This window comes from Microtus oregoni, unplaced genomic scaffold (assembly GCF_018167655.1).
Source record: "Microtus oregoni isolate MIOR12 unplaced genomic scaffold, Mior012 000138F_ref0000102, whole genome shotgun sequence".
Taxonomy (NCBI): Eukaryota; Metazoa; Chordata; class Mammalia; order Rodentia; family Cricetidae; genus Microtus; species Microtus oregoni.
The window spans coordinates 1,350,041-1,422,129 of record NW_024544788.1 but is presented as its reverse complement, the minus strand read 5'-3'; the positions used below and the strand labels follow the sequence as shown (position 1 = coordinate 1,422,129).

The 72,089-nt window shown below is 42.6% G+C and overlaps 1 protein-coding gene across 1 annotated transcript; it reads right to left on the bottom strand.

Annotated features, from left to right (window-relative positions):
* Positions 1 to 22,753: 22,753 nt before the first annotated feature.
* LOC121444697 (paired mesoderm homeobox protein 1-like) lies at positions 22,754 to 30,532 on the bottom strand. The gene is made up of 3 exons (XM_041646602.1): positions 30,117 to 30,532; positions 29,526 to 29,571; positions 22,754 to 22,849 (listed from the first exon to the last, which is right to left on the bottom strand). The coding sequence occupies exons 1-3, from the start codon at positions 30,530 to 30,532 to the stop codon at positions 22,754 to 22,756; spliced, it is 558 nt and encodes a 185-aa protein (XP_041502536.1).
* Positions 30,533 to 72,089: the final 41,557 nt, after the last annotated feature.

The following is a 72,089-nucleotide window of genomic DNA, read 5'->3' as shown; positions in this document are numbered from 1 at the left end:
CATTTCACAAAGTGCCAGATCAGGGAAATGGAAAGATTCTTTCAAATATCCCAGTACCCAAATTTGGCTGCCAGGTATGTGGTTTGGCCCAAGAGCTTCCCAACACCCCTGGCCTCTGGCTCATGGTGAGGTGCCCTTTTGTTCTTCGAGGCCCTGTATTCCTTATCGTCCTTCTCCAAGTCACAGGGGTCTTCTCCTTTGGTGGTGGGCACAGGAGGATGCCCCGTGTGGGGCCCGAGCTCAGTACCAACATGTAGTGCTGACATGAAGCAAATGTCCATAGTCAACACGTCTCATTCAGAGTTATATTTTAATTTCTGTGAAATATAGATATTTGTGGGCCCAAACAACTTACTAGCATCAAGTTCAAGAGTACTAGGGGTCTATAGTTTGTTGGGTGACCTCCTCACCAGTAGTCTGCTCATCTTTTCAGGGACTGTGTACCTAGCCATCAACTCCTTTTGGTTTCTCTTTCCCCCACCCTAGTGCTGTCTTTTTGTTCTGTTTTTTGTTTTGTTTAGTTTTCTTTGTCTTTTTTGGTTGGGGGGGGGCTTTGAGACATGATTTTTCTGTAGATTTTGGAGCCTATCTTGGAACTACGTTCTGTAGACCAGTCTGGTCTCAAACTCACAGTGATCTGCTGCCTCTGCATCCCAAGTGCTGGGATTGAAGGCATGTACCACCACCACCTGGCCCCTGGTACTGTTTTCAAATTAGCATACTTTGCTCAGCAGAGACTTTGATATTTATTTTAATTATTGATACTTGTAAAAATTATTTGTCTCTATCATTTAGAAACTTTTGCAGGACATGAATTCATTTCAAAAGTAATACTGCCTCTGAGAATGAATGTTAATGCCAAGTGTGAGAAAGGACAGTGATATTTTAAAAGGCATAGAATTCATGTATGACGTTCTATTGCATGTAAAACCCTGCATGATAAACATCCATGGTTGTCTTTACACAGGGAAGAACTTGCAAGAGCTCTGAAAGTGCCTGAAGCAAAACTGAAGGTCAGTGAATCCAAACAAAGCAATTGGACAGACAATCTATAGCCTTCCTTAGGCATTAGCTAGCCTCGTCCTAGGCACTTTTCAATGAATCGATTTCATTTCCTTTTTTCCCTGTTTGAATGTTGGTTTTTGGCACAGGGTTTCTCTGTGTAACCCTTGCTGTCCTTGAACTCATGGTGCTTTGCCTCCACCTCCACCCCCTCAAGTGCCGAGATTACAGCACTTGACACACTGAGCTGTCTTTAACTCTATTTTAACCTTAACTGAAACAGCTCTACATAAAAGGGACATCATCTCTAGGTGGACAAAATTCATAGCACATGGTTTTCATTGTGATGCAATTTTGGACCCCCAGCTGGCCACACACTTAACCTCCTATGGAAATACTCCTTGCCCCTTTAACTCTTTAATTGTCCCCGTCTTTCTATTTTGTGTCTGGAATGTCAGGGTTAAAAGTGCTACACTGCATAAAGAAAAAAGTGATCCTAACTTGAGACGATGGTATTAATAGTGACAACCCTTAATGTTAATTTTTCTGGGATTCTGTGTGTGGCTAGCCAAACACATTGCCAAATAGTTTATATTAGGGTTGAGAGGAGGTATGGAGTGATAGGTATGGAAGAACATCACTTACAACACAGAGATTAATATTGTGCAGGGCAGGATTCTGGAAATCTCGCTGAAGCAGAGATAGTATTCTTCATCCTGACGCTGGAGAACTTTGTGTAACATGAAAGAATATGCTGGTCAGATTTACCATGGGTGGAAGTCTCCACTGAAGTGTATATACTGAGGGAAAAAGACAAAACCATGGCCCTGGTTGCAGAGGTTGACACAAAGCCAGGGCTTGCTTTTGTGAGCTGAGTAGGAAGTTCCATGTTAGGTGCCTTAAAGTGACTTCTCTCTCTTGGCTCTGGGGGTGGAAGCCAATGCTAAAACAATCTTGTCTCCCTCTGATTTTAGGAGTGGTTCGCCAAACGGAGAGTGAAAGACAGGAAGGAAAAATGCGTACTGATAGAGACAACACCTCCCATTGAAGACATCATCATGCTGTGGGACACTGAGGAAGATTCTTCCTAGAATGGCATCATCCTTCGTTCAGGAGCCAAATGGTTAATTGGTGACCCATGTGCCCATTGCCAAGATTAAATAAATTGAACACTCATGTTAACAATAAACACATAACCTCCACATGCTTTCTGGTATTTTGTAGGATAGGATGTACACTTTTCAGGAAATTCCATTTAAACAGAATGACAAAGTCTAGTTACATAGATTATCATTTTAAGTCATGAGTGTTGCTTGCATAGATGAATATTCCCAATACATGGTGATTGGGAGAAAGTTGGTCACATAAGCCTTCTTGATTCAGGCTTAGTAGATCCTCTGAGCAAGTGAGTCTGAAGTAATCCTGCAAACAAGAAAGCAAAGGAGAAGGTGGCACAGACCATATTGATGGTGATGATAACTTTTATTTGGGGGATAGTACCAATACATTTTTTATTCTTAAAGAAATTAGATTTTTGTCATACCTGATTATGGTTTTCCTTCCTCCCAGTTCCTCCCCACTTACCCTCCCATCTGGATACATTCCCCTTTCTGCCCCTCAGCTCAGGTAGGTGGAAGCTGCCCACAGGCCTTCCTGGACCTGCTGAAGACATTCATGGGCAGGAGAGGGTCACTGCGATGAGCAAATGTGTGGTGGAGAAATTGGAAAGAATGAATCAGAATGGTTCATGTGCTGTAGAAAGAGGCAGAACAGAAGGAGTGAAGGGGGTGAGGAGCAGGCTGCTGTGGGCAACCTGCTAACCACCCAGGGTCGAGGTGGTACCCAGATCCAGCCATTGTGCCATTGTGATATCGGGGACTGAGATGCTGCTAAAGGCCATGTCTGTGAGAGTGGCCAGGCTCTCTGTGTTGATGTCCATGACTCCTGCTTTCACTGAAGGCCATGCATATGCCTGGCATCTTGGCTACCACCTGGGGCCGTGTTGGTGTCCCTGGGTCATGCTGCTGCTGGAACTATACCAATCTGTGTACCTGTGCTACCACCTAGTGTCATGGTGGCTTCCATGTTTTCCTGCTGCCGAGGACAATTCTGGGTCCATGTCAGAACTGCAGCCAGGGTCTGTGTGGAGGTCCATGTCCTGTATTTTCACCAAAGGCCACAGGGATGCTCAGTACCTGTGCTATAATCTGGGACCTTGTTGGTATGCAAGCTTCCAGAGCCATGCTGATCTGAGTAACCTTTGGTGCCACCCAGGGCCTTGGTGTCATACAGGTCCACGTAGCTGCTTAGTGCCATGTGTGTGTGTCCTTGTCCCTATGGCAGGCAGGGTCTGAGTTGATATCCATGGCTCCTGTTAGCACCAAGGGCCATGAAGTTGTCTGGGGTCTGGTCTGCCACCTTAGGCCATGATGGTTTCCCAGGGTGAAGTTCCTACCAGCAACTGATCTGAGTGTCCTGTGTCACCACCTGGGGCTCTGGTGATGTCAAGGCCTAAGCTGCACTCCAGGGCTATCTTTGAGTCCATGGTCCTACAGCAGCCAGGGTCTGAGTCAATGCCCATGGCTTCTGTTGCCACCAAGGGTCATGCTGATACCTAGGGTCTGGTTAGCTATCTCAAACCATGTTGGCGTCTGAGAGCCCTGCTGCTGCTCGGGCCATACTGATCTGAGTGACCTGAGCTGCCACAGGTGCCATGGTGACATCTGAGCCAGAGACGATGCAGAAGGCCATGTCTGGATCCGTGGTCCTGCTGCATCTGGGCTCTGTCATGATGTCTTTGGTCTATTGTTATCATAGAAGGTCATGCATGATGAAAGCCAAGGGCCATGCTGAGCCCGGCCTGCTCTTCACTAGCCCTGGCAAACTTGACCCTGAAACTTGCTGTGGCAAGGGAGCTGACCCTGACACTCATTGGCAAGCTGGTCCCAGTGGTCCAGACGTGGAGGGCTGGTTTCTGCACTCAGGGCTCCACCCCTGACCACAGGCATACAACAGCTGACCCTGATGGAATGGGTGTAGGAGAGCTGGCTCCCCTTATCACCTGAGGGGGCAGCTCCAGGTTCCAGGACCAACCAGGTCGCCTACCACCCTGAACCAAATCAGGGCTTTGAGTTGCCCACCCTAGCATCTTCCCATCTAGGACCTGCTGGCAATTGTAAAGGGACTGGTTCTGAAGGATCTCCACGACTTGGGGCAGCTGCAGGATATTGCAGAGGAGTTTCAGTGAGGGTCCAGATAACAGAGACCTTTAATCAGACCAATAACTAATCACAATGAACGTTTTTGGGTGGTTCTGATTGGACAAAAAGGTTTCCTGCATGACACACCAGGGCTCCCAAAGCCACTAAAGTAATTGGAGTGGCAGGAAAGTCAGAGGAGTGATGTTGGATTTTTGTTTGTTTGTATGGTTCATTGGTTGGTCTGGTATTTTTTTTTTGATTTTCTTTTATGGTAGAACACCACACAGGTAAAGGGAGGATATAGAGCGACTTGGAAATGAGCAGAATTGGGATGCATGTCGTGAAATTCCCAAATAATCAATAAAGTATTGCATATATTACATATTATGTGTATAATGTATACAAACATACAGGCATCTAAGGAGTAATAATAAAAAAATATAATGAATAAAATAGAAGCTACCATGTTAAAATTGAACAAAAATTTGTGGGTCTGGAATCACTCAGAGATTCACTGTGACCATGAATAAATTTTAATAAGAAGAAGCTTTATCAAATAAATACTAGTGCTGTATGCTCATGACCTCAGGACTACAACTGAGAGCCCCCCCTAGTTGTAGTCCCTGGACAGAGTATCCAAGGCTTATAGAGTCAAACCACAAGGTTACAATGTATTCTACTGTATGTAGGCGGGGTCTGATTGTAACTGTATGTCTTGCAGTTGCAGAACCTTAGAGAGTTAAATTAAACCAATAGCTCAGTTTCTTGACTGTTCTGCTTTGCCTTCCTTCCCCTGTCATAAAATCAGGTGGATCACCTAACACCTGATGGAGAGGAATGTTTGTTCGTTTTCTAAGCATGCTTAGGTGTAGAGCCATAAGCCAACTCCAGATCCGGCTCATCAGTAAAGTAGACCAGCATAAAACAATATTCCAGTATTATGAATATCTTAATAATATTCAGATCCCTGTAAAATGGAATCCAGTACCCAAGGAGAAACCTGGTTATCAAATATCAAAGCAGCCAGGGCAGGCAGGTGGGGCAGCATCCGCTGTGGCAGTAGCCTCAGTGATAGTCCTCCCTTGCTGGATCCGCCCTTCATCTCCCCCATCACCAGGTAGGCCCTGGGTTCCCCCAAAGTGCCTCACTTCTGCAGGCACCTAGTGGTCAATCTACAACTGCTGTGGACCACTGGTTTTCTAATTTGATTTCCCTACATGCAGACATCCAATTTGACCAACACCATTTGTTGAAGAGGCTATCTTTTATCCAGACTGTATTTCTGGCCTCTTGATCAAAAATAATAGGGACAACCTTCAAAATAGCATGCCTGTGCACGGCAACTTTAAGGTGGTGGCGGCAGGTAACAGCAGTCAGTAAGTCCTGGGCTGTCATCAATCAGGTCCTGGTTCTCTTCTCAGGAGGACATAATCGTACTAGGTGTGCATGATGACCCTGGTGACTAGTATTTGAAGAGAACAGCAGGTGTGCTTACAAAGTCCTCAAGAGACCTATTGGTGTGGAGGGGACAACATGGGTGAGCCAGCCCTGAGGGCATGAGTGTGGTAGAGTGGGTTCTACTCTCCTGTCATGTAGCACACGAGAGAAGGAGAAATGCCCCCTTGCCCCTTCCCTCTCACTACCTTCTACAGGAGGGAGTGCTGGCCCTGGTGTCCTGAGACTGTGATACCTGGCCCTGCCCCTCTCTATGTGCAGCATTTGGGAATGTGGGCCCTGCACGTCACCTAGGCAGTACAGTAGAGTTGATCTTCTCAGGCCAGGTGCAGGTGAGCTGGCCCTGAGGTCACAAATGACAGCTGAGCACCCCCATCTGCCATGTGATGGAGTGGACAAGGAAAAGATGCCCCTTTTCCTCCTCACCCCTCACCACTGAGTTGGTCCACCCCATCATCCACACTCTCTACGATCTGCAGGAGCGTGTAAAGCGGTCAGACCTGCAGATCCCAAAGCTGCAGGATCTCCACAACACAGGACAATGGCAGGATATCCAATAGGAGTCCTAGTGAGGTGCCATCATCAGTGGTGGAGCACAAAGCAGAGGCCTCAAACCAGACAAATGATTCATTGCAATGAACACTCACGAGTCAAGATGTGTGGTCCAAAGGGTATACTGTGTGACTCACAGTCACACTGCAGCTTCCATGAGGAGATTAGAGGGCAGGGAAGTTGCAAGGGCAGAGGGCAGAGACAAAAGGGGAAGGAAGATTTAATGGTATTGGGATGCATATTGTGAATTCTACAAAAAATCAATTAAAAAGTTTTTAAAAATGTAATCTCAATAATATTTTCACTCTGCAAATCTCTCTCTAATTTGTCCAAAAGGTCTCCTGTCTCTGTTTAAGTGTCTGAAGTGCGACCTGAAAGAGACTTTAAAGGTGACAACATATATGAAATGCTCTGAGACTAAGGCTTCCTTTTAAACTGGAATATATTCAGAGTATATATATATATATATATATATATATATATATGAGATGTATATATATGATATATATGAGATGTATATATATGATATATATATGAGATGTATATATATGAGATATATATATGTATATATATGAGATATATATATATATATATATATGAGATGACCTTCAAAATAGTGTAAAATAATTATTCAGGTGAAGGCTTGTTTCTCTTTGCCCATTAGGAAGAACCAGAAGTGTTCTATTAAAGAAGTTTATCTTTTCCTCTTTCCTGAGTGTTTAGAGTGGATTTTCACATGGCCAGGGGAGAGGTAGGGCACTTCATGTGCTACATAAACCTTATAAACTAGACTTCACTTTTTTCAATTGTAATGTCTTTATCTCTTACAATATCTGTGACTTACATACTTCCCTGAATCTGGGACATCTTTTGTTCCACTTCAGTAACTAAGTACAAAGGACATTTATTCTTCATTCTATTTGCAATATATATCTCCTTTGACATCTGAGACCCCTCTCCCTTCAGCAGAACATTGTTTTGTCCTGCTTACTCAAATCTATTGGCCAAGTCTCTCACTTCATGTTTAGACATAGCTGACTGCCTGCCAGGGGTAGAAACCTCGGGTCCTTCTAGCGTGTTTTCTGTGCAAATGTCTTGAACATACATATAGCATTCAATTTTTCCAAATCCTCAATTCCCAGGAAACTTGCCCCTCACCTTTTTCTTTCCCAGGCTTTGGGGTCTGTTTGCTATTGTTCCTATCTACGGAATTCCTTGCCTGTCTCCGGCAGGTATGGGCAACATGTGTCTGTAAAACCTCTCCCAAGACGCCTGCTCTGGAGAACATAACACCAACAAGGAGGGAAAGAAACAAAGCTCAGCCCTTGAGCTGATCTCCAAGAAGCCATCAAAGTCAAAATGAAGGATCTTTGATTTAGAAAACTAGTCTTCTAATAGTGGTGGCACACTTTCTCTATTCATTTCCCTGGTGGTGGGGATCTAGTTGGCTCCATTGAGATTTCACTGGGAAACATGCCTGTGCCACCCTGAAAGAGGCTATTGAGTTCCTTAGCCTACCAGTGGTCTATTAATATATCAATGAAGGGGGAAGAACAGTCTGTGTTGAAGTTGTGAACAAGAGTCAGATTTACAGGACTCTTTGTGTAATGCTGCTTCTGTTGTTGATTGTATCTCATCAAACCACTTAAAATCAGGTCTGTCAGTGCAGGATACAATCTGGATCATAAATGAAAAAAAAATCCTGAGAGAAAAAAGAAGGTTAATAAGATATATATATATATATATATATATATATATATATATATATATATATATATACATGAATGAGATGACCTTCAAAATAGTGTAAAATAATCATTGGGTGCCCTCTTCTGGATCTGATGACTTTGTAACAAACAGTACTTCAAAGGAGATTGATGCACTCCTACAGGGGATGGAGTTTTAATAGGTGTCCCATTGTGCATCTGCATGGTGATGCTGCCTCTGTATCACCTAGTGAGTTTGGAGATACATTGGACTTTTACCCAGACCAGTTGGATTGCATAGATAAATGGGATAGTGGGAGGAAATTGCATTTCTTGGACCGTTAATATGCCCCAACACAGGTGACTATAACCCCCGTATCCTTTTCATCTAGACAACTGGAAAATACATGACTTTCCCTGATTTAGGAAACCTATTAGTTTCATTGTTATGGTTCTCTGTGTGGAATGAAATGCTGTTATCACTATAGCACTATGCTGTTTATATGTTCCCCACTCACTTGTGTCTCTAAGGCATGATAGGAAATGTAATGAATTCATTCATCTGATGATGAATACAGAGAGTCATTTCATGTTAGCTTCTTGGAGCATAAAATATCACCAGCATGGCTTTAGTTAAGGAAGATTGTTGTGATAGCATCTTGCAGGGCTGCGTCCCACCACCCAGCTAGCTTTACCCGAAATAATTACACAGAAACTGTATTCTTTTAAACACTGCTTGGCCCATTAGTTTTAATCTCTTACTGGCTAGCTTTTACATATTAATCTAACCCAATTCTAATATCCCTGTAAAACCACGACGTGTCTTACCAGGGAAGATCTTAACCTGTGTCTGTGTCCGGTGGGAGAATCATGGCGACTCACTGACTCGGCTTCTTTCTCCCAGCATTCTGTTCTGTCTACTCCACCTACCTAATTTTCTGTCTTATCAGGCCAAGCAGTTTTCTTTATTCCTTAACCAATTAAAGCAACAGATAGATACAAGACCCACCTCCATCAGAAGATAATGTGTGCCAGGCAGTGGTGACACATCCTTTAATCCTAGCACTTGGGAGGCAAAGCTAAAAGAATCTCTGTGAATTTGAGGCCAGCCTTGTCTACAGCAAGAGTTCAAAGACAGGGTTACATAGACCAACCCTGTATCGAAAAAACATAGATAGATAGATAGAAAGAAAGATAGATAGATAGATAGATAATGTAAAAGTAAGAAAATGTGCTCTGTGAAACTATTTCTCCACACCTTGGTTCAATATTGCCCATGCAAAAAGACAATAGAAATTTGCAAGCTTACTGTGGATTTCAGCACCTACAGTACATGATATTTGGTCTGTCAGAGGCCATTTCTCAAGGGAAGGAAATTTAGCTTGTAGCAATTGATTCAGCAAATGCATACCTCTGCACTTAGATGATGGTCAACTTACATTATGTGGCATGGATTATAAAATGATGCGGTGTTTGAATGAGACACCCCACAGTCACAGGCTTGATGGGGAACCCTGTTAGCCAACCATCTTTAAGAGGTGGGTCTTAGTTAAGGCATAGCAGATCTTAGAGCTATCAATAAGATTATTCAACCTACGGGCCCTCTACAATCTGGAATTCCTCTACCTTCTCTGCTCCCAAAGGGATAGCCTCTCATAGTTATTGATTTAAAGGACTGTTTCTTTACTATATCTTTACAAGAAAAAAATAGAGAAAAATTAGCCTTCACAGTGCCTACTAATACTAATTCTCAGCATATTAGGAAAAATAAATATCAAATAAAGATCATCATGAGAAAATATGGCTTTTGATGACAGGAAATGAATACACACACACACACACACACACACACATATATAAATGATATTGGAGTTGGACAATTGGCTCTGTACGTCTCTAAATCCAAGCCTGTTGTTAAAAGGAACATTCAGAGTTTCTGTCTCGTATCAGGATCCATCTGGTATGGAACAAAAGAAAGACTTTAGGAAAAATTTTACTTTCTCCATGTCTAATTTGTCTATATCGTATTCTTTATTGAATGTAAGGATCTTTAAATCCTGTTTAAGTTTTCCAGGATGAACAATAGATTTTCCTACAGAATTTTTTCTACCACTACATCTTTGTAGTTGCCAGGAAGATGATGGGGCCCCTAGCAACAATTCCACCTGGTTGAGATGACATTGTCATGCTGATTGCGCTGCTGGAAGACTAATTGTCTGGGTACCAGCTGCTTAAATGGCGCACCTAATCATGATGTTTTGGCCAAAACACCAAATAAGAACTTTGGAAAAAACCCTGTAGACTACATACTATACTAGACATTAATTTTGAAACTTAACCATCACTTTACTTTTGCAGAATCCCATAAGAGAACATTGCCCCCATGACAGCGGGAAGCAGTTCTGAGGACAAAGCCTCCTCTCCCAAAAATGTTTGTTCTCTGGGTTGAGAACACAAATCTGGGGTTTTTGATTGTTGCTTGTATCAGGTAGAGGTTTGGGATGGAAATAAGTTTGTTCATGAAAAAGGCAGGTAGGTTTACGAGCTACCCAAGCAGCATGGAGATCCGATCTGGGCACTGGGAGAGCCATCTTTGGGGTGAGTGAGTGCGGCAGCAGCCCGGAGCAGGGAACACAGACATTCCTCATCCCTCCTACACTTCCTGGTCATCCTGCTGGGGCTATACTGCCTGACACCTCCTCTCTCTTCCTATCCCACCCAGCTTGCATCCAGAACCACCCCCCCCCACCCCCCCCCGTCTGCCTCCGTCCCCTCTTTGGCCACATAACATCTCCCAGCTAAGCCTGTTTGGCGCTGGGACAGGAGCAAGAATTCACCCAACAATCTGAAAAACATAATGAAACCACAAGAACCCAGCGACCTCACAACAGGAGGACATGAACACCTTAATCAAGAAGAACTAGAAAAAAATTGACTTTATGAAAGTGATAGAGGCCCTTAAACAGCATGTAAAAAATGCCCTTATAGAAATGGATGAGAAGTATAACACAAAGTTTGAAGAATTGAATAAATCAGTGAATGATACCCTAGGAAAACAAGGAAAAACAATCAAGCAGATAATGAAAATAGTTCAACTTGAAAACTGAAATGGAGGCAAAGAAGAAAACACAAACAGAGTGCCGGCTGGACATAGAAAATCTAGGTAAATGAATAGAGACTACAGAAACAAGCATAACCAGCAGAATACAAGAGATAGAAGAAAGAATCTCAGATTCTGAAGATAACATAGAGAAAATAAACACACTGACCAAAGAAAACAGCAAGTCCAACAAACTCTCATCACAAAACACTCAGGAAATATGGGACACAATAAAAAGACCAAACCTAAGAATAATTGGAGTAGAAGAAGGTGAAGAAGTGCAGCTCAACGGTCCAGAAAATATACTTAATAAAATTATAGAAGAAAACTTTCCCAACCTGAAGAAAGATGTGCCTATGAAGGTTCAAGAAGCATACAGAAAACCAAATAGGCTGGATCAAAAAAAAATCAGCTCGCCATATAATAATCAAAACACAAAATATACAGAATAAAGAAAGAATATTAAGAGCCACAAAGGAAAAAGGCCAAGTTACTTATAAAGGTAAACCTATCAGACTTACACCTGACTTCTATATCGAAACCATGAAAGCCAGAAGGTCCTGGATAGATCTACTGCAAAAACTAAGAGACCATGGTTGCAAGCCCAGACTACTATATCCAGCCAAGCTTTCGTTCACTATAAATGGAGAAAACAAAATTTTCCAGGATAAAAACAAATTTAAACAATACGTAGCCACAAATCCAGGCTTACAGAAAATAATAGAAGGAAAATCACTAACCAAGGAGTCCAACAATGACCACAATAACTCAGACATCTAGAGACCCTTCACAGCGCAACTCAAAGAAGGGAAACACATAAACCCTACTACTAAAAAAGTGACCAGAGTTAACAACCACTGGTCATTAATATCACTTAATGTCAATGGACTCAACTCACCTATAAAAAGGCACAGGCTAAGAGATTGGATACGAAAACAGGATCCAACATTCTGCTGTTTGCAAGAAACACACCTCAACCACAAAGACAGGCACCTACTCAGAGTAAAGGGCTGGGAAAAGGCTTATCAAGCAAATGGACCTAAGAAACAAGCAGGTGTGGCCATACTAATTTCTAACAAAGTTGACTTCAAACTTAAATCAATCAGAAGAGATGGAGAGGGACATTTTATACTCATAACAGGAACAATTCATCAGGATGAAGTCTCAATCCTGAATATCTATGCCCCTAATATAAAAGCACCCACTTATGTAAAAGAAACATTACTAAAACTCAAGGACTAAAACTCAAGGCAGCCATCAAACTGCACATACTAATAGAAGGAGACTTCAACATTCCTCTCTCACCAATGGACAGGTCAATCAGACAGAAACCTAACAGACAAATTAGAGAATTACTGGAGGTAATGAATCCATTGGACTTAACAGACATCTATAGAATATTCCACCCAAATAGGATGGAATATTCCTTCCTCTCTGCTGCTCACAGAACCTTCTCAAAAATTGACCACATACTCGGTAACAAAGCAAACTTCCACAGTTACAAAAAACATTAGTAACCACCTGTGTCTTATCAGATCACCATAGATTAAAGTTAGAATTCAACAACAATGCTACCGCCAGAAAGCCTACAAACTCATGGAAACTGGACAGTCCACTACTGAACCACACTTGGATCAAAGAAGAAATAAAGAAAGAAATTAAAGTCTTCCTTGAATTCAATGAAAATAAAGAAACAACATACTCAAACTTATGGGACACTATGAAAGCGGTCCCAAGAGGAAAGTTCATAGCACTAAGTGCCCACTTAAAGAAAACAGAGAAAGCACATATTGGAGACTTAACAGACCACAAGAAAGCTCTAAAAAAAAGAGAAGCAGACTCACCTAGGAGGAGTAGAAGACTGGAAATAATCAAACTGAGGGCTGAACTCAACGAAATAGAAACACAGAATACAATCCAAAGAATCAATGAAACAAAAAGCTGGTTTCTGGAGAAAATCAAAAAGATTGATAAACCCCTATCCAAACTAATCAAACTGCAGAAAGAGAATATGCAAATTAATAAGATCAGAAACGAAAAGGGGAACATAACCACAGGCACAGAGGAAATTCAGAGAATCATTAGATCTTACTACAAAAGCCTGTATGCCACAAAACTGGAAAATGTAAAAGAAATGGACACTTTTTTAGATAAATCCCATATACCAAAGATAAACCAGGACCAGGTGAACAACCTAAATAGACTGATTAGTCGCGAAGAATTAGAAGCTGTTATCAAAAACCTCCCTACCAAAAAAAGCCCAGGACCAGATGGTTTCAATGCGGAATTCTACCAGAACTTCCAAGAAGACCTAATACCTATACTCCTTAATGTATTCCACAATATAGAAACAGAAGGGTCATTACCAAATTCCTTTTATGAAGCTACAGTTACTCTGATACCAAAACCACACAAAGATTCAACCAGGAAAGAGAATTACAGGCCAATCTCACTCATGAACATTGACACAAAAATCTTCAACAAAATACTGGCAAACCGAATCCAAGAACACATTAGAAAAATTATCCATTATGATCAAGTAGGCTTCATCCCAGAGATGCAGGGCTGGTTCAACATATGAAAATCTATCAATGTAATCCAGCATATAAATAAACTGAAAGAAAAAAAAACCATATGATCATTTCATTAGATGCTGAAAAAGCATTTGACAAAATTCAACATCCCTTTATGATAAAAGTATTGGAGAGATTAGGGATACAAGGGTCATACCTAAATATAATAAAAGCTATATACAGCAATCTGATAGCTAACATCAAATTAAATGGAGAGAAACTCAAAGCCATCCCACTAAACTCAGGAATACGACAAGGCTGTCCACTCTCACCATACCTCTTCAATATAGTGCTTGAAGTTCTAGCAATAGCAATAAGACAACATAATGGGATCAAAGGGATTTGAATTTGAAAAGAAGAAGTTAAACTTTTGTTATTTGCAAATGATATGATAGTGTACATAAGCGACCCCCAAAACTCCACCAAAGAACTTTTATAGCTGATAAACACCTTTAGTAATGTGGCAGGATACAAGATCAACTCCAAAAACATCAGTGGCCCTCTTATACACAAAGGATATGGAAGCAGAGAGGGAAATCAGAGAACCATAACCAAGGAAGTGAAAGACCTATTTGACAAGAACTTTAAGGCATTGAAGAAAGAAACTGAGGAGGACACCAGAAAATGGAAAGACCTCCCTTGCTCTTGGATTGGGAGGATCAACATAGTAAAAATGGCAATTCTACCAAAGGCAATTTATAGATTCAATGCAATCCCCATCAAGGTCCCATTAAAATTCTTCACAGATCTTGAGAGGACAATAATCAACTTTATATGGAAGAACAAAAAATTCAGGATAGCCAAAACAATCCTATACAATAAAGGAACTTCTGGAGGCATTGCCATCCCTGACTTCAAACTCTATTACAGAGCTACAGTAGTGAAAACACTGTGGTACTGGCATAAAAACAGAAAAGTCGACCAATGGAATCAAATAGAAGACCTGGATTTTAACCCACAAACCTATGAACACCTCATTTTTGATAAAGGAGCTGAAAGTATACAATGGAAGAAAGAAAGCATCTTCAACAAATGGTGCTGGCATAACTGGATGCCAACCTGTAGAAGAATGAAAATAGACCCATATCTATCACCATGCACAAAACTCAAGTCCAAATGGATTAAAGACCTCAATATCAGTCCAAACACACTGAACCTGATAGAAGAGAAAGTGGGAATACCCTACAACAGATGGGCACAGGCGATCGCTTTCTATGTATAACCCGAGCAGCACAGACATTAAGGGCAACATTGAATAAATGAGAACTCCTGAAACTGAGAAGTTTCTGTAAAGCAAAGGACACTGTCACTATGACAAAAAGGCAACCTACTGACTGGGAGAAGATCTTCACCAACCCCGCAACAGACAAAATGATCTCCAAAATGTATAGAGAGCTCAAGAAACTAGACTTTAAAATGCTAATTAACCCAATTAAAAAATGGGGCACTGACCCGAACAGAGAATTCTCAAAAGAAGAAGTTCAAATGGGCAAAAGTCACTTAAGGTCGTGCTCAACCTCCTTAGCGATCAGGGAAATGCAAATCAAAACAAGTTTGAGATACCATCTTACACCTGTCAGAATGGCTAAAATCAAAAACTCCAATGATAGCCTTTGCTGGAGAGGCTGTGGAGGAAGGGGTACCCTCATCCATTGCTGGTGGGAATGCGATCTTTTGCTATCACTTTGGAAAGCAGTGTTTCGGTTTCTCAGGAAATTCGGGATCAACCTACCCTGGACCCAGCAATACCACTCTTAGGAATATACCCAAGAGATGCCCTATCATATGACAAAAGCATTTGTTCAACTATGTTTTTTTTTATTATTTATAAAAGCCAGAACCTGGAAACAACCTAGATGCCCTTCAATGGAAGAATGGATGAAGAAAGTGTGGAATATATACACATTAGAGTACTACGCTGCGGTAAAAAACAATGACATCTTCAATTTTGGATGTAAATGGACGGAAATAGAAAACACTATCCTGAGTGAGGTAACCCAGACCCAAAAAGATGTACATGGGATGTACTCACTCATAATTGGTTTCTAGCCATAAATAAGGGTCACGGAGTCTACAATTGCTGAACCTAAAGAAGCTAAATAAGAAAGTGAACCGAAGGAAAAACATATAGTTATCCTTCTGGCTATGGGAAGTAGACAAATTTGCCGGGGAGAAAATTGGGATCTTGGAGGTGGGGTGGGATGGGGGTTAGGGGAGATGGGGAGAGAAAAGTGAGAAGGGGAGGATGGGGGGAACTTAGGGAAACAGGATGATTGGGATAAAGGAAGTTTGGATAGGAGAGCAGGGAAGCACAATTCTTAGTCAAGGGAGCCACCTTAGGGTTGGCAAGAGACTTGAACCCAGAGTGGCTCCCAGGAGCCCAAGGCGATGTCCCCAGTTACTTCCTTGGGCAGCTGAGGATAGGGAACCTGAAATGACCCTATCCTAGAGCAATACTGACGAATATCTTGCATATCACCATAGAACATTCATCTGGTGATGGATGGAGATAGAGACAGAGACCCACACTGGAGCACTGGACTGAGCTCCCAAGGTCCCAATGAGGAACAGAAGGAGGGAGAACATGAGCAAGGAAGTCAGGACAACGAGGGGTGCACCCACCCACTGAGACAGTGGGGCTGATCTATTGGGAGCTCACCAAGGCCAGCTGGACTGAAAAGGCATGGGATAATACTGGACTCTCTGAGCATGGCAAACAATGAGGGCTGATGAGAAGCCAAGGACAATGGCTCGGGGTTTTGATCCTTCTTCATGTTCTGGCTTTGTGGGAGCCTAGCCAGTTTGGATGTTCACCTTCGTAGACATGGACGGAGGGGTGATGACTTTGGACTTTGCACAGGGCAGGGAACCCTGACTACTCTTTGGACTGGAGAGGGAGGGTGAGAGGAGTGGGGGAAGGGGAAGAAGGGTGGGAGGAGGGGGAGGGAAATGGGAAGCTGGGGGGAGGCAGAAACTTTTTTCTTTTTTTTTCCTTTTCTCAAAAAAATATATTTAAATTCAGACTTGAAATTTAAAATTAAATCAATAAAAAAAAGAAAACGGCAGGTGTAATAATAGTGGGTAACTGAGTGAATACTTGTGAGCTATGATATAAGGATAATTTACATTGGTATAGTTTTTGTACATTGATACAAGTTCAAATTATATTTGTTATTTCTGTTTACAATATTTGTGCACCTATGCAAGTTACCTTGTCAGATTGTATATATACATGTTTTTAACTCAGTTTAGGACATTTTGCCTATTGATACAACTTTTAGGGCAATATCTTGGTCAAGGCCCTAACATAGCTGTGGGGGACTGTGTTGATGTCTGTGGCTCCTGTTACCACCAAGGGCGGTGCAGAGTCTGTAATCTGGGCCAACACCTGAGGTCATGTTGGTATTTGAGGGTCAGGGTAGCGCCTGGGCCATATAACAGCCTCTTCCAGCAAATTCTCATTTTGTCATTTTTCATAGAGAACTGTTTAGAAGTGACCTCATCTTGTCAAAACATTAAAGGTTGTTTGAAGGACCCCCTAGTTTTGTTATGCCAATGCTTGTAATATACATGGGAGGCCGACCCTTTTCTGAAGGGAAAGGAGGGGGGAGGTTGAGGGGAGGGACTAGGAGGAGAGGAGGGAAGGAGAAGAGGGAAGGAGAGGACAATGTGATCAGGCTGGGGAAAAAATAATTGTTAACAGAGAAAAAGAAAAGAAAAAGAAACCCTAGTGCAGCCTGGGGAGATCACTTAGTGCTTAGATGACCTGATGGCACTCCTGAAGATGAGATCCCAACCCCTGGTCCTCACATGAGGGAAGGAGAGAACAGATTCCCAGATTTCCCTCTTCATCCACATGTTCAGGTGTGTCATGCTCACACAATAGTTAAAGTAAGTATGGTTCTAATAAGGAACTGGAGTTGAGAAACAGAAATTGACTTTATATGTGTTTTTCAAGGGTTTCTCAACCTTCCTAAGACTGTGACCCTTTATAATATATTTCTTCATGTTGTGACCCCCAACCATAAAATTACTGCATTTCTCCTTTATAACTGTCATTTTATGCCATTTTGAATCATTATACCAATATCTGTATTTTTCAATGGTCTTACACAGTCAACCTCTGTGAAAAGGGAGACAAATGCCTCTGCCTTCAGCTCTTAGGCCTGTTTCTGTTTGTGCCATGCAGTCAGATGTCCTGTTCCTGGCTTCCTGCAGATTTCCTCCAGGCTCAGCCACTTCATGGGGCCGGCTCCTCTTGGAACTTCCGTATAGATGCAGCAGGATGTATTGGCCTGAAAGCAGCCATCAGCGGAAATCAGGCTGTAGTTTAGCTTTTCTTTGGTTTAGGGCCTATACTTAGGGACAACTGCTGCAGGAGATGTTTGGGGTGACCTTAAGGTGGGGAAGTCAAACGAACATGCAGGTTGGCTCTTGGAGCTGGCCAGAGGGAGTTGGAGAAACTTCCACAGACGGGAGAGCAGCTGCTAGTACTTGAACCATCCAACAAGGGGCCCTGGAGGCCAGTTTTGCTCCAAGGCTGGTGGTACCTTAACCCTGTGCTTCTAGACATTCCATTTATTTTTGCAAAAGCACATTTCATGGGCTCATATACATGCATGTCGGAGATTGAATTTCCAATTTGTTTGAGTTGCATGCTGCTTTAAGAGGCCATTTCTAGTCTGCGTTAGGATGTGATTTTGAACTTCCTGAAAACTTTAGTACTCCACCCCTCTCATAGTAGCTGTGAGAGGGGGAACACCAAAGACTCCTTCCTGAGCCAGAACTGTCTGTTCTATTATTGGACATGATTGCCACTGCCTCCTGCACAAACTAATCTCATCATAGCCTCCATCACACATTGACTTGTACACCGTGAACGTTAGATAAAGGAGTCAGTCCAGAGATGATAGTGGGATGGACTCAACTAGCTTCAAACTACAGGCAGTGCTTGTAAAAGTGGACAGAGTGAAAAGCACTCAGCAGGAAAATTAATTCTTATATTACACACTCCAGGCCCTTTCTTAAGCTGATGGCTGCTTCGGGGTCCGTTTTATACTCCTGCAGTCCATGTCCTAAATAACCATGCAATGGACAGGTAGAGATTTCCATCATCCAGGACCCAGAGGGAACCAAATACCTCCCTAGTAATAACTGGGCAACGGTGTGCAATATCGAGTTGCTATACAGGTGACTATTTCACGCAGGCTTCTAGATTCCCAAGATCAAACCATTTATGTGTTTCTATATATTAGGGGGTCACTGTCTGGAGTGGCTTTAAGCTGGCAAAGATCAAATGGGAAAGAAGGTAACTTGCTGGAATTCTGATCTCTAGAATCCAGGCAGGCCCTATGCTTTGCTGCTGTGTGGGTCTTGACAAAGCTTGAGGCTAAGGGCAGATACAGCCCCTGCGAACATCAGAAACATCGATACTTTTCCTTGATACCTTCTTTAACGTTTGAAACCTGTTCCTGCCAATGGCAATATTTCAACTTTCTTGAGCGACTAGACATTAAATCAGGACCTGGTGCAAACGAGGCAAGCTCTGTCATGCAGCACATGAATTGTAGTGTGGAGTAGCATTATTAGTTATTACTATTTTATTATTGTTGCTGGTTATTGGGATAAAGCTTCCCAGTGTGGAGAAAAGAGGACAGTATTCATGGGCTGATTTTTCCTCCACGGTGTAAATCCTGGGGATGAATTTCAATTCTGCTGTCTTGGTGACAGGCACCTTGACCTTCTGGGATAATTTGTTTTAATTGTCATCTTAAGATAAAGTACAAAAACCTGGGAAGGGAGTCTCAATGAGAGATCATCTACACTGGATGATCCCAGGAAAATTGTCTGAGTTAGTTGTTATAGGAGGATCTGGCCCACCTTGGAGACACCATTCCCTAGCTAGGGAATCTTGAGCTGTATACAACTGAATAAATTTCCGTCAGTGAAGCCAAGTAGTAAGCACAAATGCACTCCCCTCTCTCCACACCTGAATATGAAAGTAATATGTCCAGCTACATTACAATCCTGTTGCATCAATTTCCTTGCTAGAATGTTGTGTGATGTGGAATTTTGAGCTGAAATTAAACAAAAGAATTGAATTACCTTCTGAACTTCCACAGCAGCCGTGTCCCTGTCCAGATACATACATCAAAACCATGGTGCACTGGGAACCTGCTGATGGTGGCAGGAGCTGGAGGGATCCTGGTACACAAAGTCCCATGGATGAAAATCTGTTGCCTAGAATTGTCAATCTGGACCTTCTCTTTGAAATCTTATGTTATTTTTCATAATGTGTATGAGTCTGTACATGTATGCATGCAGGGGCCTGTATAGGCCAGAGGACGGTGTCCTCTTCCCTGGAGCTGGAGTTACAGGAAGATGCAATGTAGGGTTAAGCCAGCCCTTTAGGGGGCGGGCTTGCCTCGGGTGAAAGTTTACTTATAAATCTGGCACGTGGGAGCCCTCACACTCCTGCTTCCTGTGCTCCGAGGGAACCTTGGTCCTGTAAGTCTATTTCTTCATTAAAGCTGTATATATTCTTTACAATCTGCCTGCATTCGTTTACGCCGCTACAATGCAAGACACCATAGGTTCTGAAAAATGTACCATGAAAGAGCATGACTGGTCCATAGGTGTTGAAAGAAGGCCACCTGTGTGTCTCCTGACTGCTCAGCCCAGAAGTAATCATACAGAAACCATATTATTTGCAATGCCTTGTGGCCAATAGCCTAAGCATATTTGTGGCTAACTCATATCCTTATCTAACCCATCTCTATTAATCTTTGTATCACCACATGGCTTTGAATTAACAGGTAAAGTTCTGGCATCCATCTCTGGAGGAGCTACATAGCTTCTCTCTGGCTTTGCTCTTCTTTCTCCCAGCATTCAGTTTAGTTTTCCCCACCTAGCTCTGTTCCCAATAACTTGCTATAGGCCCATACAGTTCCTTTATAACGACATAGAGAGCCGATTCCCACATCATCACATATTTACTGTGCCATCTTTCTATGCCCTTTTTCTGGGATTTGTTTGGCCCCAAGAGATGTGTGTTGGTTTGGAATGTTTTGTTGTGGGAATGACAGTCATGGGAAAAGAACATAGACACATATGTGCGCTCCTCTCCTGGAATGTGAAGCTGCAGGTGCTCTCTCTGGCCCCACACCAGGACCTAATTAGGAGCAATGGACCCCTCCCTCACTGTTCTTAGGTCTCTACAGAGGAATCTTCCTCTGCATTTGTAGGGCTATGATCCACATGCCTACTTTGTGTAGCCAGGCCCTGACAGTTTCTCAGGACTATACTAAGAGCCTGACTGCAATCTGTGGTAGTATCCCAGGGAGGCTTTCTCACCAGCTCCATCTCACACACACCCCAATGAACCTACCTTCCTTCTAGGTCCTATATATGTCCCTAATACAGCATCTACCTTGGTGCTTATAATTCCAGCACCAGAGTTCCCAGTTCTTCTTTGAGTAGAAGGATGTTGTCTCAAGGTTTCTGTCACTTTGACAAAACACCATGAAAAATGGAAGTTGGGGAAGAAGAGTTTTATTTTATGTACACCTCAGCATTGCTGTTCATCAATCAAGGAAGTCAGAACAGGAACTCAAACAGGGAAGGTTCACAGACACAGGATCTTATGAGGAGGCCATGGAGCAAAGCTGCTTACTGGCTTGCTTCCCATGGCTTACTCAGCCTGCTTTCTTATTCTAAACCCAGGACTACCAGCCCAGGAAGGGCACCTTATACTGTAAGCTGGGCTCTTGCCTGTTGATGAATAATGGAGAAAATGACTTTGAGTTGGACCTCATGAAGGCATTTCCTCAACTGTGGCTTCTTCCTCTCTGATGATTCTAGCCTGTGTCAAGATGACACACAAAACACCCTGTACACATGTTTTCTGTCCTCTGGACACTCTTGCTATGGGAATTCACATACTCCATCTCTCTGCAGTGCTTCTACAATCCACAAACTATCCTAATACAAGTCTGTACTACAACCAGTCTACCTGTGCCTCCTCAGTAATACCAAACTTCTGTATGTGTGTCCTCGGTACACAGCCCTGTTTACCCATCTTCTCCATTACAAAGTCCAGATTCCCCCCTTACTGGTACTCAGTTTAGAAAGAGGCTTTATCACATCCTGCTGCACCCCCTTTTCTAGAGTCTGCCATATCTACAAGCAGTCACAGCATCAAAAGCAGCTCACGCCTTGGACACTTTCTCACAGGTCATGTCCTCTACCCCACGACATATACCACCATGCTAATGCCACCCTGATGTGTCCTCCCTGCCGGAACTCAGGCATAACCCTCTCTATAGGCTTTCCACACTGCCTCCCCTCCAATCATCCTTGGGCTAACACAGCCTATTGCTCCCTGCATGCTCTGAAGCCTGCATCCTATGTCTTCCACTAATCTGGCCTAGTGCATCTACTGAGAATCCTATGCCTCTCCTGCTTGAACTGGGAGGATTGATCAATATGCCTCTTGTGCATCTGGGCTAGGTGTGGGAGCAAAGAGGAAGCCTCTTTCTAATGGGCATAAAAAGGCCTCTTGTGTTTCCTTTGAAACACTATGACCTGTGTCAGGAGGACTCCTAGTAGCATGACTGTGCCATTGAAAGGAGTTACTGTGAACAGATCTGGGGGTAGCCTAGGTCACTGGTCACACTCCCCACTGATGAATGCTCAGAAAGTAGTCTTTTTGTATTTGTTGCAGTACAAGAGTGAACTCGTAGATTTGGGGGAAACTCTGTTTTTGTCGTGAACAGTCTTCTCACTGGGGACTTGTCCTGTTCCTGTTCTTAGGTGTTTGTTCCCACAGGGTCGAGTTAAGGTGAGGATGGTACAGTGTGACAACAGAGAAGAATAGATGTCTGAGCGAGGATTGCCGTTGGTCTTGAGAAACTTTTGTGACTTGTGGAATAGAAAAGATGACTCAGAGTTTGAACCCTTCTTTTATCTTCTGTTAAATATTTTCTCAATAATGGACATCCACACCTTACTGACCCCCAAAAAGGACATGAAATATTTTGAATACACAACTCTTTATTGCTGAAGGGATAAGGTGTCACAGCCATCAGAAGGTGTCAGTGAAACCTGAAGATCCTGTCTTCATCTGAGGCCTGGACAGGATGATGCTTCAGGACTCCTACAAAAGCTTTACTGCAAGGTGTCCTGGCCATCAGCAGATGCACACTGGAGAATCTGAGACTGCTGATGTTTCCTGTATTGGCCTCTTCTTTTCTTAAACCAGCTCTGCAATAACATGGTGAAAGAGATGGCTTTAGTGTATTCAATAGTCAGTATCACAAGTGGAAAAAACAACTCTGTGTAACAGTAAATGCCAGTGAGGCTTTAGATTGACCAGACTTTTCTAAACAAGGACACACAAAATCCTATGCAACCCCAGCCCTGGAAGTCAGAATCAGAACAACCGGAAATGGAAAATTCATTAGCTAGTACCTTTCCTGTCTTATGTTCTTTCAAGGAAATGCGAAATATGGCTCTAAGAAAGAGAACGGGGATCAGTAAATCAGGATATGGAGAAGACCAGATATCAAAGGGTCTTCAGGTATTACAATCTACACACTCTCTGCCAAGTAAAATGTACCTCGTCATTCCCTTGAATTATCTGACTTACTTTAACTACTGCTTAGAATAATGATATCTCTCCTGACTCTCTGGAAAGTCACACCCCACTGCATGAATTCTTGTCTATGTAATCCTCATGATATATGCCTATAATAGAGAAGATGGGAGAGCTCATATTTGGCCTTGAATCTATGTTAACAAAGGCCTAATTGGTCCCAATTCTGGTTTCCTTTGAATAGGTGCAGGAACAGCTGAAACAACTGCCATAGATTATTCAAATTTGATTGTTTGAGATGATCCCAAGATTTCTGATCTAAGTTGAAGAGCCAGAAACCTGAATATATTACTAATTTCTTTTACTGTGACCCTGTACTGTTTCATCCATGAAAGATCTACAAAAATGCAAGGCCCTTGCTGGGTGACTGTGGAGGTTTCTGTGTCTTCCCATAGAGGCCTCTTATCTCCTATGCACAGGAAAGGAAGCTGCTGCGAAGTGATGGGCCAATGCCTGGGCAAAGTCTGGTTTTCATCAGGCTTCCTGAAAATTCAGCAGCCTGTTGTTCTAAGAGATGAGAAGAGAGTGAAGATGAGGTGTTGGGAACGGGCTGCCAATGCCCTGGAGAGCATCCATGAGTAACTGCTTTTTAAATAAGTAGAGGAGAAAGGACTGGGGGATGATGAGGAAAGGAAGGTAGAAAGGGTAAGTGAGGGGACAAGATTAGTCGATAGAAAGAAGAAAGAAAGCAGAAGATAAAAGAAGGGGAAGAGGAAAAGGAAGGGAGAGAAAGGAAGGAAAGATAGAAGACATAGATCAGGACACTGTTATCAATCTCTGGTGACTGGATCCCTATAGCTTAGTGTCAGCATTAACTGGACCATTGATTCTTGTCCTGCTCAGCCTAATGGTAGAACCCTGCATCTTCACCTGCATGGCCAACTGCCTCAAACGGAAAATTACTGGTCCCTAGAAACAACTATGACCTCCTAGAACAGGACAAGTCAATGATTGGACTCATGCCCTGTGATCTAGTGGGAAATTTGACAGTTTAGCCAGTGAAGAGGTTCCTCCATCTTCTATTCTTGTTGAGGCCATTTCAGGTAGAAATAGACTTTGATCTCTGTCATGGAGAATCCCACGGGAAATTAATTAATCTATTCTAGGGACCAAAGATCAGGGATATTCTAGCTAACTTAGCTGTGCTTAAACTTCCTGTTTGTATGAACCCCTTCGCCAGCTATCTGCTATCTTAGCTTCAGTAAACAGCTTGATTCAAACTGCTTACTTCTGCACAGGCATCTGCATTGGCTAAGCTAGATGCTAGGACATCTATGTTTTAAGATGCCCTTACAACCCCCATGTTCTGGACACCTGTGGCCATGCCTACGTGCCCAGATACCTTGGTGTCATCCTAATCTGCTGGAATAAAGACTTTCCAGTAGCTATAGACCGTGTGAATGGCCATCTCTGCTCACAACTATGGAGTGCTCTATCCTAATTGGAATGTGTTCATAACCTCCTCCCTTAAAGGCTCAGGGATCAAAGCAGAAGAACAAGCAGAAAACCTGGAATATACAAAGGTGCTGGATGACTCTAAAGGAACAAAAATCTATTTTCTGTACAAAAGGTCAAAAACCAAAATGAAGTCAACACACTTCAACAATACACTTGATTGTACTGCCCTGTACAGACACCTCAATCCTAAATTCCAGTGGGGCTCCACACAAGGCGCCCATGTCAGGAAGGACAAGGGGTGCTGTGAGATTCACCACTTAGGATACTGGGATACCTGCTTCCTATCTCCCCTTAACTGTCAGAAAACAATCTCCTTCTTTCCCAGGCTCCTCCTCCTCCTCCTCCTCCTCCTCCTCCTCCTCCTACTCCTCCTACTTCTTCTCATTTCCCTCTCCTTTTTCTCCCTCCAGCATCTTCTCTTTCTGTTCCAGTGTTTCTGAATCTACTCTGGCATATATTTCTTTATCAAAACACGTAATTTCTCTGTGGAAAAACACTTTACTCCCATGATTTCAGCTCACCATTTTTCGATGGATGGCTTCTTATTGCTCCAGCACCTTAAGCAGGTGGGGTGATTACAAGGAATCACACTTGCCAAAAGAGTGTTCAAAGTCACAGCCTATCCCCAGCTCAAACAAACAAACAAAAACAAACAAACAAACAAACAAACATCTTTCCCAAATTGACTTGGGAGAGCTAACACTACTCCAAGGGAGGCAGGCACAGATATTTGATGTTGTCATCTATAGGATTAGGGAAATGAGCCAATTCAGACAATTCATTCAGATATCTTGGGACTCCCTGCTTCCACCATGTAGGTAATAGGGTGAGGTCACTATCACCTGTGGACTTTTCACCTGGCCATAGTCTATGTCCTCTAATGTTTTCTGGGTTCAGGACAAAAGCTATGGTCTCAATGAGAGTTGAAGCTTGATAGTGATGCCCTACTTCTTGCCAACATGAAGAGCATCCTGGGCTCTGTTCTTATACCAGGAGATCCAACGTTTTTAGGCTGAACCTCCAGACAGCACTGTGAATTGTGACAATGTGGAGAGCAGTTAACAAAACCACCTCTTCCTTAATACATAGCCAGCTATGGAAATACAGTCACAATTACCTGTTAGATGTCACCATCCTCTCAGGCTCCTAGGGAATAAGGGTCCATTATATTGGGAAGTCCTCAAACTGCACATCGTTGAGTCCATGCCATTTCTCTTCCTCCCTGCATCTTCTATTATGTGGATGTATAGTCTAAAAAAGGCCAACTAAAGGACCAGAATCCATGAGGGGAACGCAAACAAATCAACATGATGCCTCCATGAACTCAATCAAAGCCCCAGCTGTCCAGTTAGCTTAGCCTCGAAATAATCACAAAGCAACTATATTAATTAAGTCACTGTTGGCATATTAGCTCTAGCTAATCTAGCTAGTTCTGCAGTGTATCAGCCTCTAAAGCTGCACTGCATCAGCCCCTAGAGCTCCAGTAAATCAGCCTATCTGGAGCTGCAATGTATTAGCCTCTCTCTGGTGCTGCTGTTCATGAGCATCTAGAGCTGTAGTGCATAGGCCACTAGAGTGATAGTGCATTAGCCTCTATATTTGAAGTACATCAGTATCTCTAGAGCTGATATTTATCATCTCTAGAGCTGCACTGCATCATCTTCTCTTGAGCTGCAGTGCATCAGCTTCTCTGGAACTGCAGTGTATTAGACTCTAGAGCTGTAGTGCATAGGCCTCTAGAGGTGCAGTTTCTCATCCTCTCTGGAGCTCCAGTGCATCATCCTCTCTGGAGTGATAGTCCATCAGTCTCTCTAGGGAAGCAGTACATCATCAGTCTCTTTAGAGCTGCAGTACAAATGGCTCTGGCGTGATAGTCCATCAGCCTCTCTAGAGATGCAGTGCATCATCAGTCTCATTGGAGCTGCGATTCATCAGCATCTCTAGAGCTGCAGTGCATCATCAGTCTCTCTAGAGCTGCAGTTCAAATGGCTCTGGAGTGATAGTCCATCAGTCTCTCTAGAGATGCAGTGCATCATCAGTCTCTCTAGAGCTTCAGGACAAATGGCTCTGGCGTGATAGTACATCAGCCTCTCTAGAGATGCAGTGCATCATCAATCTCTCTAGAGCTGTGATTCATCAGCATCTCTAGAGCTGCAGTGCATCAGCCTCTAGAACTGTAGTGCATTGGCTTCTCTGAAGCTGCAGTGCATCTGTGTCTCCAGAGCTTCCTCCCAACAGTCTATAGGACTGCAGCACCTCTGTCTCTCTGGAGCAGAAGTACAGTGTCCTGTCATCTCGACAGGGGGAGAATGCCTCACTCCTTCAGCTTTTCTTTTCCAATCTCTCTTCCTCTCCATCCTGGGGGATTCTCCCTCTTCTCTCCCAGTTTCTCCAACCTGAGCCTGGTCCTACTCTAGTTTACACATTGTGGTGTTAGGATGTCAGTCATCAGGGGCTCCTAGGCAGGAATGCTATTCCGCACAAGCTACTGCTTCAGGTAGGGAATTTGCCTACATCAAGACTGCCCTGATCCATGCTGAAGGAAGTTAGCATGAATAGCACTCTGCACTGCCTTTCTCCTTTCTCATTTGCTATGGAGCAGTCAGTTTCTCTGGACTCATGACCTAAGCTTTTATCCCATGATCTAAACATTAGTCTTTAATGTCTGAAGAAAAGAAATTCATTTGAAAATAAGATAGCTACAGCTCTTTCTTCAAGTGAGCTCTATCTTTTCCCACATTCCAAAAAAACCACATGTTCAACATAGTGTCCTTTAAAGGAAAAGAACACTTTCAGTTTTTAAGGTAGTCAACAGAAGACACACTTGACCGTGGCTTGGCACCTTTGCTTTTTATGTATTTGCAAACACATAAAAACTTGCAAAGGTGTGTGATCTGCATGTGTATCTATGTGCAAATGCATACTCATGCTTGCAGAGTACCAAGGTCAGAGTCAAGCATCTTCCTAGCTTGCTCCCCACATGATTTACACTGTCAGGGTTGGCCCTGAACCTCAACTCAGCAACTGAGCTAATCTAGGTCTCCCTAAGGATCTGCAGTCTCTGCCTCCTGAATAAGAGATTCTGACTACAGGTGAGCTGACACCTGCTAAACTTTATGCTGAGGGTCCCAACTCAGATCTTCAGACTCATGTGGCAAGAGCTTTATTCTTCGGGCCCTCTCCTCATTACCAACCTGCATTTTGATGTTCTATAACTTCACCTGATCCCATTCTCTTTACTCGATTAACTTAAATGAGCTCAATGTTATTCTTTTTGTTTAATTGTAACAAAATTAACCCTTTAAAGCTGTCAGCCACATACATGTCATAACACTGACATGACTATTTTGGCATTGTTTTTAGATAATCTAAACACAGCATGGGGGAACATGAAGGTTCAACTTTGCTGCTGTCTACATCGGCTTTCCACAAACTTACAAAGGTGGAGGGCCAATCATGTGCACTTGTGAGTGTCTTCCCACATGACTCTTGGATAAATTAAACAAAGGTTCGTTATGAAACACTAATTTCTCTCTGGCCTTACTTAATCCACACTTATAACTAAGTGTTTCTTTGTTGAAACAGAGCCCTGTTTTTCTCCTACTACTTGCTACATCAATTAGATGTTCCCAAGGTCACTTAGAGTCCTACTACAACAGTACACATAAGTACCCTGAAATGACCTGAGTGTCTGGACTTCAGTATTAATCACTGTACACATACCAGTAAACATTTATGTTTTCCTATATGCATGACCATATAATGCTCAATGCTGTCTACATATATGATGTTCCCATACTGATTATAAGTGTTCTGTGAATCTCAAATGGCTGAAAGACATTTGAGGAAATGTTCAACATCTGAGAAATGCAAATCAAAACAATTCTAAGATTCCATCTTATACCTATAAGAATGGCCATGATCAAAACACTGATGACAACTTATGCTGTAGAGGATGTGGGGTAAAAGGAACATTCCTGTATTGCTGGAGGGAGTGTAAACTTTACAGCCACTTTGGAAGTAAGAATGGCGATTTCTCAGAAAACTAGGTAACAATCCACCTCCAGACCAAGCAATACCACTGTTGGTTATATACTCAATCACACCACAAGAAGATCAGCTCAAATATGTTCATAGCAGCATTATTCGTAAGAGCCAGAACCTGGAAAGAACCTAGATGGCCCTCAACTAAAGAATGGAAGAAAGAAAAATATACATTTGCACAACAGTAAAAAAATGACATCTTGAAATTTGCAGCCAAATGGATGGATCTAAAAAACACCATATTGGATGATGTAACTCAGACCCACAAACACAAATATAATATATATTCACTCATAAGTGGTTTTTAGTCATAAAGCAAAGAAAACCAGCAATCCCAGGGAACTGAGACAACAAAGAGGACCCTCTGAGAGGCATAAATGGATCTACATAGGTATTAGAAAAAGACGAGATCTCCTGAGTATATTGGGCATGTGGGGGTTACAGGAGAGCGTAGTCGGGAAGAAGGGAAAGGGAAGGGGGAGCAGAGAAAAATATATAGCTCAATAAAGAAAATCAAATATGATAAAAATTAGAAATGAGCTTTTAAATTTTTTTTTTTCAGTCAAGAGACTATGCTGTCTCAAATAATGGGAAAGAACACTTAATGGATGCCCGTTCCATTTTTACCTCTGGAAAACTTCAAGACTCAGTGCTCAGTTACTATTATAACCCAGACAAGGACACCTCTCACTCACACATGCTTTTCATAATGGGTACAAGAAAATGGACCATGTCCTGAAGCAGAGTGCCCTGCCCAAACCCTTTTCGGATTTACTGACTGACCCACACTCTGGATTCTCCCAGGAACAAGCGCTTTGCAAGGTCCTTCCTGTGGGAAGAAGATGGAAGGTGGAGCTGTTAGTGAAATACAGCATTTCAGCTTGGCAAAATGAAGAGATTTCTGGAAATGGATCACAGGCAACACAAAACTATGTAGAAATGGTGAGCTCTAAAGTATGAAAGCGGCTTTTCATTGATCTTTATTTTATTGCAAAAATAACCACATTAATTTACACAAGGTGGATATGCTGTACTAGTAGAGGGATTGCTTAGAAACCACTAGATCTTGAGTTCAATTCCCATTATAAAACATGGGTCACAAAGAAGACGAGGATAAAAAAAAGAAAACTTACAAAGAAATTGAGAGGCACCAAACAGTTTATAGAATTAACACTGTGTGTGTGTGTGTGTGTGTGTGTGTGTGTGTGTGTGTGTATTGATTTGACCACAAAAACATCCTTCCCATACCCAGTAACTAAACAAAGACCTCATGCTTGGGCTCAAACCAGATAGGGGCATCAGTGTGAAGAACATATCTCCTAATGAGATGCTGATGGATGGGTGCTAGAACAGCTACTGAAACAAGTCACATACCTTATGATCTCATCGGGGTACTTAGTTTTTTCAAAAACATCTTCCAACTCATTCAGCTGCCTGGGTGTGAGACCAAACTGGATCCTTGGCCTTGTGCGCCGGACCTGTGGCACTCTGCCAGCAGCCATATTCTCCTGCTCCTTCAACTGTGGGTTTCTGTACCCTTGGTGGCTCCCATGGCTCTCATGCCTGATGTCATCACCAACGTAGTTGAAGTTAACAACGTGGGTCACATCATCCTCGTGGTGTGAGATGCCCTGGTTCTTTGGTTTGTCGGAACGTTTTAGAGACCCTTCTCCAAAGAAGACACATTCTGTTGCTGCAGTGGCCCCGTGTTCAAAATCAAGGCTCCCCTCAATTTCATTTTCATACAGTTTGTAGACATTGGGTTCCACATGTTGGGATTGGAAAGCCATGATGAGACCTAAAAGAGAGTAGTGTCATCTCCATAAATGCTTTGTGGATTGAAATGACTTTGCAGCATGTGGGTTTTAGCAAGATTCACATCTGTCCTCTTTCCATCACACAATCCCTATAGGAGATACATGCCAAGTGAAAGAGGCTCTAGGGAGCATGTGCTGAATGTAACCAAATTGGAATCCAACCAAGTCCACCAAAGCCTTGAGGAATGATGTGAGGAGCAAGAAAGCTGTTGCAGGTGCACAAGTAGGGATGAGGACACACATTTACACCGAGCACATGGCCTCTGGGTGAACCTCTGGAGAACTCTAGCTTCTGTATCTCACTGGGTGCACACTGCAAGATCTGGGAATTAAGTGGACATGGTTATGTCAGCTAGTGTTTGTGCCAGTTTCCTTGAGAGGACATTGAAAACACACCAACACTGTCCTCTACCTGAAGGAGTGCCATGGTTGTGAAGTGGAGTTTATGTAGGATTTGTGGGGACAAGTCACTGCAAAACATTTGAAGTCACTATTGAAACAATGAAAATGCTCCAGATGGTTTATTGGGAATCTCCATCAGAGTCACTGTACGATGTCCTGCTCAGTACTTCTCATGTCTGACTAGGCTGACACTGTGTGGGTCTCTGCCCTTTTCACAGTGCCAGCAAACTCCTGAAGCTGAGAGTGCTCTGTATCAGTACTTGAGCTGAGAAAGCACCATATATACAGTAAGTATACAAAAGTGAAATAACCTCGGGCTAGCTTCCATTCGAACAATTAATATTCTCAAAGAAATTTCCTCAGTGTGCTGAGATGTTGGAAAATATCAAGAGGATCAAATTAAGAAAATGTAAACCTTCACCCAGAGACTGATGGAAACAGATGCAGAACTACAAACACTGATGAAGCTCAGAGAATCCTGTGGAAGAGGTGGAGAAAGGATTGTGGGAACCAGAGAGGCCTAGGGCACCAAAAGAAAAACCACAGAATTTACTAACCTGGATCCAGTTGGGATCACAGAGACTCGGCTGCCATCCAGAGAGCTTGCAAGGGACTGACCTAGGCCCTCTACCCATGTTTTACAGTTGTGTAAATTATGGTCTTGGTCTTCTGCTGGGGCTCCTAACAGTGGGGATGTCTCTGACCCTGTGATTTGCTTTGGGAACCTTATCCTCCTACTGGATTGTATTATTCAACCTTAATAGGAGATGACGTGCCTAGTCTTACTGCAACTTGATATGCCACAGATGGCTGATATACATGGGAGACCCGCTCTTTTCTGAAAAGAGAAGAAGTAGATGGGGGGAGAAGGCAGATTAGTAGAAGTGTCTGGGAAGAGAGAAAGAAGGGAGAGGAAATGTGATTGGGAAAATAATTAATTAATAAAAAGAAAACTAGAATTTGCATTGCTTTTAAAATTAATATTAAGGGGATGGCTTAAAGGTTAAGGGCACTACCTGTTCTTCTAGATGTCCTGAGTTCAATTCCCATGAACCACATGGTGGATCACAACCATCTATAATGAGACCTGGTGCCCTCTTCTGGTATGAAGGCATGCATGCAGATAGAACACTGTACACATGAAAAATAAACCAATCTAAAAATTAATATTAAATTTATTGAAGTTACAGGTTAAGAAATAACAAATTGTCTCGGTGGGTGGGTGCTCCCCTCGTGGTCCCGACTTCTTTGCTCATGTTCTCCCTCCTTCTGCTCCTCATCGGGACCTTGGGAGCTCAGTCCAGTGCTCCAGTGTGGGTCTCTGTCTCTGTCTCCATCCATCACCAGACCGAGACAGTGGAGCTGATCTATTGGGAGCTCACCAAGGCCAGCTGGACTGTGACTGAAAAAGCATGGGATAAAACTGGACTCTCTGAGCATGGCCAACAATGAGGGCTGATGAGAACCCAAGGACAATGGCACGGGGTTTTGAACCTACGTAATGTGCTGGCTTTGTGGGAGCCTAGCCAGTTTGGATGTTCACCTTCCTAGAAATGCAAGGAGGGGGGAGGACCTAGGACTTACCACAGGGCAGGGAAATCTGACTGCTCTTTGGGCTGGAGAGGGAGGGGGAGAGGAGTGGGGGGAGGGGGAGAAGAGTGGGAGGAGGGGGAGGGAAATGGGAGGCTGGGAAGAGGAGGAAATTTGTTTTTTTTTTCTCTTTTCTCAATAAAAAAAAGTTAAAAAAAACTCAAAAAAAAAGAAATCACAAATTGTGATTTTCAGATTTTTTAAAAATCTTTTTTAAACAGAAGATCATTATTAGTTGGTGTGCTTGTACCTATGCATGCCTACAGGGAACACTGGATCTCCTGAAGCTCAACTTATAGATAGATGGTTACCGAGGTGGATCCTGGGAACTGTACTCTGGTCCTCTGAAAGAACAACAAAATCTCCTAGCCATTTAGCCATCTCTCCAGTCCCCTCACACAAATGCAAACTTTTTCTTTCTTCCTTTTAATTGTAGAATCCTAGAGCGCTGTGACATCAGGACAGCTAGCAAGGTTCCTAAGGAAGTTGTAGCGCAAATATATTGACTTATAAATGTGAAAATCAACATCTGTAAACACAAAATCATTGTCAAATACCTGTAGAGTTAGTAGCTAAGTAAATTAGGATTCCTTCTAATTGTTGAATTTATTTTTTATGTGAGTATGGACCTTTACCATTTAGTGCATGTCACAGCACATGTTTGGATGTCAGAAGACAACTTGGGAAAATCAGTTCTCTCTTTCCATCATGCACATCCCAGAGATCAGGCCATCTGGTGGTGCAGGAGATCCTTCTGCTTTTGTGTTCTTTTCATATGTAAAGTAAAGCCCTTGGCATTTTGATAGGACAGTTCTTAGGTAGGCAAGGAAGACAGAACTGAATGCTGGGAGGAAGAAAGCAGAGTGAAAGATGCCATGGATCTGTCAGCAGAGATAGTCATGCTGTACCTTTGATGGTAGGCTACAACCTCACGGAGTTATACAGATTAATAGAAATGGATTAAATTAATATAAGACTTAGCCAATAATGCTGGCTATTGGTGGCATACACCTTTCATCCCAACACTCGCAAGGCAGAGGCAGACAGATCTCTGTGAGTTCGAGACCAGCCTGGTCTACTAGAGCTGGATCCAGGACAGGCTCCAAAGCCACAGAGAAACCCTACCTTGAAAAAGAAAGGTAGCCAATAAGAAGTTAGAGCTAATGGGCCATGCAGTAATTTAATTATTACAGTTTCTGTGTGGTTATTTCATGGATAATCTAGCTGGGTGCCTGGGACAAACGAGCAGTCCCACTCTGAAACTATTAGTGCTCCAACATGGTCATCTAAATCCATTTAATCCTGAGAAAGTTGGAAAAAGAATTATAGACTAAAGAAATATAGAGTTTAACATAACTTCTTTGTTTGCTGGAGGTGTGCCACAGCTAATTTAATAGAGATTTTCTTGACTCAGCAGAAGCAGCAGAATAAGAGCCCTGCCCTTTTAAAATGCAGCTTCCTGGGCCATGTTACCAGTACAGCCTCTGGCTATGGAGCATTTCAATGGCATTTATGGGCCCAGGTGTTTGCATACCCCCTTGGGCACTATACCCACAGCTCCGCATTCCCCACCTGGGCAGACAGAGGGATCAGATATACTAGGCTTACAAGGCCTGAGGGCATGGTGGTTTCCTGCTAACCTACATATAAATATTTCAAGGCCATGTAGTGCACTGCATGGCGCATTTAATTTTTACTCAGGAAAAAAATGGTTTATATGCTGCACAGTGCTACCCAGAGTTTAGGTGGTGAGGAAGGCTTCCACCCAGCAGTCTTAGAGCTGAGGTGAACTATCTTCACCATATTTAAAGCCTGAGAGAGGTGGAGTCAGCATCCAGAACCACTGAGACCGAGCTGCTTAGCATTTTGAGAAACACTTCTTGATGGAGGAAGGTCATTGGCTAATAAAGGAACTTCCTTGGCCCATTTTATTGGTTAGAGGATAGGTGGGAGAGGTAAACAGAACAGAACGCTTGGAGGAAGAGGAAGTGAGCTCAGAGACTCGACAGCTCTCCTCTTGGGGGCAGACGCCTGAGAGAGACGCCATGCCCCGCTCCCGGGATGAAGCTCCAACCCAGGATGGACTAGACTAGAATCTTCCCGGTAAGCACACCTTGGGGTGCTACACACAGATGATTAGAAATGGGCTAAATTAATATGTGAGAATTAGCCTAGAAGAGAATGGGCCAAGCAGTGACTAAATGAATACAGTTTGTGTGTTGTTATTTTGGGGCATAAGCTAGCCGAGCAGGCAGCCGGGGTGCTGGGAACGCAGCCACGCCACCCCAAATACTACAGTTGGCACCCCACGTGATGGACTAAACCCACTTAAAAAACCTGAGAAGTCTTAAAAATAAGGGAGAGAGAGTTTAACACAGATTTTTGCTGTTTGTTGGTGCCATGCTGTAGAGAGATTTCCTGATTCGGCAACAGTAGCAGAAAAAAACGCTGTGTCATTTTAAAGCGCGACTTCCTGGGGCTGTGCCACCATTGCGATCTCTGTCCGGCTCCTGCGGGAGACAGAGCTTTTGAATAGAGCATTTAAAGTAAAGTGCTACGATTTGTTTGATGGCAACTAGACTCGCTGTGTTCTCGGGTCTGCTCTGCTTGTTAGAGGCAAGCATGCACTTTCATCTAAGAGAGACTTCCTGACTCAGCTTTAGCTGCAAAGCCTGCAGCTCATTAAGAGGTCCTGCCACGAAACACTTAAACGCTGTTGACGAAAAGCTGAACGCATGCTTTTTGGTCTTCAGCCGTAGCACAAAAAAAGCTGTGCCGTTTAAAAATGCCGGCTTTCTGGGCTGTCCTGCCAGGAAAAACTCTGACTCTTTTACGCATGCGGTTTGTGCGGTTTGCAAGCACAGGCTGCTGAAGCTCGCTTGCTGGCTACAGCCAGTACCTCAGTCATGAGGATGGAAAGCTAAGGAATCGGCTGGATCCAGCCTGCAAAGCCACGCCTTTAATCCTACTGATATTGCTTGGTAAATTAAAGACTCATGTGGTCAGAAAAAGAGAGATATACAGTAAAGAGAGATTCAAAGACAAAGAAAATTTCTGAATGGTTTGAAGTGTGTTAAAAATATATGCAGACTAAAATTTAATGTTCTTAAAGTAACAAAAAAAAGGAAGAGAGTTGTTGTGAGTGGTACACACCTTTAATCCCAACACTTGGTAGGCAGAGGGAGATAGACCTCTGTGACTTCAAGGTGTGGTAGCACACACCTTTAATCCCAATGCCTGGGAGGCAGAGACAGGCAGATCTCTGAGAGCTCAAAGACAGCCTGGTCTACAGAGTTACTTCAGGTCAAAGATACAGAGAACCTGTCTCAAAAAGCAAAGAGTTAAAAGTAAAAATAAAGAAAATAGAGGTTAAAACAAAGCTGCACAAAGATGGAAAATACACAGAGAATTTTGATACTGTATGCTATTATGCTCTCTTTGAATTGTTTGAATGCTGAGGAAGGAGCAACAGCCGCTAAAAGATATTTGTTTATAAATGCTGCTGAACTAATCCAACATAGATATTTTGAATTTGGATCTAAGGATATGATACTTTGGAAAAGAGATTCTTCTTTTGTTTTCACAGAGGATGAGACACTGTTCATTTCTTCTATTCCAATTTGGTATGATGGACCACGCCCTCCTGAAGGGTTGGTGTAAACATCTTCAGAAAATTGCTTCGCTCAACTGCCAAGTGAGATGAACCTAGCACACAGGTTATACCATGAAAGACCTAATTAACGACGCCCCCATTCAGCAGGAAGCAGTTTGGAGAGAAAAAATTGCGCCCATGTTCCCAAATATGGTTTATAAACGTCCTTTTACATTTAAAGGGGGATATGATATAGATATGAATAATTTGCATTAGTATAGATTTTGCTTTATTGATAGAAATTTAAGGTCAATTTTGTTATATGTATATGTATTTCTGATCTCGATTAAGGTATTGTGATTGTGTAGTTCATTTAAAAATGTAATGTATATAGGTAGTTAATAGATAATCATAATAGTCAAGTTTGTAGTCATGTTAGTTAAGATTTTCTAGATGTACATAGATATATTTTAGATAGGCATTCTTCATATCTTTCAAAGATTACAGAATAGGACATTTAAATGTTTTAATAACTTAGGACTTTTCATGACAATGAGACACTCTTCTCCTGGCAGCACCAATCTACTTCAAGAGGAAGATGGGCATCGAAAAGGCACCTTATGGAGTTTGATAGCCATTTGGGCAAGAAACTGCTCTTGCCTGGACTATTGCATAAACTGGACACAGAGATCCCACAGAGAGAAAACTACTGAACTTGCCTAAGGTGAGATGATCTTTCGGGGTTCCTGATTCATGAAAGAGTCTGTGAGACATTCTGCAGGACACAACAGATAGTGACTGAACTGACTTTGAATTTTCCTGCTTTATGGAAATGTCTGCTGGATACCATGGGCCTGAAGGCTGAAGATGGATGCCCCAACGGTACAAAAGAACTTTGGGTGACTGTCCAGGCAGCGAGATGTCTTTGTCATTTCTAGAGTTTGAAGTTTCTTAGTTCTTGTTTACTTAGGTAATATTATATCTTTCTGGAGTCTTTGATGGAGTTAAGAATAGTTAGTTATAGTTATAGTTTTCCTTAGTTATGATAAAGATTATTGTAATTTTTACTTGATAACTGTTTTGTTATATGTAATTTTGCTATGTTAAATTTAAAGCATTTTTTTTTGTTTAAACCGAAAAAGGGGAAATGATGGAGGAAGGTCATTGGCTAACAAAGGAACTTCCTTGGCCCCTTTTATTGGTTGGAAGATAGGTGGGAGGAGTAGACAGAACAAAATGCTGGGAGGAAGAGGAAGTGAGGTCAGAGTCTCGACATCTCTCCTCTCGGGAGCAGACGCCTGAGAGAGACGCCATGCCCCACTCCCGGGATGAAGCTCCAACCCAGGATGGACTAGGCTAGAATCTTCCCGGTAAGCGCACCTTGGGGTGCTACACACAGATGATTAGAAATGAGCTAAATTAATATGTGAGAATTAGCCTAGAAGAGAATGGGCCAAGCAGTGATTAAATGAATACAGTTTGTGTGTTGTTATTTTGGGGCATAAACTAGCCAAGCAGGCAGCCGGGGTGCTGGGAACGCAGCCACGCCGCCCCAAATACTACAACTTCTGATCAGAAAAGAATTAGATACACATTAGGACAGAATAAAAAAAATAACTATAAATGGGTCATAGTGTTGGATAAATGTATGTAGGCTTGGAAGAGAAAAGAAAAAAAAGACTATAGAGAGTCATAAAATAAAGTTAAAGCTTTTAAATGGAGGGTAAAGTCTTTAAAGAGACCAAGTACAGATAGTCATAGATTCAATAGAGAAAAATGAGCCATGTAAAAGTGGAAAATTCACAAAGACTCTAGATTATGTATTGTATTATGTTTTCTTTGAATTTTTATAACTGTGAAGAAGCTAAGTACAGAGAGACATTTCATTGTATGGGCTGCTAAGCTAAACAAGCATGTATATTATAAAGGTATCTTGACTTCAAAATTTGAGTCTAAGGATATGGTGCTTTGGAAAAGAGGTTCTTTTCCTTTCACAGAACATGAGAACCTGTGGGTTGCTTCTATACAAATATGGTTTGATAGACCATACCCTCCTGAAAGGCCACTTTAAATACCCTCAAAAAATTACTTTGCCCAACTGCTGACTGATATAATCCTAGCACACAGGATACACCATTAAATAACTGATAAACAGCACCCCTAAAGAGCAGAAAGCAGTATAGAAAAAACTATGCCCATATTGCCAAATATTGTTTATATACATTCTTTTATATTTAAAGGGGGTTACAATATAGATAGGAATAATTTGCATTGGTATGGATCTTGGTTTATTGATACAAATTTAAGGCCAATTTTGTTATATGTATATGTAATTTTGATCTTAAGGTATTGTGATTGTGTAGGTCATTTAAAAAATGTAATGTATAATTAAGAAATATAGGTTAATAGATAATCATTTATAATAGAGTTTGTTGTCATGTCATTTAGACTTTCTAGATATGCAGAGATATATTTCAGTTACTTCGGTATTCTTCAAAGCTTTCAGAAAGCTTCATAATATGGCATTTAAATGTATTAAGAAGATATGACTTTACATGACAATGACACACATCTGCTCCTGGCAGCATCAAGCTACTTCAAGAGGAAGATGGTCATCGAAGAGGCTCCTTATGAAGCTGGTGAACGACTAGAGCAAGAAACTGCTCTTGCCTGGACTGATTAACTGGGCATGTAGTACCTGCAGAGAAATGACTGCTGAAATTGGCTAAAGATGAGGTGGTTCTTCAGGGTTCCTGATTCATGAAAGAGTCTGCGAGACATTGTGCAGGATACAGAAGAAAGTGACTGAAAGGTCTTAGAAATTTCCTGCTTCATGGAAAAGTTGGCCGGATACTCTGGGCCTGTAGGCTGAAGATGGATGCCCCAATGGTAAAGAAAAAATTTAGGGTACCTGTCCAGGTAGCGAAATGTCTCTGTCAATTCAAGAATTCTGAAAGTTGCTTACAGTACACTTCCTGTTTACTTATGTAATATTATATCCTTCTGGAGTCTTTGATGGAGTTGAAGAATTTATAGTGATAGTTATAGTTTTCCTTAGTTATGATAAAAGAGAAAGTAGATAAGAATATTGTAACTGTAATTCTTCCTTGAAAACTGTTTGGTTATATGTAATTTTACTATGTTAAAGTTAAACCATTCCTTTTTGTTTAAACAGAAAAGGGGAAATGGTGAAGGAAGTCCTTCTATTTATGTGTTCCTTACATTGGTTAATGAATAAAGAAACTCCTTTGGTATTTGATAGGGAAGAACTTAGGTAGGCAGGGAAGACAGAACTGAATGCTGGGAGGGAGAAAGCAGAGTGAGAGAGATGCCATGGAACTGCAACCAGAGATAGTCGGGCTATAACTTGGCCGGAAGGAGAAGACCTCATGGTAATACCCAGATAAATAGAAGTGGGTTATACTAATATGTAAGAGTTAGCCAATGAGAAGTTAGAGCTAATGTGCCTAACAGTGATTTAATTAATACAGTTTCTATGTAGTTATTTTGAGGCTAAGCTAGCTAGGCAGCTGGGAAGAACTAGTATCACCATTAAAACATTCAGGCTTGTCAGCAAGCATCTTTACCAATGAATCATTGCAGAAAACCACCACCATGGCTTCATTTTTATGTATAAGGAGTGAGGTAAGGTCATGATCCCAAACAGCATGGTTGATTAAAATATTCAAAAAACATTAAGAATACTTTTACCGAGATAAGGTGGTACACGCCTCTTTTTACCAGCACTTGGGAGTTAGAGGCAGGTGAACATCTGTTAATTAAAGGGCAGCCTAGTCTACAAGAGCTAGATCCAGAGCAAGCTCCAACAACTACAGAGAAACCCTGTCTCGAAACACAAAAAGAAAAATTTCTTTTCAATATTCAGCTTACTGAACATTGAGCCATAAGTACACTATTGGGGTTCATAAATTATAACAGTATCCTCCAAGAATACTTAACCTGAGTATATCCCATCAAATTCCTCCTAAACACCCTATCAGGAGAAAGGGAAGAATATCTACCCTAAAGACAATACTATCCTTCCTGAAGTTGTGTTACACCCTTTTAAATATACTGTGTGTTTTTATAAAGATGAGATCTTTTGTAGATTTGAAAAATAAAAATAAAAAAGCAGAGCATCTGGGCCTGCATCCTGCTAATGCCAGAAGCTGAGGTCTTCAAGGGTGATGCCTCACACAGAAAAGCCCCTAATATGTGCATTTTGTGAGCATCAGCAGAACAGGACACACTCACCTTCCCTTTTCATTCACTGCTAGGAAATCCTTGGATTCTAACCTTTGAGAAGGAAGAGAGGGGGAAAGACAGAAAATTGGGCATAAAAGAGTGGAAAGGGCAGGCTGCTGTGACGCAAGGAGATGCTTGACAGTGGGAGGTGGCACATGGTGCCCAGCTCCAAAGCCTGAGCTTTGTGTCTTAGGACCCTACATGACTGTCTGATTATCACTTACACTGGCCTCCTGTATTGCTGCTTCACCTACTCTTTTGCCTCTAGCAACATCTTACTCACACCTCCTATTGCAAAACACACTTTTTGTAAGAAAACACACATTTACTTCTGCAGAGAGAAATCCTGCCCTAGACAGGAGGAACAACAATACCGGAGTCCACCTGGAGAACAAATTGCATTTATAAGACTTTATTACAGGAATATGGGTGAGGGGTTGCATACAGGAGAGAAATGACTCCAAGTCAGCTTTGTCACCAAAGCCTACCTCGGTAGGACTGATGGCTCTCCAAATATGGAAACCTGAGCCACACTGTGCAGTCCACAGACAGGACAGCAGGCTGCAGTCTTTCCAGACAGATCAGCTCCTCTAAGCCTCTTCCAGGCAGCTCACCTGGTCTCTGCTCCTGCTGAGCTGTTCTACTGGTTTCTTCCAGACTGCTCTACTGGTTTGAGACTGACTCCCAGCAGTCTCTACTATTTATCTACTCTTGGGAGTACGGAGACTACTGGATCCATTCAGTGTGGGGCTCTCCCTGAAGTTACTCACAATAGGTTACTCCTTAAAGAGCTTTTCTGCTGGAGTGAATGCTTTAGCGCTAGAGGACACTGCTAAGGAACTGCAAAAACAAGAGACAATGAAAGAAATGTGCACTTTAGCTTCTCATGATCCTCATGACACTCTCCCCGTGATGTCACATGATACTTGGAAATCCATAGGCCCTTATACCTTTCACGTACCTGGGGACAGAGCAGAGCAAGCCACAAAGGAACTCCTCTCATCTTTGTTAAACATACATGTTTCTGACACATTTTGGATATAAGAGTGTATGTTGTTGTTCCTGGGCAACTAATCAGGTCATATTTACAGAACAAGACATTTTGGGAGCAGAAGAAGGCACAGGGGTGGGGATACAATTCCCCGTGTTCACAAAACGATCCCAGGCCACAGAACACCTAAATTTGTGGAGAGGCCGATGTTGCCCAATGATCCAGAATGTCCCAAGGACTTCATTTGAGGAATTTGCAGGCAGAGTTGTTGTAGACATCGACTGCAATGGCACTGGGTCCATCTGACCTGGCACAGAGAGAACAGCTTTCTATATGATTCTAAAGCAGTGGTACTCAACCTTCCTGATGGTTCAACCCTTTATACAGTGACCCATGTGGTGGTGACCTACAACCATAAAATTGTTTGTTGCTACTTCATGACTATAATTTGTTATTGTTATTAATTATAATGTAAATATCTGACATGCAGGATATCTGAGAAGCAACCCCAAGTGGGTCAAACTTGTTGAGAACCACTATTCTAAGCAAAGGTGACTTTCATCTGAGTTGTATGTACCTGCTTTTCCTCAAGAGAACCTCAGGGAATTTGGGTTCATCTGGCACCTACGACACCACAGTCCACTTCAAAGTTCCACATCCCTAATCAAATACATATTTGATGCTGCCTATTTGTGCTCATGGCAACTTCACAACGAATTTTAGGAGCCAGAAGTACAATTGTTGTTTCAGAAAAAGCCAGTAGTTTTCTGGGTACTGCCAACAGTCTCCAGTTCAAATATTTTCTAATACCCACCTAGTTAGCTACCCTTAAGTTCTCATTGCAAGACACAGTGAAAATGTGTACTTGAGAAAAATATAGTTTGCTTTCCTTGTTTCTGTGAGATGTGTGAATATTTAATTTATGTAAGGGTTTATTTATTTCTAACTCAATGTAAGTGGAAATGCTTTAAGAGAGTTGGCACACTCAATAAGTACTTGCAGTCACATTTAGGAACTATCTAGTATGTATTATGTATGTGCTACTTAACAAACATATAACTGGAGAGACAGATCGTAAACTTGTCCTTCTAAGTGTTAAATCATATATAAATACATACACAAAAGTCAATGGTACACTAGCATTCCTTTACACACACACACACACACACACAAACACACACACACAATGAATATCTGTAAAAAAAACCTACACAGATTTCCTTGGATGCTGATATGAGATTTTCTGTAATCTGTAGACTATATATTAGGTGAGGGACTAAGGCTGTATTTGAATGTCTTCTAAGCCCATCTGAGTGCATGAAATACTCTGTATTTGGCCAGTGGGATTTCTTCCATTAGTGGTTCATGCTAGTGTTGTAGACATTATGAATCCCTTTAGAAAAAGATGGCCTATGTGGCCAGTGAATGTAGACAGCACAGGATCTGATGTGGTAAGGAAATAGTATGGAAGGGTAGAGCAGATGGAGAAGGGAAGGCTTTACAAGGAGCATTGATGGGTTCAAGAACGGAAAAGAAATGGATTGAGGATGACCAGCTGGGGAAAGGGGACAGAAACAGAGAACAGAACCTGGTATATACAATGTGGCGACTTCTATATCTCATTTTCTGCAATGAATGTTCAAGTTGCCTTCAACAAATCCTGCCAGAAAGTATGTCCGTGTCAGTAGGGGCTCAAGAATAGGGTTCCATTTAGATGAGATCTCTCCTACAATGTCATAGAACAAAAATACCCCTTTTTCACCAAAAAGGCTTCCAAGAACATGGAATCTGGTACTGATGCCCACACAAGGTAAAGCTACAAGAGGAAAAAGTTTGCTCCCAGGAGGAGACTATCAAAAGAAGCTTAGCATTCTAACCCATTCTCGGAGAGCCAGCCTCCCAGGTGTCTTAAGACTCCAGAGTTAAGTCCACCCTGACCAGCTTCACAGAAGCTGCCTGAAGCAAGGTTTCTGGAATATGATTCATGATCGATGTCAAGTATATAGGTCAGGAGTGAAGGCTCACGTGGAAGTATGAGTACCTGGGGTCCCAGAGGAGAGGCCTAGGACCTCAGGGATGGTGAAGTTCCAACATCACAACTATGAAAGGAAAACATTGACTGAATTCTCCAGCGGTAGAAAGAGAGGCTTGTCCCAGGCGAGGCGGGGGAAGGGTCATCCAGAGAGAAATAGGAAAAGGATCTGAGATCAGGTTCAGGGTGGGACAAAGTCAACACAGCTTGTAGCGAATTGTCCTCTTTGGCCTAAACACTGAGTGACCAGGGCTCTGACCCCGACTGTGGAAAAGAAACAGAAGTTTAGCTTCTTCTTCTGTTATATCATGCATTTAGGGATATAACTGATGTCACTGTCACTACAATGAAGCCTGGTTGGGACTAGAGAGATGACGCAGTGCTTAAGAGTACTTGGTGCTCTTGCAGAAGACCCAGGTTCAGTTACTGTTACCAACATGGTGGGTCACAGCTGTCTAGAGCCCCATTTCCAGGGTATCCACTAACTTCTTCTGAGCTCCACGGACATTAGAAGGGAACGTAGTACACATACATACAGGCAGCCCAAACAGTCACACACATAAACTAACAGAAATAGATCTAAGAACAATGGCAACCTGGGAATGTGGGAATTCACAGTTTAAGAGAGGGTTGGAGTAGTGTCTGGAAACTCTATTCACAGAAATCCTTTCAATAAGGAAGAATTCGGTTGACTAAAGATAATAAGACTTTGACAAAGTAAGGACAGGCTGTGCAGACTTCTGCTGGGTGTGCACAAGGATGTGGAGGCAGAGCAGACATCGGCAGTGCTAGCCTATGTGGGACGGCTCAACTGACTGAGTGTGAGCTTTGCTAAACCTGCACCAGGCAGACACAAACTCATAAGTTCAGAGTCCAAGCCCAGTCTCAAAGAACTCAGGAGAGTCTGGATGTCAGGCTTCTTTCCTCAATGGCCTCAAGATTGATAGCAGTGAGAAAAAAGAGCACTGTGTCGTAAAATTGGAGGAACATGCCAGTGAGTCTGAGGTGATAGACATGGCTGCATAGACAGGACTGTGAGGGAGAGCAGGGGGAGCAGGACACATCCTGAGAGAGAGAGAGAGGAAGCTGAGAATGTTCAGGAGTAGGGTGGACAAAAGTTTGCACTCTCATGGAGTGAAGGGAGGTAAGGAAAGGGGCAGGAGGCAGGGGGACACAAATATCAAGACTCAGAAGTGTGATGTCAGAAGCATGAAATGAGCCAAGGAGTGGGAAATAAGGTCTGAGCACAGCCCTTGCTCAGGCCATGAGCATGGTGCTTAACACACAAACATAAGGACTAGGAACATTAGGAATATTAGCGAAATATTGTCCCAGCTCTGGAATCACAAGCTGAAAGCATGAAGTCCCAGGGCTTCTAGACTGACGCTTTCTGGATGGAGACCAAGGAACAGTGGTTAGAACGGAAGGGGGGTAAATGGGAGTCAGGGAGGGCGAGAGGTTGAGAGGAGAGGAAGGAAAAAAAACCTGTGATCCCTATGTAAAATAAAGGGAAATGTTAATTTAAAAAGAGATTTTAGCCTCTTCCCCTGTATAAAGGACTGCAAGCCGTAATAAAGACATTAATGCTAAAAAAAATAAAGAGAAAGAAAAAAATTTAAATGATTCCCTATTCTATAACTGTAAACAGATTTAGCCATTCATTTTATATCTATATTGTGTATGCAGGGTAAACAGATATGACTACTGATCCCAAAAATTCTAAGAGCAAGGAAAACCCTAAGGAATCTGTCAGGAAGACTGGACTGAACCTCCAAAACTTCCAACCTTGAATAACTCTGACACCTATTCTTTTGTTGAAAACGTGTCACATGCTATATGTCATAGGCCAAGTATTATTCTAAATATTGCCTGAATATTTGTGTGTTTACCTTCAGTCAAACAGGAGTAAGGAAGTGACCAAATCAATACCCTCGGTGTTAAGAGCTGATGCAAATATTACACCTGAAATATAACAGAAATTATAAAATATCTGAGGTGATTATTATCATTATTATTATTTTGGCTTTTTGAAACATGATTTCTTTGTGTAACAGTCCTAGATGTCATGGAACTAGCTCTTCTTTTTTTCTATTTGTTTTTTTTTATTTTGTTTTGTATTGTTTTGTTTTTTTGACTCAGGGTTTCTCTGTAGCTTTGAAGCCTGTCCTGGAACTAGCTTTTGTAGCCCAGGCTAGCCTAGAACTCACAGAGAACTGTTTGTCTCAGCCACTGTTGCCTGGCCATGTCATAACTTCTTAAGCAGATCATTTTTCTTTTGGATGAGCACACGGTTTGTTTTAATTGGACATTGTCGTTTGCTAGAATTCTATTCCAACCCAGTCCCAAAACCTTGATGTTGTACTTGAAAAGCAATGTCTGGCTAGCATTCACTGTGCTAACAGGCACTCCTGAACTAGCAGCCACTAAAGCTGACCATGTCCACTTAGTTCTAAACCCATTTTTCTGAGCCGCTAGTGCTGGGTGGCGGGTGAGGTCACAGAAATTTTTACATGTTTACTTGAGCATCCTGGAGTCAAGCGTGTGCCTCTGTCCCATGCTCCATTCCAAATGATCTTGCACTTCCACACAATCCACCCGTCATCTCCTCCCTAAAACCTAGGAGGAACAGGCAGCATGCTGATACACATTAAAGCTCATTCTGGAAGCATGCCCTAGGAACAAGATTTAACTCCATGCTACCTTTTCACACCCCATCAGTCACCCTCAGGTTCTCCTCATTTGGGCCACACCCATCATTTGTGAGCTAAAACGGACAGCACTTACCTCAGCAAGTGGGCACAAGGGCCAGTGCAGTCAGTCAGGGCAGCAGTGAGTGAAGGGCGCTCGGGTGTCCAGCTACTTCTTGCAAGTGAGCGCCTGGACGTCGTGCATGAGGACCCCTGAGAACTGGGGAGCATGCGCGGACCTGCGTGTTGTCGCATTGACATCATCTGAAGTAATAAGGGCGGCGGCGGGGCTGCGTCCCCAACACCCCAGCCTCCTGCCCGGCTAGCTTATGCCCCGAAATAACAACACACAAACTGTATTCATTTAAGCACTGCTTGGCCCTTTAGCTCTAGCACTTACAGGCTAATTCTCACATCTTAATTTAGCCCATTCTAATTATCTGTGAGCATCAGTCTTACCGGGAAGATTCTAGCCTAGTCCATCCTGGGTTGGAGCTTCATGCTAGGAGCGCTGGGAGTGGGGCATGGCGTCTCTCTCAGGCGCCTGCTCCCTAGAGGAGAGCTGTCAAGTCTCTGACCTCACTTCCTCTTCCTCCCAGCGTTCTGTCCTGTTTACTCCTCCCACCTATCCTCTAACCAATAAAATGGGCCAGGGCAGTTCCTTTATTAGCCAATGACCTTCCTCCATCATTTCCCCTTTTTCAGTTTAAACAAAAAAAAAGGCTTTAACTTTAACATAGCAAAATTACATATAACAAAACAGTTATCAAGTAAAAGTTGCAATAATCTTTATCATAACTAAGGAAAACTATAACTAACTATTCTTAACTCCATCAAAGATTCCAGAAAGATATAATATTACCTAAGTAAACAAGAACTAAGAAACTTCAAACTCTAGAAATGACAAAGACATCTCGCTGTCTGGACAGTCACCCAAAGTTCTTTTGTACTGTTGGGGCATCCATCTTCAGCCTTCAGGCCCATAGTATCCAGCAGACATATTCATCAAGCAGGAAATTCCACAGGCAGTCACTATCTGCTTGTCCTGAAGAATGTCTCGCAGACTCTCTCATGAATCAGGAACCCCGAAAGATCATCTCACCTTTAGGCAAGTTCACTAGTCCTCTCTCTGTGGGTTCTCTGTGTCCAGTTTATGCAATCATCCAGGCAAGAGCAGTTTCTTGCCCCAATGGCTATCAAACACCATAACGAGCCTCTTCGATGCCCATCTTCCTCTTGAAGTACATTGGTGCTGCCAGGAGCAGAGTGTCTCATTGTCATGAAAAGTCCTAAGTTATTAAAACATTTAAAACGCCGTATTCTATAATCTTTGAAAAATATGAAGAATGCCTATCTAAAATATATCTACGAACATCTAGAAAATATTAACTAACATGACTACAAATTGACTATTATTTATGATTATCCATCAACAACCTATATATACTAATTATACATTACATTTTAATAATGAACTACACAATCACAACACCTTAATCAAAATCAGAAACACTTATACATATAACAAAATTGACCTTAAATCTCTATTAATAAAGCAAAATCTATACTAATGCAAATTATTCATATCTATATCATATCCCCCTTTAAATGTAAAAGAACATTTATAAACATTATTTGGGAATATGGGCGCAGTTATTTTTCTCCAAACTGCTTCCTGCTGAATGGGGGCGTCGTTAATTAGGTCTTTTATGGTATAACCTGTGTGCTAGCTTCATCTCAGTTGGCAGTTGAGCGAAGCAATTTTCTGAAGATGTTCACTGCAACCCTTCAGGAGGGCGTGGTCCATCATACCAAATCGGAATAGAAGAAATGAACAGCGTCTCATCCTCTGTGAAAACAAAATAAGAAACTCCTTTCCAAAGTATCATGTCCTTAGATCCAAATTTCAAATTCAAGGAATTTTCAAAATATCTATGTTGGATTAGTTCAGCAGCATTTATAAATAAATATCTTTTAGCATCTGTTGCTCCTTCCTCAGCGTTTAAATAATTTAAAGAGAGCATAATAGCATACAGTATCAAGATTCTCTGTGTATTTTCCATCTTTGTGCAGCTTTGTTTTAACCTCTATTTTGTTTATTTTTACTTTTAACTCTTTGCTTTTTGAGACAGGTTCTCTGTATCTTTGACCTGAAGTAACTCAGTAGACCAGGCTGTCTTTGAACTCTCAGAGATCCACCTGTCTCTGCCTCCCAGGCATTCAGGATTAAAGGTGTTTGCTAGTACACCTTGAACTCACAGAGATCTGTTTGTCTCTGCCTTCTAGGCACTGGGATTAAAGGCGTGTGCTACCACACACAACAACTCTCTTTCTTTTTTTGTTTTTTACTTTAAGAACTTCAACTTTTAGTCTGCATATATTTTTAACACACTTTAAACCATTCAGAAATTTTCTTTGTCTTTGAATCTCTCTTTACTGTATATCTCTCTTTTTCTGACCACATGAGTCTTTAATTTACCAAGCAATATCAGTAGGATTAAAGGCGTGGCTTTGCAGGCTGGATCCAGCCCATTTCTTAGCTTTCCAGCCTCATGGCTGAGGTACTGGCTGTAGCCAGCAAGCGAGCTTCAGCAGCCTGTGCTTGCAAACCGCACAAACCGCATGCGTAAAAGAGTCAGAGTTTTTCCTGGCAGGACAGCCCAGAAAGCCGGCATTTTTAAACGGCACAGCTTTTTTTGTGCTACGGCTGAAGACCAAAAAGCATGCGTTCAGCTTTTCGTCAACAGCGTTTAAGTGTTTCGTGGCAGGACCTCTTAATGAGCTGCAGGCTTTGCAGCTAAAGCTGAGTCAGGAAGCCTCTCTTAGATGAAAGCGCATGCTTGCCTCTAACAAGCAGAGCAGACCCGAGAACACAGCAAGTCTAGTTGCCATCAAACAAATCATAGCACTTTACTACAAATGCTCTATTCAAAAGCTCTGTCTCCCGCAGGAGCCAGACAGAGATCGCAATGGTGGCACAGCCCCAGGAAGTCGCGCTTTAAAATGACACAGCGTTTTTTTCTGCTACTGTTGCCGAATCAGGAAATCTCTCTACAGCATGGCACCAACAAACAACAAAAATCTGTGTTAAACTCTCGCTCCCTTATTTTTAAGTCTTCTCAGGTTTTTTAAGTGGGTTTAGTCCATCACGTGGGGTGCCATATGAAGTAATAAGGGCGGCTGCGGGGCTGCGTCCCCAACACCCCAGCCTCCTGCCCGGCTAGCTTATGCCCCGAAATAACAACACACAAACTGTATTCATTTAAGCACTGCTTGGCCCTTTAGCTCTAGCACTTACAGGCTAATTCTCACATCTTAATTTAGCCCATTCTAATTATCTGTGAGCACCGGTCTTACCGGGAAGATTCTAGCCTAGTCCATCCTGGGTCGGAGCTTCATGCCAGGAGCGCTGGGAGCGGGGCATGGCGTCTCTCTCAGGCTTCTGCTCCCTAGAGGAGACCTGTCAAGTCTCTGACCTCACTTCCTCTTCCTCCCAGCGTTCTGTCCTGTTTACTCCTCCCACCTATCCTCTAACCAATAAAATGGGCCAGGGCAGTTCCTTTATTAGCCAATGACCTTCCTCCATCAGTCATCCTTTGCTCCTGTCCTCTCGTTGTTTGGTCGGTATCCCTGCTGAGATTCTAGACCTCGAGGTCAGTCATTCCTGGGACCCGAGTGCTGTTTGAGGTCCACAGTTGTAGTTATGGCCAAGAAGCTTTATTATGAGCATAAATATTATACTCAGAAAGATTATGAGGAGGAAATATTTTGTGAGAACGAAGTTGTGGCCTCCACGTCAGCTGCGGCCATGGAGGCAGATGGTGGCCATAGCCACCCGGATTCTTCTTTGGAGCTTGACCTGGAAGAATTGAACACCTCAGAGGCTGGTGTGGCAAGGATTCCTCAGCGGCACCAGGGTCATCAAAACCTCTTCCATTTCACACCGCGTCAGATCAGAAAAATGGAACGCGTCTTTAAAAAATCCCGGGACCCAGATTTGGCTGCCAGGTATGTGGTTTGGACCAAGAGCTCCCCAACCTCCCTGGCCTTTGGCTCATGTTGAGGTGCCTTTGGTTCTTTGAGGCACTGTATTCCTTATCGTCCCTCTCCAAGTCACAGGGGCCTTCTCCTTTGGTGGTGGGCACAGGAGGATGCCCCGTGTGAGGCCCGAACTCAGTACCAAACAGGTAGTGCTGGCGTGAAGCAAATGTCCATAGTCAACACCTCTCATTCCGAGTCATATTTTAATTTCTGTGAAATATAGAGACCAGAGTTTGTGGACCCAAACAACTTACTAGCATCAAGTTCACGAGTGCTAGGAGTTTATAGTTTGTTGTGTGACCTCCTCATCTTTTCAGGGACTGTGTACCTAGCCATCAACTCCTTTTGGTTTCTCTTTCCCCTCCCCTAGTGCTGTTTTTAATTTAGCATACTTTGCTCAGGATCGACTTTGACATTTATTTTTAATTTTCAATAGTTTGTTAAAATTATTTGTCTCTATCATTTAGAAACTTTTGCAGGAGATGAATTCATTTCAAAAGTGAGACTGCCTCTGAGAATAAATGTAAATGCCAAGTGTGAGGGAGGACGGTGATATTTTAAAGGCATAGAATTCATGTATGTCATTGTATTGCATGTAAAACACTGCATGATAAACATCCATGGTTGTCTTTACACAGGAAAGAACTTGCAAGAGCTCTGAAAGTGCCTGAAGCAAAACTGAAGGTCAGTGAATCCAAACAAAGCAATTGGACAGACAATCTATAGCCTTCCTTAGGCATTAGCTAGCCTTGTCCTAGGCACTTTTAAATGAATGGATTCCATTTTATTTTTTTCCCTGTTTGAATGTTGGTTTTTTGGCACAGGGTTTCTCTGTGTAACCCTTGCTGTCCTTGAACTCATGGTTCTTTTGCCTCCACCTCCACCCCCCAAGTGCTGAGTTTACAGCACTTGACAAACTGAACTTTAAATCGATTTTAACCTTAATTGAAACAGCACTACATAAAAGGGACATCATCTCTAGGTGGACAACATTCACAGCACATGGTTTTCATTGTGATGCAATTTTGGACCCCCAGCTGGCCACACACTTAGCCTCCTATGGAAATACTCCTTGCCCCTTTAACTCTTTAATTGTCCCCGTCTTTCTATTTTGTGTCTTGAATATCATGGTTAAAAGTGCTACACTGCATAAAGAAAAAAATGATCCTAACTTGAGACGATGGTATTAATAGTGACAACCCTTAATGTTAATTTTTCTGGGATTCTGTGTGTGGCTAGCCAAACACAATGCCAAATAGTTATATTAGGGTTGAGAGGAGGCATGGACTGATAGGTATGGAAGAATAACACATAAAATACAGAGATTAATATTGTGCAGGGCAGGATTCTGGAAATCTCGCTGAAGCAGAGATATTATTCTCCATCCTGATGCTGGAGAACTTTGTGTAACATGAAAGAATATGCTGGTCAGATTTACCATGGGTGGAAGTCCCCACTGAAGTGTATATACTGCGGGAAAAAGACAAAATCATGGCCCTGTTTGCAGAGGTTGACACACAGCCGAAGCTTGCTTTTGTGAGCTGAGTAGAAAGTTCCATGTTAGATGCCTTAAAGTGACTTCTCTCTCTCGGCTCTGGGGGTGGAAGCCAATGCTAAAACAATCTTGTCTCCCTCTGATTTTAGGTGTGGTTCACCAACCGAAGAGCCAAAGAGAGGAGGGAAACACTCCTACTGTTAGGAAACACAACTCCTGTTGAAGACATCATCATACTTAGGGACTTTAAGGAAGATTCTTCCTAGAATGGCATCATCCTTCATTCAGGAGCCAAATGGCTAATTGGTGACCCATGTGCCCATTGCCAAGATTAACTAAAATTGAACACTCATGTTAACAATAAACACATAAGCTCCGCATGCTTTCTGGTATTTTGTAGGATAAGATGTACACTTTTCAGGAAATTCCATTTAAACAGAATGACAAAGTCTAGTTACATAATTTAGCATTTTAAGTCATGAGTGTTGCATGCATAGATGAATATTCCCAATACATTGTGATTCAGGCTTAGTAGATCTTCTGAGCAAGTGATTCAGAAGTAATCCTGCAAACAAGAAATCTAAGGAGAAGTTGGCACAGACGATATTGATGGTGATGAAAACTTTTATTTGGGGGATTGTACCAATACTTTTTTATTCTTAAAGAAATTAGATTTTTTGTCATACCTGTTTATGGTTTTCCTTCCTCCCAGTTCCTCCCCACTTACCCTCCCATCTGGATACATTCCCGTTTCTGCCCCTCTTTGAAAACAGCTCAGGTGGGTGGAAGCTGCCCATATGCCTTCCTCGACCTGCTGAAGACATTCATGGGCAGGAGACGGTCACTGTGATGAGCAAATGTGTGGTGGAGAAATTGGAGGGAACGTATCAGAATGATTCATGTGCTGTAGAAAGAGGGAGAACAGAAGGAGCGAAGGGGGTGAGGAGCAGGCTGCTGTGGGCGTCCTGGTAACCACCCAGGTTTGATGTGTTACCCAGACCTTGCCGGGCTGCTACCAAGGTTCTGTGGGTCCATGGTCCTACTGCGGGCAGGGACTGTGTGGACATACATGGGTTGTGCCATCATCAAAGACCACTGGACGCCCTGTGTCTTTGTTTTCACCTGTTGGTGGAACATGCCACTTCAGGGGCTGTACTGAATTAAGTGTCCTGCACTGCCACCGGTGCCATTGTGACATCAGGGACTGAGATGCTGCTGAAGGACATGTCTGAGAGAGTTGCTAGAGTCTCTGTGTTGATGTCCATGGCTCCTGCTACCACTGAAGGCTATGTGTATGCCTGGCCTCTGGGCTACCACCTGAGGCCATCTTGGTGTCCTGGGTCATGCTGCTGATGGAACCATGCCAATTTGAATACCTCTGCTTCTACCTAGGGTCTTAGTGGCATCCACTTGTGCCTCATGCCGAGGACCATTCTGGGTCCATGTCAGAACTGCAGCCAGGGTCTGTGTTGAAGTCCATGTCCTGTGTTGTCACCAAAGGCCACAGGGATGCTCAGGGCCTGGGCTGCAATCTGGGACCTTGTTGGTGTGCAAGCTTCCAGAGCCATGCTGATCTGAGTAATCTGTGCTGCCACCCAGGGCCTTGGTGTCATCCAGGTCCAAGTATCTGCTTAGTGCCATGTGTATGTCTATGTCCCTATGGCAGGCAGGGTCTGAGTTGATATCCATGGCTCCTGTTACCACCAAGGGCCATGAAGTTGTCTGGGGTCTGGTCTGCCACCTGAGGCCATGATGGTTTCCCAGGGTGAAGTTGCTGCCAGCGACTGATCTGAGTGAACTTTGTCACCACCTGGGGCTCTGGTAGACTAGGCAGCCTGCACTTTCCACTCTTTTATGCCCAATTTTCTGTCTTTCCCCCTCTCTTCCTTCTCAAAGGTTAGAATCCAAGGATTTCCTGGCAGTGAGTGAAAAGGGAAGGTGAGTGTGTCCTCTTCTGCTGATGCTCGCACGATGCACATATCAGGGGCTTTTCTGTGTGAGGCATCACACTTGAAGACATCAGCTTCTGACATTAGCAGGATTCAGACTCAGGGACTCTGCTTTTTATTTTTATGGCTCAAATCTACAAAAGAACTCATCTTTATAAAAACACACAGTATATTAAAAAGGGTAATACAACTTCAGGAAGGATAGTATTGTCTCCTAGTGGCTATTCTACCCTTTCTGCTGATAGGGTGTTTAGGAGGGAATTGATGGGATATACTTAGGTCATGAATTCTTGGGGGAAACTGTGATGATTTATAAACCCCTATAGTGTATGTAGGGCTCAATGTTCAGTAAGCTGAATATTCAAGAGATTTTTTTGTTTGTTTTTCAAGACAGCGTTTCTCTGTAGTTTTTGGAGGTTGCTACGGATCTAGCTCTTGCAGACTAGGCTGGCCTTTAATCCACAGATGTTCACCTGCCTCTAACTCCAAAGTGCTGGCATTAAAGGTGTGTGCCACCTGATCCTGGTAAAAGTATTCTTAATGTTGTTTGAAGATTTTAATCAACCATACTGTTATGGGGTCATGACTATCCCTCACTCCTTATACATAAAAATGAAGCCATGGAGGTGTTTTTCTGCAATGATTCCTTAGTAAAGATGCTTGCTGGCAAGCCTGATTGTTGTAAGGGGGGATGCTTGTTCTTCTTGGCTGCCAAGATTGCTTAGCCCAGAAATAACCAGACAAAAACTGTATTAATTAAATCACTGATATGTATATTAACTCTAACTTCTCATTGGCTAACTCTTACATATTAATTTAACCCACTTCGTTTGATCTGTGTATCACCATGAGGTATTGGCCTACCAGCAGAGTTACAGCACATCTATTTCTGGTGGCAGTTCCATGGCGTTTCTCTCACTCTGCTTTCTCCCTCCCAGCATTCAGTTCTGTCTTCCCTGCCTACATAAGTACTGTCCAATCAAAATGCCAATGGAGTTTCTTTATTCCTTTACATATGAAAGGAGCACATAAACAGAAGGATCTCCTGCACCACAGATGACCTGAACCTGATCTCTGGAAAGTGCATGATGGAAAGAGAGAACTGATTTTCCCAAGTTGTCTTCTGACATCCAAACATGTGCTGTGACATGCACTAAATGGTAAAAATCCAAACTCACATAACAAATAAATTCAACAATTAGAAGGAATCCTAATTTACTTAGCTAATAACTCTACAGGTATTTGACAATGACTTAGTGTTTACTGATGTTGATTTTCACATTTTTAAGTCAAAATAATTGCACTACAACTTTCTTAGGAATCTTGCTAGTTGTCCTAATATCACAGCGCTCTAGGGTTCTACAATTAAAAGGAAGAAAGAAAAAGTTTGCATTTGTGTGATTAGAGTGCATAGACGACTAAATGGCTAAGAGATTTTGTTGTTCTTTCAGAGGACCAGAGTACAGTTCTCAGGATGCACCTCGGTAACCATCTATCTCTAAGTAGAGCTTCAGGAGATCCAGTGCTCCCTGTAGGCATGCATAAGTACAAGCACACCAACTAATAATGATCTTCTATTTAAAAAAGATTTTTAAAAATCTGAAAATCACAATTTGTGATTTCTTAACCTGTAACTTCTACAAATTTAATATTAATTTTTAGATTGGTTTATTTTTCATGTGTACAGAGTTCTACCTGCATGCATGCCTTCACGCCAGAAGAAGACACCAGATCTCATTATAGACGGTTGTGATCCACCATGTGGTTCATGGGAATTGAACTCAGGACATCTAGAAGAACAGGCAGTGCCCTTAACCTTTAAGCCATCCCCTTAATATTAATTTTTAAAAGCAATGTTAAACTCTAGTTTTCTTTTTATTAATTAATTATTTTCCCAATCACATTTCCTCTCCCTTCTTTCTCTCTTCCCAGACCCTTCTACTAACCTGCCTCTTCCCCCCATCTACTTCTTCTCTTTTCAGAAAAGAGCGGGTCTCCCATGTATATCAGCCATCTGTGGCATATCAAGATGCAGTAAGACTAGGCACGTCATCTAGTATTAAGGTTGAATAACACAACCCAGTAGGAGGATAAGGTTCCCAAAGCAGATCACAGGGTCAGAGACATCCCTACTGTTAGGAGCCCCAGCAAAAGGCCAAGACCATAATTTACACAACTGTAAAACATGGGTAGAGGGCCTAGGTCAGTCCCTTGCAAGCTCTCTGGATGGCAGCCGAGTCTCTGTGATCCTCTCTGGACCTAGGTTAGTAAATTCTGTGGTTTCTCTTTTGGTGCCCTTGGCCTCTCTGTGTCCCACAATCCTTTCTCCACCTCTTCCACAGGATTCTCTGAGGTTCACCAGTGTTTGTAGTTCTGAATCTGTTTCCATCAGTCGCTGGGTTACACTTTCTTAATGAGATCCTCTTGATATTTTCCAACATCTCAGCTCACTGAGGAAATTTTTTTGAGAATATTGTTTGAATGGAAGCTAGCCCGAGGTTATTTCACTTTTGTATACTTACTGTATATATGGTGCTTTCTCAGCTCAAGTACTGTTGAGAGCACTTTCAAGCTTCAGGAGTTTCCTGACACTATGAAAAGGGCAAACACCTACACAGTGTCAGCCTAGTCAGACATGAGAAGTACTGGGCAGGACATCGTACAGTGACTGTGATGGAGAGTCCCAATCAACCATCTGGAGCATTTTCATTGTTTCAATGTTGACGTCAAGTGTTTTGCAGCGACTTGTCCCCCCAGAATGCTACATAAACTCCACTTCACAAGCATGACACTCCTTCAGGTAGAGGACAGTGTTGGTGTGTTTTCAATGTCCTCTCAAGGAAACTGGCACAAACACTAGCTGACATAACCATGTCCACGTAATTCCCAGATCTTGCAGTGTGCACCCAGTGAGATACAGAAGCTAGAGTTCTCCAGGGGTTCACCCAGAGGCCATGTGCTCGGTGTAAATGCATGTCCTCATCCCTACTTGTGCACCTGCAACAGCTTTCTTTCTCTTCCACTCCATTCCTCGAGGCTTTGGTGTACTTGGTTGGATCCATGTTAGATCCATTCTGCACATGCTCCCTAGAGCCACCTTTAGTGGGCACGTATCTCCTATAGGGGTTGTGTGATGGAAAGAGGACAGATGTGAAACTTGCTAAAAACCTACATGCTGCAAAGTCATTTCAATCCACAAACCATTTATGGAGATGACACTTCTCTCTTTTAGGTCTCATCATGGCTTTCCAATCCCAACATGTGGACCACAATTTCTAAAAACTGGATGAAAATGAGATTGAGGGGAGCCTTGATTTTGAACATGGAGCCACTGCAGCAAGAGAAATTGTCATCTACAGTGAAGATTCTCTAAAAGGTTCCGACAAACCAAAGAACCAGGGCATCTCACACCACGAGGATGATGTGACCCACGTTGTTAACTTCAACTACGTTGGTGATGACATCAGGCATGAGAGCCATGGGAGCCACCAAGGGTACAGAAACCCACAGTTGAAGGAGCAGGAGAACGTGGCTGCTGACAGAGTGCCACAGGTCCAGCGCACAAGGCCACGGGATCCAGTACCCCAATAAGATCATAACGTATGTGATCCAGTCATACAGGTCCAAGTATCTGCTTAGTGCCATGTGTATGTCTGTGTCCCTATGGCAGGCAGGGTCTGAGTTGATATCCATGGCTCCTGTTACCACCAAGGGCCATGAAGTTGTCTGGGGTCTGGTCTGCCACCTGAGGCCATGCTGGTTTCCCAGGGTGAAGTTGCTGCCAGCGACTGATCTGAGTGACATGTGTCACCACCTGGGGCTCTGGTGATGTCTCTGTCTCTATCTCCATTAATCACCAGATGAAGGTTCTATGGTGATATGCAAGATATTCGTCAATATTGCTCTAGGATAGGGTCATTTCAGGTCCCCTATCCTCAGCTGCCCAAGGAACTAACTGGGGACCTCAGCTTGGGCACCTGGGAGCCCCTCTAGTTCCAAGTCTCTTGCCCACCCTAAAGTGGCTCCCTTAACTAAGAATTGTGGTTCCGTGCTCCCCTATCCAACCTTCCTTTATCCCAGTCCTCCTGTTTCCCCAAGTCCTCCCCTCCTTCCCTTCTACCTTTTCTCTCCCCATCTCCCCCTACCCCCATCCCACCCCACCCCCAAGATCCCAATTTTCTCCCCGGCAATTTTGTCTACTTCCCTTAGCCAAGAGGATAACTATATGTTTTTCCTTGGGTTCACCTTCTTACTTAGCTTCTTTAGGTTCACCTATTGTAGACTCCGTGACCCTCATTTATGGCTAGAAACCAATTATGAGTGAGTACATCCCATGTTCATCATTTTGGGTCTGTGTTACCTCACTCAGGATAGTATTTTCTATTTCCATCCATTTGCATGCAAAATTCGAGAAGTCATTGTTTTTTACCGCAGCGTAGTACTCTAGTGTGTATATATTCCATACTTTCTTCATCCATTCTTCCATTGAAGGACATCTAGGTTGTTTCCAGGTTCTGGCTATTACAAATAATACTGCTATGAACATAGTTGAAGAAATGCTTTTGTCATATGATAGAGCATCTCTTGGGTATATTCCCAAAAGTGGTATTGCTGGGTCCAGGGGTAGGTTGATCCCGAATTTCCTGAGAAACCGAAACACTGACTTCCACACTGGTTGCACAAGATTGCATTACCACCAGCAATGGATGAGGGTACCCCATCCTCCACAGCCTCTCCAGTAAAGGCTATCCTTGGTGTTTTTGACTTTAGACATTCTGACAGGTGTAAGATGACATCTCAGAGTTGTTTTGATTTGCATTTCCCTGATTGCTAAGGAAGTTGAGCACGACCTTAAGTTTAGACCTTAAGTTTAGAAGATGTCCTCTTCTAAACTTAAAAGTAAACAATAACACCAAGAAGAGAACAACAATCAAAACAACAACAAAGTAACAGTATCATCTGTGGCATCTTCAGAAGGATATGCAGTAATCTGAACATTATTGCAAGAGCGTGGCTGGTGTCTGTCACTTTTGAAGCCTCACGGGTTGGTGTCCAGTCATCCTGTTCAGGGCACTAAGGTTGGAAGAAGTCCACTTCTGATGTTCTGATGAATGCCCTGAAGTCTGATGGCTGTTTTCCAGACTCTCCTTGTTACTGTTGCACTCTGAGGCCTCAATCTTGAGGGGAAGAATGTTACTGATTAGAAGGAGTATGCCCAAGACTTCTGTCTACCTCATGAACCTGTGTCTTTGAGCAGAGTGGGAATGTCAGACACTTGCTTGGTCAGAAGGTAAAATTAGAGGCCCTTTGGATAAGCATGTTATTATAGACACCATACATTACAGAAAAGGAAGATCTGAAATTCTCTTGGCCAGATGTGGAGTTTGAATACTCCATTCATTAAAGGAAAAGAGTATGTGTGAGACACCATTGGTCAATGGGAACACTATTGAAGGCCTCATATGCAGACCTTGAATGCCCCCCACATAAGTCAGAAATATACAAATAGGGATCAAAGGGTCAGCGATGAGAGGTCAGAAGCTTGCCAAGGTGCATGGGGAAGAAGGGAGGAAACAAGAGCCCTGGAGAAATACAAGGACCCCAGGGTCAGAGGGGAAATGTTTGATGGTGTCTTGTGAGGAGTGTGGAAATCTGGGGGTTATTATAGATATTGAATAGCATGTTGGATTGGATAAAGTTGGAAATCAGCATACCCACTGCTTGACATGAGATAAAAGTCCCAGGCCACCTCATACAATGGAACACATTCCAGAAACTGCCTTATCAGCTTCCAGCTCTTCATCAGATACTTGGATATCTGTCCACTGTAGAGAATGTGTGGTAGGTGAGGCAGCTGTCTGAGTATTTTCCAAAAGTCTGCATCAGAGTCCCAAGCTTGTTCTCCTTCTCAAGCATCTGTTCAGCTGCTCAGATCTAAGTTTGAATGATGGGGACCACATTATATTGATTTTGGCTTTGAGGCAGTGGGCTTTAGTTCTAGACTCTACTTCCTACACATGGACTTGGAGTCTTTAAGCCTGGGATGTCTGGAGAAGTCATTGTGTGAAGAAAAGTATTCTATGGTCTCAGGTTTGGGTGGGGGAATGTCTGAGGCCACTGAATCAAGGAGAAGAGTGTGAGGCTCATCCTTGGACCGAAGGGTCTATTTGAAGACAACTTGCAGAATGAGTAGATCTGAGGCTGTCTGGTAAATCATAGGCAGTAAACTGAAACTCCTTTGGTCACATCAGAATGGTATGTGGCCCAATTATATGGTCCTAGTAATTGTACTCCCACAGGGTCATGTTCAGAAGATCTGAGAACGCTTGTATGTACCTCTCTAGTAGAGCAGGCAGGTCTGAAACCCTTTGGTCAGAAGACAAAACTTGGGGGTATACTTGGGAGAGGGGATAGTCTAAAAGCCACTTCAGTAAGAAAGAGAGGATACTCTCAGACTTCTCTCGGTAGGTGGAGCATATCCATGATGAGGGAGTACCTTCTGTGTGATGTGATCACCATGAATATATAAGAGACTGTTGTGGACCTATAGCAAGAAAGATCTTAGGTAGGCAGAGAAAGCCTATGTGGGCAGAAGAAGAATTCTTGCTACCACTTTGGGAGCCGGTAAAAGATCTAAACTCCTCTAACCTAGAAGGAGGAGTCAGGAGCTCCCTATGACTAGGTGGAATAATCTCAGCCTCCCTTGGTCATATGTCTGTGTACCTATTGGGCAGAAGCTGAAACTTGAATGACACCCTGAGAATTATAGAAAGTCCCAGACACTCACTTCTTCATCGGCACCAAACTTGAAATCAAAATCTAGAATACACATTTTCTGAATGTCCTTTTCAGGCATGTCAGCAGTCTTAGAAGTCTTCTAAGAGGCTGCACGACAGAAGTCTGTGACTCAGTTTCTTTATCCGGTAGAGGTCCATCCACAAATTCCTCTTCATGTAGGACAGGAATTCTTTGTCTAAGGAACTAGAGTGAAGGCAGTGTTATGAGTTATCCCCATCTTGCTGTTCTTGTGTTCAGGGACCTCGTTCCAGAGAGATCTGAGTTCTCTTTAGTCAGAACAGTACTTCCCAGGCCACCCAAATTAGAGGTTATAGGTATGGAATCAACTGTGAAATTTCCTTGATTACACAAGGCAGGCCTGAGGCAGTCTTTATTGATGTGAAGGTCTAAATCCACTATGTAAGATGGGGTAGGGCCTTGGTACTTGGGACAGAAATAGAAGGACTATTATACCCTTCATCAAAAATGTTATGTGGCAAAATTCATGGGAATAATGAGAAATATTAATGCACTCTGGTCATAACTGGAATTTCTGAGACATTTTGTGCACAAGTGAAGGTCTACACCTATTTGTCAGGGGTATAAAGTATATGGCAATGTTCAATAAAATAGGAATCGCAATTTTCCATTAAGCATAAACTAAACCCCTTGTGGAGCAGAGGAAGGTCTGGTTTGGCCTAGTCAGCTTCCAAATCTTTTTCAGTATTGAGAATATCCATACCTTTGTGGGCTTGTGAAAGGCCAGGAAGTAATCATTGCCTGTTTTCCAAGTGGTTGGATGGTCATTTTCAGTCTAAGAAGTTATTGGTCAGATAAGATAATCCCATATATGTAGCAGGAAGAAAATTTGAAGCAATCCTAGACAGTTGGGAATATAGCAGACATACATAGTCAAGAGAACAAGATCTATAAGCCCCATAGTAGATATGGTAGGCCTGAGTCATCCTTGGGCAAAAGAGAACATATTACAAGCCATCTTGGGCTTTGGGAGAAAGATTTACTTCCCCCTGGATAGAGGGGAAAGGCCAAGTATTTCCGAAGAGTGTCTGATGCTATAATACGATGCTCTGAATCTCTTCTATGAAAGAAAGACATTTTCAGACCTTTTGGCCAGTGGGGAGGAATTTGAGGACCCTGACAAAAAGAGGATAATTATGACCCTTTCAGATGATGTATTGTAGGTGAAGCATATTTAAGTAAAGGGGAAGAAGGTCTGTGCCCTCCTTCATCAAAAGGGAATGATTGAATCCTTACTAAGTGAGGGTAAGTTTTGAAGGCCTTTTTGATTGGAATTTGAAAGTTTTGGGGCCTTGGGCAGGTATAGATCTACCCTGGCCCCCTCAGTCATGCAGGATAGATATCAGGCCCTCTTGGTTACAGAGTGTGCATTTGAAGTCTAATTGACAGAAATAGATGGTGGTTAGGCATGCAAGACTTTGGCAGACTTAAAGAGAGAAGCAAAGTCACAAACCACTTAGGCAAAAGGGAGTATCCTAGTCTACCTTGTGCATTGGAGGAAGGACTTCATCACCGTTTAGAAGATTCACATCTTCAGGCACACTGTGGCAGGCCTGGCAGTAATCTGAGCATCATCTATCAGTCATGATTGGCAGGCTCCAGTTCTCATCAGCTACATTGGTGTGTGTATCAAGGATGAGACCTCTTCATTTTGGTGACTTTAATGAAGCAAAGATGACCTAAGTCTCAGGCTCTGTCACCTCAAAGCAGAGCAAGATGAAGTCCCTTTGGTCACACATGTATTTTCATATTGGATGTAGTTAGAGGGGAAAGATCTCCATTATGGGGATAATTCTGAGACCCACATGCTTATAGGAGGTGATCTGAGGATACTTTGATCTTGGTCATCTTGAGAAAAATGGAAATTCTGAGATAACTTTAGTTAAAAAATCAGTTATTCTTATGAATTTCCTTAAACAAAGAGGGATGGCCTTGGGTGTTATTTATAATAACAGAAAGGCCTGACAGCTACTTTAATCAAAGGGATCTTCTGATAACCAGTCACCAAAAAGGCACAATGTGAGATGCCTTGAGAATAGGAACAGCTTGGGAAGCCCACATTATATTCAGAGGGGAAACTTCTGAGGTCATTTTGAACTGTCTTGCTTAGAGAGAAAGTGCCTGACTATGTTTGACCAAATAGCAAGATACAATCACCCCATTGTGCAGAAAGGGAAAATGCTAGTTCTACTTGAATGGTTTGGTTCAGCATCATTTTATTCTTACTGTGCTCCCAACTTCCATGATCCATATATTACATCAACTGTTGGGAAGAGTACAAGAAGCAATTACAACACTCTTTCAACATGATGAGTGGTTGTGTAAACTTTGATGCTTCCTCAGGGTTGTATTGATCTGTGTTTATCCATCAATGTAAGTAATGTGGAATGTCCTTCTGTATATGCTTTTCTTTTTTTTGGTTAATGAATAAATCTGCTTTGACCTATGGAAGGGCAGAATATAGCCAGGCTGGAAGAGATAGAAAAAGAAATTAGTTGGAGTCCAGGAGAGGACATGTAGCTACTGAAGTAGAACTACGCCAGAACTTTTCCAGTAGGCCACAGCCATATGGTGATACATAGATTAATATAAATAAGTTAATTTAAGATGTAAGAGTTAGTTAATACGAAGCCTGAGCTAATAGGCTACGTGGAATTGTAATTAATATATTTTCTGTGTAATTATTTGTGCTTGGGCAGTTGGGAAACATAAGCACAGTCTTCATTTACATAAAAGATGAGAACATTTTGCATTTCTGACAGCTACATTCTAGGCAGATGACATAATTATTAGTTTTAGCTTTTTATATTTTTCCCTCTACCTAGAATCTTGTGAGGTCCCATGGTTACAAAAGTGTTTTCTTAGCAATCTTAGCCCCTGGGATTGGCACTAAGGTAATATGAGTCCAAGGGTCAAGTGAAATGTGTCCATGAAAGGAAGGGGATGCTCTAGGGCCTCCCAGGGTCAGTGGCTAGACCTGTAGCTCAATTAAATACAGAGTGAATGATTTGCAACCCCTTTGGTTGCAATTCTGAGCTCTTATTCATCAGTGTGGAATAGCCCAGACACCTCTTGGCAAAAAATGGGATCTTTGTCCGGCTCACTACACTTTATAATTTTTGTGGTTGAAGTTTGTAATCGTAGTTCCCCCTTTCACTACACTGTACTGAATATGGACAAATCTGACTCTCACTGTTACAGTGTGAGTGGTGTAATGAATATTTAATATGGGGCCTCTTTATTCAAAGGTAAAGTTTGAGGGTCTTTGCCACAAAATGAATACTTGAGACCACCTTAGGAAAATGGGGAAGGTCTGCAGTAGGCTTTGTCCTAGGAGGAAGGTCTACCATTTTCATCAGTGCAGTAAAAGGAATAAGATAACTTGAGGAGAGTGGAAGCACTGGCCCTTTGTGAGACCTGTTTAGGGCAAGGGTAGGAGTTGGAAAACCCTTGCACAGAGAGGAGAAATGTCATGTACCATCCTGTTGAAGGTGAATGCCCTTACTACCTTACTCAGTGAAGGAAGGTACCATTACTGCACTTCAGCTTCCAACTCTTCTTTAGAGCTTCCTCATCTTGTGTTGAGTCTTAGAGAGTTCAGGCAGCAACGAGAGCCTTCTTCAATATACCTGGATGGCTGTCAACAGCTAGGTCTCCTCTTTTTTTTTCAGGTTGTTTTCATGGTCCATGTCTAGGCAGCAGTGATGGGGTCAGTTGATTTATAGTGATTGGATTGAAAAACATAGCTTAGGATTCAGTTTCTAATTTTAAAGTTATGACAGGGGCCTACAACCTAGAGTGGAGCAATGCAGTTCCCTAGCCACCAGCACCAAATATAAAAGGTTTAATTCATTTTTGTTTAGAGCAGCATATTTTGGAGGTACTTCAAAGACAGAATGGAATGTTTGAGGATTTTTGATAGAATCCTACAAGGTAGGATGCAGTATTATTCAAAATAACATCTCTAATGCCACCTTGTGAATAAAAGAAATGAATGAGTTTCCTGGAGTCAAAGACAGTGCTTCCTATTCTCCCTTGTACAGGTGGATAAGGTGTAAGTACACATTTTTTAATGGAGGGAAGGATGATGTCCCAGTCTGACCCAGGGTAGTTCTCATGAAAACTTCAATAAACAAAGTATACATGAGGTCTCTTGTAAACAGGGAAGTTCTGACAACCTCTTCTCAGAATGGGAAGTTTTGAGACTACCTTCAGCAAATGAGAAATCCCAAATGTCTTTATTCACAGCGAGGAGGGCTCCAGTCACATTTGGTAGAATACTACTATGCACTTCAATCATGATCAGAACAGGAAGGTCCCAAGGCATCTTGGATAATGGGAAAAGGTTCTGGCTCTGCACTAACATCAGCTATTTTTCCCAATGCAAATGCATACCTTGTGTGAAATCTTTGAGAGTCTAAGGCAAATCTCCTAACAATCTTCCAACAGGCTAAGTGGTTATGCAAGCATTGATGTTTCCTCAAGGTTGTGTTCAGCTGTACATATCTGTGAATAAAAGAAACAGTGTGTTTTTGATAACCAAACTTGGAGACAGATGGCTTGAGAGGTTCTGTCCTGTAATCTTAAAGCAGAAAGTTGTGAGATCCCATTGTTCTCATATGTGTTTGTATGGTTGTCTTGGTCAGAGGGGCCAGCTCCAAAGCAATCTTAGTTAGTAGGGGAACTTGCGAGGTCACCAACTAAAGATGGGAAGCTTGATGGTTCTTTAGTCTTATAGTGGACTAAAGTGCTGAAGATCAGAGGATGGAGGTCTGAGACATCCCTTGTATACAGGGGCCAGTTTCGAGAGACCATTCAATAGGGTTTGATTTTTCAGATTTCCTTTTGTGGAAACCGAACTTCTGAAATCCTCTTCCTAGATGGAAGTAGATAATTTACTCACAAACCTTCAGGGAAGATCATGAATGTCTGATACTTGTTTTACTTGGTGGTATAATGCACTCTTGGTCTGACACCCCTGTAATGAGAAGATAAAGACAGAGTCACTTGGGAGGAATGGGAATATATAAGGACCGTATAACACCAAACAAATATTTTAGGGTAGGGCTCATTGGAAAATGGGGTTTAGGAAAATCTACATCTTAGGAGAGTTCTGACATCCTGTTCCATGTATTGAGAAGGAATAGGTGAAGAAGAAGGAGGAGGAGGAGGAGGAGGAGGAGGAGGAGGAGGAGGAGGAGGAGGAGGAGGAGAAGGAGAAGGAGAAGAAGAAGAAGAAGAAGAAGAAGAAGAAGAAGAAGAAGAAGAAGAAGAAAATTGAAAATTCTGAGCCCAATGTAAGAGAGGAAACCTCTGAGACCCCATTGAAAAATGAGGACAGAATCGCCTTTGGGCAGAGTGTGAAAGTGTCATACACATTTCTGTTGAAGGGGAATATCTTGGGCACCTCATATAGTGGAGAAAGTTCCCAGCACTGATCATGAGCTTCCAACTCTTATTCATAGTTTGTGTTCCTTCTGAGAGAGACAGGCAGTAACAATCTATGTCTTCTTCCAAAGATGTGGATGATTGTTCCTGGCTAGGTTACTTCCTGTAGTTTGTGTTCAGCAGTCCTGATCTCAGCAGAGATGTTGAAGTCATTCCATTTATATTGACTGACCTGAAGGCAGATGGCATGGGGTTCTATGCTCTGATTGCCAAACATGCCTATGGGACCTCAAACCAGAGTGGACTATTGTCCCTTGTTTATAGAGAGAGTCTCCCACAGACCTATTCCTGAACAGCTTGATAGAAGACCTATTAGGCCATTCATGGAAGGTTTCAGGCCCCATGTTCAGGGAGAGTGTTTTGGGAAGGTAGGAAAGAGCCCTAAGTTCCAGGAACCCTCAGGGAGAAGATGAAGTCCCCAGGTTACTTTGAAAACTAGAAGGATCAGCCAATATCTTATCAGGTCCAAATGTCCTCACACTATGGAATACCCATGTGTTTTGGGGCTCTGAAGCTTGGTTTCAAGCAATCAGAGTTTTTTTTCTTTTTTAAATGATTTTTATTGAGCTCTACATTTTTCTTTGCTCCCCTCTCTGCATCTCCCCTCCCCTTCAACTCTCTCCCAATGTCCCCATGCTCCCAGTTTCCTCAGGAGATCCACACGGGAAGCAGAGTGTTTCTCTTACAGGTTGGTTGGCAGCTCCTAGCTCTGTGTCCTCCACAAGCCTTTCATCAGTAGCACAGGCATATGAGACAAGATGAGATCACTCCATTTCTGGTAAGAATCTTAAAAGTAAAAGGGTTTAATCAGGGAAAAGTTTTTTACTGGTTTGTCCCAGGATATCAGTTCAGAGTACTCTGACATCCCTTTGGTCATTTGGGCATACCTGAACACCTAGGTCAGAAGGGAAAAGATAAACATCTTCTCAGTGAGAGAAATAGAGCTGAGGTTTCTGCAGATAAAAGTGGTTTTTCTGAGGAAGCCAAGGTCAGGGAGTGCTTATTTGGAGTTTACATGACAAAAAGATGAACATCTGAGTAAGTCTTCATGTCACTGGTCTGGTCTGTATCCCCTTAATCGGATGAGTTTCTATCAGTACCCATGAAGGTAAATGGTGTGTCTAAAATCCCCCTTTTCAAGGAAAGTAGAATATAACCACCATCTTTCACAGGGTATTTATTGTCAGAGGCTCTCATTGGATCAATATTGTGTCTACAGTTTACTGAAGTGCAAATCTGCGATCCATTTATTAAGAATAATGTCTGAGGTCCATTCCATAATATCAGGAATTATATGGGCCCTCACACGAAAGGAACATCTAAACCTCCTTTGAACAAACTGGAAAGATGTAGGACTCCCTTTATTCCAGGATGAAGATCAGATATCTCCTTGACCAAAGGGAAGAGTGAGTAGCCCTGTGAAGAAAGGAGTTTCTGAGACCCATGAGGCAGGGGAGATATGATCAGAATGTGAAAATCCCATATAACCATGATCAAAAATTCAGTTGACTTTGATACCTCATAAGCTCCTAGAATTGCCTCACCATCTAAGTCTTCTTATAGTTTAGGATGTCCATATCTTTAGCTGAATCTGCAAGAGACCAAGCATCACTATCAGGATTCATTAAGATACTTGGTGGAAGGCACAGTGTGGTTGATGCCTAAGAATTCTGTGCAGGCAAACAGACTGAGAAGTCTATACCATGGCTACTTTATTTGGCATGGGTTCCTGGATTTGTCTACTCTTCTTGACTTCTGTGAACTAACCACAGTGACCAATGCTCTTTGTTCAATGGTGAAATAATCCATGTGCCCTTCCTCAGAGGGAAATTTCTGAAGGCCATTTGGGCTAAAAGGGGTATTTTTAGACCTAAGTTTTCAGAGCAAAAAATAATAATAATAAGGTTTTAGAAAGGAGACAGATCCCAGACCTTGTTGATCAAATGGGAATGCCACTGTTTACCTTTTGTAGAGGAGAAGATCTAGGCACTCCCTAGTCCTTCTCCAACTCTTCAGTGAACTCCAGAAAATTCTTATCTCTGAGGACTCCTTTTGAGGCTTAACAGCAATCAGAGGGTTCTTCTTACAAGTTGAATTATAGTCCCTAGGTCTGTTCCCTACTTAAACTCTGGATAAGCTGCACAGGTGTAGACATGGAGGAGAGGCATATATCTGGTGTGCAGCTTGAAAACAGATGATCTTAGATCCAGGGTACTTTTTATTCTTCTGCCATGCAACTTCAATCTAGAGTTCCATGAGATTCCTTTGGTGGTCAGAAGCATATTTCCTAGCCTTTCAGTTCTGAGGGAGAAGCTCTAGTCTCAATTAGTTATTTGGTAGACCTGAGTTGGCCATAAACACAAAGAGAAGCTGTGATGTTTACCTAGTAATAGGGAGTCAATCTCAAGTACCTGTAAATCAAGTCTGAATATCTGAGACATTTTTCAGTCACAGGGACAGTTCTGTAGCTTACTTCATCAAACGGGCATGTCTCAGATTCCCCCAGTGAAGACAAAGGAAGCAGTGTGTTACAGAAACCCCCCTTTGGCAAAGTATGAAAGTCAGGGGCTACTGTGGATGAAGGAAATAACTTTAAAATCCCTCTTCATAAGACAGTGCACCAAGGTGTAAGCTTCCTCAACTAGTGAATTAATTTAATTTTGAAGGGAATATCTCAGACATGATGGAGTTGGTAGCTGGAGTCCTGAACTGTCCTGATTCTGGAATAAATCTGAATCCCCAGTGTAACTTAGCAGAAATTCTATGGCTCATTAATTCTAAAGGGTTTGTATTTGTGGCCTTCTTGGGGCATTGTGGAAGTCTGAGGCCTCTTTACTTCTCAAGTTATGTCTCAGGCTTCCTTCAGCATTGAGGATGTGCATGGCACCCTTGTTCTGAAGTTGTAAGTATGAGCTCCATTTGGGCAATTAGTGAATGTCTGGGGTCTCCTGGTTCTCAATGGAATAGTGTGCCAATCTTCCCTTGAACACCAGGTAATGACTGAAGCTTTTGTTGTTGATGGGTTATTGGTTTACTGGTAAAAGTTATGAGTTACTTTTGTTCTAGACAGAAAAGATTGAGGCCACCTTGGCCATTGGGAAAGATCTGAGACCCCCCGTACTGAAGGAGAGGTCAGAAGCTCCCTTCATCCATACATCCATTTGGAATAGCTCTGGTTCTGTATTGATAGGGCTATAGCCTGCTTGGGAATTAGTGGAGTGCATTCTGCATCCTGGTTCAGAAGAGATGTGCCTGGGCACCCGGTAAGCCCTTGAAAATAATTTGAGCTACACTTCAGTCACTGGGAAAAAGGATGAGTCCTCCTGGGCCTGAAAGAATAAGTCTGGGGCCCCTTTGGCAGAAACACAATGGAGAACCCCTGTACAGAATGAGAATGAAGCATCCACAGACAAACAGGGAATTTTGCGTACAAAATTTTCGGTCTTCAGAGACAGAAAGTCTTATGCTATTTTGAGAAATACAGAAAGGTCAAAGACTCTTGTGGGAAGTGTGTGATATCAACAGTTAATTTGGGAATTAGAGAAGTCTGAACATTTCCTGATCAAATCTTCATGGGAATATAGGATATCCATGTCGTGCAGGGCAGGCAACAGTGTGATCAGTCTCCAACCTGCTAGGAGGCAATTCTCAGCTAGGTCTCTGTACCAATTCAGCTATCTACATCTGAACATGAAGGGTGTGATTTCTTTATTTCTGCTGATCAGGTTAAGGCTCATATACTGGGTTTAGGGCACTGCTGGGTGATCTAACATTCTAGAACTTTAGGCACCAGGGTAGATTTATTTTTGGACAGAGGCTTTGAAGTCAGATGATTAGAATAAGAAACACCCAGAACCTCATAGACAAAGGGAGTTGATCTGTCACCCACTAAGCCATATGAAGTAAGTCTAGGGCCACATTAATCAGAAGAAGCACATGCTATTCTCCGTGGGTAATAGATTGTATATCATGTTCTATGTAGAAACTGTGACCTATTAATAATCAGATGGAAAATGCCTGCCTTCTTTATAGTCAGATGGAACAATCTGATGCCTGAATGTGCATCTGGGATATCCAGGAATGGAAATCAAATGTTTAACAGGTGTTTGATGAGAAGGGAAAGTTATAAACTCCTGTTGTTCATGTGGGGCACAGAGTAGGAAAATATGGGGCTGGCCTGTGAATAAGAAGATATAAAGATGGCATGATAAGAGAGAGTAGGACCCAGGATCCCCTCTTGAGAAGAGCATCTTTAGAACTTCGGTTTGACAAGCTTGTAAGGTTTGAAGCCTCCATGGGCAGAAGGATTATGTTGGAGGCTCCCTGGAGCAGAAGTTGAAGTTCTAACCCACTCTACATTAAAGGGCACATTTCTGAATTCCCTTTGGTCACAAGGAGCAAATGTGAGGCTCAGTGATTTAGATGGGCTATTCTTGAGGCTCTTTCTTTCAGATTGAAAGATTCTAAAGCTGCCTTGGACAGGGTGGCCATAGGAAAGTCTGAGGCCCCTTTGGTCACATTGAGAAGGTCTGATGTCTTCTTGAGTGGAGAGGTAAGAACTCAGGCTCCTTTCTTGCAGCGGGATCCTTCGGAGACTGCATGAGACTGAATGTGAATATCTGTGCCTTCCTAGGACAGAAGGGTTACATATGGGGGTCCCATGTTCATATTGGAAGGCTGTGTCTCTGCCTTGGTAAGAGAGGGAAGATCTTAGGTCTGCTAGTTGAGGTCGGGTATGTCTGAAATTTCCTTGGACAACAGGGAATGATGTGCCACTCCCTTTTGGAATTGGTGGATATATGAGTCCCCATTGTACAGGAATCCAAGTCCCACTCCCCTCTCTGGCACCAGTGGAAGGTTTGTGTCCCTCTTGAATGGAAAGAGTGTGTTTAAAGTCCTCCTTTGTAGAAACAGGATGTCTGACATCATTACTTTGGGACAAAGAGGAAGACTTGACACTCCCCCTGGGACTGTCTCCATCTGGAGATGACCTGAAGCTTTCTCGGACTTCAATGAAAGTTTTGATGACTTCTTGAGTATAAGGTAAATGCCTGAGTCTTGTTCTGGTAGAAGTAGAAGTAAGGCTGGAAGTCCCACGAGGAGAGGTAGAATGTCTGAGGGTCTCTTCATGAGAGGGATTAGTTCCTATGTCCTCTTCTGTAGAAGTGAAAGCTTCTATGCTCTGTTGGGGAGTAGTGTCTGGTTTCTTGTCCCTTTTGGCAGATGAAGCATGACTAAATCCTCTTTGTGACAGATGCTTACAGTCCTCATGTTCTCTATGGGAAGCATGAACATCTGCTTTGTTAGAGGGGGCCTGTTCCAATTTAGTTTTAAAGACCTGGAATATTTATGGCTGGCTTGGGGAGATGCAGAACTTCTTCCACCCTTCTCATGAGATCGTAAGGATCTGAAGCCTCCCTTAGAGATGGAAGGTTCTATGCACTCTTGATGAGTAGATTTTGGTTTCTAGTCCCTTTTGGAAGATGAATGCTTAGACTCTATTTTGGACAAAGAGCATAATTTGCAGCCCCCGTGTTCTGAATGGGAAACAGGAACATCTGCTTTGTTAGAGGGGACCTGTTTCAATTTGATTTTGGTAGATCTGGAACATCTAGGGCTGCCTTGAGGAGATGGAGAACATCTGAGGCCCTCCTCATGAGATTGTGAGGATCTACAACCTCCCTTTGCTGAAGTAGTAGTGAGGCTCTATTTGGGCTCAGTTTTAAGCCTTGAACCAACTTTGTTAGAAACCAAATCTCTACCCACCCTTGTGGGAGAATGGTGAAATTTCAAGCCTTCATCTTCTGATGGGACAGATTTGAGGAATGATTCTTTAGGAGCATGTTTCAATTTTGTTTTCTTTGATTTCGAATGTCTGGAGCCACCTCGTGGAGAGAGAGAACATCTGAGATCTTCTTTAGGAGGGGAACTAGATCTAAAGGTCAATTCTGATGATGCTGGGGGTCAGACACTCCTTGGAGGAGTAGAGGTAGAACTTGAGTCCTTTCTGACATATATGGAAGATGTGAGTCTACTTTTGGCAGAAGGGAGTGATCTTAAGGCATCAAGTTCTGAAAGTGAATATCTGATATCTCCTTCAGGAAATGGAGCATGAATCCCTATTTTTTTTGGTAGAATTGGAACGTCTATGACTTTTATTGGGATAAGAGGAATATCTCAGGCAGTCACCATGAGAATGAATAGGAATAAAGTCGTCATGTGCACAAGTGGACAGTCCCAAA

Coding starts and splice junctions, on each gene's coding strand:
- LOC121444697 (XM_041646602.1), bottom strand. CDS start 30,532: ATGGCTTTCCAATCCCAACATGTGGAACCCAATGTCTACAAACTGTAT. Junction 29,572..30,116: donor TACCCCGATGAGATCATAAG/GTATGTGACTTG, acceptor TTCTTCCCACAG/GAAGGACCTTGCAAAGCGCT. Junction 22,850..29,525: donor TGGGAGAATCCAGAGTGTGG/GTCAGTCAGTAA, acceptor ATGTTATTGCAG/AGCTGGTTTAAGAAAAGAAG.